The 72,089-nt window shown below is 39.5% G+C and overlaps 1 protein-coding gene across 1 annotated transcript; it reads left to right on the top strand.

Annotated features, from left to right (window-relative positions):
* Positions 1-17,576: 17,576 nt before the first annotated feature.
* On the top strand, positions 17,577-57,427 carry tox3 (TOX high mobility group box family member 3). Its single transcript, XM_067495185.1, has 7 exons — positions 17,577-18,428; positions 40,256-40,321; positions 47,411-47,662; positions 53,915-54,178; positions 54,276-54,506; positions 54,695-54,775; positions 54,977-57,427. Exons 1-7 carry the CDS (start codon positions 18,327-18,329, stop codon positions 55,823-55,825), a joined length of 1,845 nt encoding a protein of 614 aa, XP_067351286.1. The 5' UTR covers positions 17,577-18,326; the 3' UTR covers positions 55,826-57,427.
* Positions 57,428-72,089: the final 14,662 nt, after the last annotated feature.

The raw sequence follows: 72,089 nt of genomic DNA, 5'->3' as shown, positions 1-72,089 counted from the left end.
GCTCTGCATTATCCTCCTTCCTTTTTTTAGCTGTGGTGGTCATTTGTCGTGTGATTAGTGATGAAAAAAACGAGTCGAACGTGAATTAAAGAGGAATAACAGCGTGGTGAATGACCTGGATGTCGGTCAGAGGGAGGAAAAAGGGGGCCAGGTCTGTTCCAGGCAACCACGCTCTCCAGAACCCAGACAATGGACCCCATCGGCCCTGATGCGGCTTGACAAGTGAATGACATGCTGAATGGTTGCCATGGGAACAAATGTGTTGAATTTTATGCATGCATATTCTGTTTTGATTTTCCCCTCCCCCCCCCCTTCGTTTTTTTCATGGTTGAAGAGATTTGACTAATGGTGTAGTGACTCTAAACAGTGTGTTGGATGGGGCTGCACGGGGAGCCCTCTTTTTCTACAGCTCCACCGGACATTGTAGCTCAGCTTAATGTTAATGCCTCCGAGAGTATTAGCTTAGCACAGCTAGAACCCAGGGGGAGATAAGTCTGTGTGAATAGACAGCAGTGCATTAGCTCTAAGAGGAAGGGGGTTCCTCTGCTAATGATCTAATAACAAATGCTATGGTCTACATTGTTGGACTTTATACCCTGTGGATTGCTATGGATTTTTGCCACAAACAGCTGGCATACTGCATGCACCATAAACAGCTCTGTTGGAATGTTCTCATTCATATAGTGCACGGGTTTTTCTTGTTCAACACATCTGCACACGTAGAAGCTAATTATAATTCCATCTGATAATTCATCATAAAAGTGGCAGGTTGATCATTTTCCTCTAACAAATACTTTTTGCTACTGTATTTCACAGAAATCATATGTAATTGAAAAAGCACATCAAGTACTGTGAAACTGAGCTTTGTAGACCTTGTTTTTCTGTAGCTGGTATTTTTTTCTTTCATCGTTCATCAGTGGTTGTTTTTGGTGATAATTTCTTAATCCCTTAAAACCTATATTTCAAACACTAACGGGATAATGATTCGGTAACAATGCACGGCAGAACACATCTGTCCGCCTCATGTCAAGAGTTAACAACTAACATATGCTGGACATGTTTGTAAAAATAAACTCAAGCATGTTTTCTGGAACCTGGCACTCTTTTGTGTTAAACATGATAGCTCCTCTCTAATCTTGTGCTGAACGCAAGTGTTGAAAGCCCAGAGTGTGAATGTTGGTTAATATGTAATGTATTGTGCTGCCTGTTATCAGGAGCCAGATAACCTATCTAAATGCTAGGATATTTTTAGCCTCTGAGTAAGGTTTGTTTCCAGTTTGTATGTCAGCACAAGGACAGCAGCTAAGGTTTGTGACTAAGAAGGCATTCTCAAGAAAGCACCAATCCCCTGCCCAAGCTGACTGCAGGTTAACTCATCTTGAGAACAGATTATACACTGTGTTGGCCCTCACAAAACCCTGCTGATGAGAGGGGAGAATCATCACAATCTTCAACAATACTTCGATTGGACACCCAACACAATGAACCTGGGCATGTGTGCAAAATAGCCCTGCAATGAAACTGACATATGAAACATCTCTTCACCAGCACCAATTTATCATTTTCACTCCCGGATAATAGAAAGCAATCTTCCAACTCATGATTACACTTCTCAAGAAATCATATTTCATGTAAGGCAAGACATGTTCTGTAGATGGGATGAATATCTAAAGTGCCAATCATGGAGTGTATACACTCAAACGGCAATAATGCAAAAGGAGACATGACAGTGGATCCTCTATTGTCACTGAGCAGGAGAATAAACACTCTGTATCAGCAGCAGCTGCAGTGACACAGGGAAAATACATTTCTGTCTTTGCAGAGCACTCACCTCAAACGCATTATGTTCAGCCCACTTCACAGATAAAGCTCCTACACGGACAAGGCTTGTAGAGATGAAAACACAATTATTTACAAGTTCATAATGCATCACTGGAAAACATGACACCATTTTATTTATTTATTTATTTATTTTTAACAAAATTTCAATTTGAAGCATCACTGTATCATAAGCGTTGAATTGAATGGTAACCTAACATAGTGTTTATAAGATGAAGAAGATAAGACGTTTCACTTTAAAAGAGAAAGAAGGACTAATAGAATCAGTGGGTTAAATCTTTCTGTAGTTCATAATAGACTAACAGCAGCAAGCCTTTTTCTACATAAACAGTATAACACATTGCAGTGGCTGAGTGAAAAACCCTTTAAACTTTTAGGCAACTGGCATAATAAGCTTATCACCTTTCTGAAAAAACTGCCTCATTATTAATATTCGAAGCTGACATTAACGTTATCTTAAGCAGTTACAGTGCCCAGGTGACAGTATCACATATTATTACCATTATATATTATCAACATTATCACAATGAGTAGCATTTTTAATGGCATGATAATGTTATGACGCACATTGTGAATATTATTGAAAGGCGTGGAGTATTACAAACTTAAATAAGCTGTGAGATGTAAGACGAAATGCAAACATAAGAAGAAACAAGACATTGAAGCCCAATCATTTTTCATGAAATGTATACAATCTTGTGCATTTTAGATCCTTTAGATACAGATACAATCTGCGTAAAATGGTTCCTAAAAGAGATACTGAAAAAAAAGTCTTTTGTTTGAATAACTGTGATCTTCCATCAGGGATCATATTTATATTTAAATGCATCTTTTAAATAGTTTCTTTATGTCCACCATCAAGCCCCTTTATATCTATCTGGTAAAAAATTTGCCGCTACATAATTTTGTGAATTTTACCAATCAAAGACTATTTATTCATCTTAACCCTATTCATTACTGATGTGTTTATACAGAGAGAGAGTGCGATAGAGGGAAAGGAAGATAAAGAGAAATATGGGGGGAGGGGAGGAGGAGGGGAGAACACGCCACTGAATGTCCCAAGCCATTAGAACAAGGGATATTTCTGGTTGACTGAGCAATTCATTCTCGACATGTCACATTGAATTTCTTCCATTATAAAACACTGCTGCCTCCTCCACTCCAAAGGCAGATTGCCTGCACCTATTTCACCCAGTGAAATATTGCTTCTCCCCTCAAACAATCTTTTTCATCCCAAAGTTGTGAAAAAAAAATTGAAACAGTGATTAGTCTATGTTTACAGTGCACAGGAGATTCTTTCACTTTTTTACACTATTGCCGACAGCACAATCTATTTTATGATTCAGCATGTCTGTTTCACATATTACTCCTTAATGCACTTATGTATCTAATGTGTGCATATCATCATCAATTCTAATGGGACTCCATATTCCCTGTCATAGTCCTTGCTTGTGCCATTCCATTGTGGGCCTTGCTGATATTATATTAGACATCACTGAGACAACAAGAATCACTTTGTTACTTCAGCCCATATAGAGCTTTGGTGCTGAAGTCAGAGGTTTACACTAAATCTATCTAGTGACACATGATGCAAAGAGGAGGATGCAGTCTTTTAGCTGAGCCGGTTGTATGATCTCTCATCCTCAGCTGCATCTTGTGCTTAGCTCCAGCACTTCACAAAGCCCACAAAGAGGAAACCTGACTTTGCGCTATGTCTCCGACAGTTCTGACAGACCAGCAACGGAGATTGATGTTGCCCAGATAGAAAACAGAGGAAGAATGGCAATTATGTCAGGCTAGGAGAAACATGTGTCTGTGCTCGGCGATACAAAAGGCCCTTGCTGCATTGTTATCGTTCCCAATAACCCAAGGTGTGTTTGAGAGTTAATGGATTGTCTGTAGAGAGCATTTTATTCTTTGTATCCTTTCTCCTTTTTTCCTTTGTCTTCTCCTGTCTGTTCTTTTCTTCAGTTTTCTGAAGTCTGGCAGGCAATACCTCTTATTCTGTTGCTTTTTAAAATACCTATTATTGCAAACATAGAAATGACATTTCTGATTCTATACTATGCTTCCAAGAAGGCAAAAGAACGATATATTCTGTGAGCTAAGATCTGATATTTATATCCACATATTTTACAACTAGTTCCAACAAGAATGCTTTTAGGTTTGTTTCTTTGCATTTCAGGGAACTGAATATCACAGAGGATAGCCAGGCTAAAGGGATGCAGACACACTTGAAGTGAGTGCTCTTAGGACGTATAATCACTTACTGACAACGTCTATATGGACCACATGGGCCCGTATAGAAAATCATCTTAAAGCTATCATTATTGCAAATCCAAATTCCACCACTCAAGTACACATATTGGATGAGCTCCAAGCTCTAGCCCACAACTGCTTTCTGTAGGTCTGGTTTCACATTCTACTGAAAGGTACAGAAAGAGCTAGAAAGTTCTTCATTATTCACTGTATACTGATTTCATTTACCAGCACTGTGGAGCTATTCATGCTTCAGAAAACACAACCATTTATGAAGAATTTAATGACACAGTCCAGTGCTTGTCCAATCAAATAGAGTTGGAAGGGATGAGAGAGTTTGTCAGGGGCCCTGGTGAGTCTACACTAATGGAAATGACAGTTTTGGAAAGAGACAGTAGTAGGGTCATGGCTCGGATCCAGACGGCCCTCTGTTTCTCTCCTGTCCAAACTGGCTGCCCTACTGATACGGCGCTCTACTGAAAACACTGCATTTGTCCTGACATAATTACAGTGTGGAAATCAATTATGCAGGCAAAATATCGTGGGTGGATCCATTAAACTGGTTGTCACCAGGCATAGTCGGTCAATAGTTTTGACTAGTTAACTGACCGACTGCTCACGTGTGTTTAAATGATGCTCTAAAGTTGTATAGTGTTTGCTTTAGCTTTCACTGGCAAATGGGTTGCGTGACATGTCATTTATTTGATGTTGGTGCATTCCCTTTTTCCTCTGCATGGCAGGCTAGAAAGCAAGACGCTGTGAGAAATTACAGTGTGGTGAATTTGGATTGAAATTAACTGCTTGCTACAAATCAAAGATGTGTCACTCAACTACGAGCAGGCTCTAGTTAATTTATGAGCAGCGAGATGAGCCTCTTTTTCTTCCAGACCCATCAATATCAGCAAATGGCACATTTATATTCCGCCGAATATGAGGTTACATTTTGTTTTACACCTGTGTTGACATTTAATTCAAAAGACAATGGCCAAGAGGGCAAGGCTATTCGCAGACCCATTTTAATGTATTTCAGCATTCAACCATCATAAAAATGAGCCCTGATTTTATTGTGATAATGGAAAAGTAGACTGGAAAAGTGGATTTGGAATTGGTTTGCACATAATATCTTGTGCTATAAAAATGAGATTTGCAGCCATAGGGGAAAACAAATCAAGATCCTTTCTTCAGTTATTGGACCATGGAAGAGAAAATGCAGTTATTTTAATGTAGCTGGAAAATGATGCTGCATTCATAGTGCCCATGGACTGTGTCCATCTTGGTGCTCAGAGCATGATGTGATTGTTAGGCAGAGGCATGCATCTGTAAAAAGACCGAAAGACACAGAGGTTAGGAGAAGTTGAGAAAATAATCAACTCGTTTTGCTAATTCAAATTTCAGGGAAACACAAAAGTGTAAATACAAGTAAAATAGAACACCAAAAGAAGAAAAAACCAAAGGAAAAAAACAAAACAATGAAAATGCTTATATGGTTATCCAACAGCAGAAACAATACTCATGCATACTCCAAAAAATTATCTTCATCTTTGAACAGACAGATTGATGTAGCCGGCAGGTTCAAGCCTGTAGCACTTCTATTTGTATGCAACGGACAATATGTAGATTTAGATTTGTGTCTCAGGGCAAACAACCGTCAAGCAGTGCAGTATTTCATTTCATGCTGAGCATTCAGTTCTAGTGGGGCATAAATATTCATGAGGGTTCTTCCAAATCCATGATACAAACATAAGAATATGGCCAGTGACAGGCATTAGAGAATGGTCACACTGGATCAAATGGAATAACCTGCCTTTGATGCTGCAGAGGTATCAGCATTATTACTGTGATTAGAGGGCATATATGAGACAGAATAGGACTTGTTAAAACATTTTTCTCTGTGCGATTGCTCCCCCCAAAATCAATTCTGCCATAAGGAAAAGGAGAGTTCATATGTGGCAGGATGATTAGAGGTGATTGTGGTAACAATGCCAAACCAGTAATGATCTGAGGATAAAATCAATTATCACCAATCGACCTGGCTTTTAGGGCTTTTGTAAATAACACCCTGTTCAATTTAACTCAGGGTCATAAATTAAGAATAATGATGAAGTGCTTTAGCTACTGCCAGTAAACTACCACTGATTGCTAGGACTAAGAGCCTTCAGCCGGGCTCTGTGTTGAGCTAAATGCTAATTTCAGCATGATATATGTCACTTGAAGTGTCAACATGCTGATGCTACGCAAGTATAATGTTTGATTTCCTGTGGTACATTTTTGTAACATTCTTCATAGATTTTACACACATACACGTAAGTACACACTGTAACTTTAAAAAAAAGTGATACAATTAATTGGGAGCACAGCTCAGAAAAAGGATTGTGACCTTCAGCTGAATAATTTGTATCCTTTACATTTACTGTAAATGGCGTTTTTTATTAAATCAACATAATGTTTAATGTAATCATCAGAAGTAACAAAAGTGTACAGGGAGAGTTTAAAAAGAAAGTTAAAGTAAAATAATAAAAAGTATATCTGGTGATATAATTGATTGCATTAGTGTGACGCATGGAAAACACATGAGGTAGTGTGCCTTCACAGACCTGCCATTAACATTTGCTCTTTTATTCAATGCAAACACAATGTCCTTCCCCCCTGGCCTCTAATTTATTTGTCTTGTACAGATATGGTACAGAGTGAAAATTGTAAATGCTGCAACTGCCAGACCTATGAACTAGACATGGCTTAGCAGAATCTTTCTCTTTTGGTAGTAGTATTGGCTTAGATATCTGCACACTATTAACCATATGGTGGTTTAGAGCTGCCGCGCAAAAAGTTTTTCTAAGCTTTGCATAAAATAAAATGACTTTTATTACTGTATATAACTCCGTGGTTTCTTGTTCATTTTGTTGAAAAAAATATATAAATGGTCCAGCTTGAATCATAATGAGTGAAATCCAGCTCTATTTGTCACTTTACGTGATGTAGACTATACATCACACTGCATCTATTAACATTCTAGTAACGTCTTTATTCACTCTTTACCATTATGGTGTTTTGACACTCACACATAGGTTATAATCTGTGTGACAGGTGACAGTTTAGCATTTTCTCTGAATGATAAGGTGACAATTACCTTGTGAGCACTATAATTTGCATGTGAACAGAAAACAGAGCTGCCTCCTCCATGTTAACAATCTAAGACAAACAAAAAGAACGTGGCCTGACAAGTTACAATATAACAGATTGCATTGTACAAATATGAGCCCAGAACTATTAATCATCATGCATTGGATGTTCATTACAAGAAACTCATTACACTGGACCATTTAGAATATGTGCAGCACTATGGGACACATTTATAATATTTTTCGCGAGCAAACCTTTCTGTGGTAACAGATGTTCTGTCAAAACACACATTAATTAATATTTCTGTGGCATATTCTCTCCAATAAAGTAAATATTTTAAAACACAGCAACAACACATGGAGGTTTGAACTGGTTCTGATTATGCCATGATTATTTTATGTATGTGGATTTAAAAAGAATATAAAACAAAACTAAATATTCAAATAGAGTTACTAGATTTTGCTAGATTGTGACAAGATGTGAGTTGAGAAGTGTTAATACTGACAAAATAATAAAGCACATTTGCTGTAAATAAAAAGTTTAGCTTTACATGATTTCAGATTCTGAGGTTTCACCTCTACCTCAATGCAATGAGGCAAATTTGTTGGAGGAAAAGAGGGAAAACCCCAATAACAACATGTCTCTATCTTTTACATTCAGCAGCAAATAGTTTATATTGAAATCTGCTGACACTGAGGTGGATGCATATTTAGAAAGCTCATCCTTGTGCTGTAGCTGCTGCCATTTAGCATTTATGCAGCTCTAAATCAGCAAGTCAGTAAATTGAGTGAAGCACAGAGTTTAAGCTGTGAAAATGTGCCTCACATAATATATGCTGATGGGCCACAGCATTAAAAAAAACCTGGTGGTTTTAATATTGTGGAGGACGGGGGCCAGCATTGATGCTCTACACAGCTCCACACCCAGCAAGGTGTCATGCACTGTGTGTTCTGACACTTGTCGATCATGGCAGCAGTAAAATTTTCCCATGCTGACCCCCTGACTGTCACAGCATTACAACCAGGTAGAAGGCTGTATTCCGCTAGAAGTGATATGTCATTTATTATATTTGTAACACAGTGACTAGTCAGTTACTATTGGTATCAGTGCAACTGTGGTTCCTATACACAGTAGTTGGTATGGCTGTCTGAAAAATAAGTTACAGTTTGCAGTTCATGGACACATGCACTGTAAATCTTTTATTTTTATTTCTTTTATTTTGAATCTCATTTTATGAGTTAGCGTACCAGGTCGTCTTGTTTTAACGTTAATCTATTTTCCTCTCACACACTCTTAATGTGGATATATTTAACACAAATTAAGCATACAACACACAAAAAACCTGAGGAAATCTGAAAATATTAAAAGAAAACTGAAGCATATAATGTAATTACTTCCTGCATTTAAGGGAACATCAATCAAGGGCATATCTTGGAATCGCTTAATGGGATATTGAAATATCCTCTTCCAGCATGTGGCAAGAAAGGCAAGTGTTAATTAGTATGAATGACGAGTGCTAAGATGACTAATGCTGCTGAGGACAGGTTTTAATTGAGAATAATATAATGAAGTGTCCTGCAGATTTGTCAGTATGCAGTCCTCATGCCTTATTGGTCCACACAGGCCTATGTATATATATATATATATATATATATATATATATATATATATATATATAGAGAGAGAGAGAGAGAGAGAGAGAGAGAGAGAGAGAGAGAGAGAGCCTACTGTTTCAAATATTTTGGTCACTTATTGCTCACTAGCCACTAGCTGGACAGCAGCTTCAGCTGGTTGTTTTGAATCTACATGTCAGTACACCACTTACCAAACTGTTATTGTGGTTGGTAATATTTTTTCCATTTTAAACAGTATTAATACTTTTTTCTTTTATTGAGAGTGAGTCGTGAACAGGCAGACGGAAGCATTCAACAAATGTCTCCAGCTGGAATCGAACGTGGGTCATTGTGGTTGTATAGGATGCATTGTAACCATTTGGCTACAAGTTGTTCCATACTAACACATCTGACTAGTTTGAGATGGGATGAACAAACTGTAAATGCAGCATGTATTACCACATTATAAGGTTCGGAAACATGTTTGCAAAGCGAGCATTTGCTGTTTTTCATGTTTTTATCTTTCTGGCCACCAACTGCTCCCGAGGCTACAAATGTGATACTTTACACCCAAATACTATTTACAGCAGCTACCTTAATCTATTAGCCATTTGGTGGTACCAAACAATTTCTAATTTGAACGTTATACCATTTTCTGTGAAAACAGCCTGTTTTGATTTTGATGAGATCAATGAGAGTGGACCAAACCAGAAAAGTTGCTAATGTTTAAACCTAAACAATAAGCCAAAAGATGCTAATGTGCTGCTAATAATTAGGCTGGTAATTAGAGCAACTTTAGATTCTGATGCACACTGTGGGCTGATTCGACCCATTCGGCCTCTGTGACTTTCTGACATTTGTTTGAGCCCTGTGAACTAATACAGAAAATCATTTAGTTTGCCCCTTTTTGAAATGTGACAGAAAGTGAATGTCTTCTTCAATACAAAGAACTTTCTCATAGCTACATGGTCAATTAAAGTGAGTCATTAACTCCCCCTATAAAAAGCAGAGCTCCTCTTCATGATCGTGTTTTAACTATCACCATTACTTAGGAATCAGTCAAGAGGCCCGTAAAAAAAGTAAATTGATAATACACAGACTTGTTCTCTCACCCATAATAAACCAAATATGACTTTTGTTACACCACTGATTAAGGTGTATTGTATTTTTGTCTTTCAGCCTCTCAGCCTTTTCATTTGTTTTAATAAAATGCGGATAATAGGTAAAGAGAACAAGTGTCCAGAACAAGTTGAGTTGTGTAATGATTAGCTGTGAGTGTGTTATCCCCCATGTTTTCTCTGTCTCGCTGCAGGCCGCTGTCTATCTCTGAGAGGGTGTCAGACTTAAATTTGTCAATGATGTGTGTGTGTGTGTGTGTGTGTGTGTATGTGTGTGTTTAAGTCTCAGTGGAGTGGCTGTTCACTACAGAAATGACAACGCACTCTTGCAACTATGGCCATTTTTCTTTTTTAATGGCATGTATGATGTTTGTCTGAGATGTGAACACCTCATGCTCTGAATTCAAAATAATCTTTCCACACCATGGTTTTGTCATTCCTCTTGTAAGACAACTTGTCCATTTCCTGCATGATCAAACATATAAACGTCCACCAAATGGAATAAATGAGAACAAAAAGTGTTATAAGCAAAGTGAATTAACCACTTTACATGGCTGATTCAGTGACAATAGTAATAACATTTGAAAGGCCAAAGAGACCAGATCACATATGTCTGTTGTTTCCCATTATTTATCAGTATTATTAACTGATTGGCAGTATATTCAAATGCTAGTTGTACTTTCAAACAAACTGATCCAACATTTTGCGGTTTCACCAACCAAGCATTTTCTTACGTACAACAACTAGTCACCTTCAACTAGTTACAGTGACACTCAACTCACACTTCATCTGCTTTCAGAGATTACACTTAAGGTGACACTTGCAGCTTAGTTTATCACACTTTCACAGTCCTGATGCTAACACTCAAACTTCAGCTTCTTTCAGCACCCTCATTTTTTTTTTTTTTTACTATGATTACAACTTTTATATTTATATTTTGTATCATGTTACACACATTATATGAACAGATTTTGAGCCACTTACTACATTTCCTACTCCAGCCCTTTCTAACTATATTTATTTCTGATGGTACAGTGCTTCTGAAAGACAAACAGTGAGCTATTGTTCTGATCTTAATGAAAGCTGAACCCTTTTCATAGTTTGCATGTGTTGTCAATAATTGCATTTTAAACACTGCATTTAGCTGAGTGTGCGTAATTCAAATCACTTTGGGTGATGGAAAGAGTAGCTCTGAGCATGACACGTACCTGAGCCTGACTTTCAACATGATTAAAAATGGCAAAGTGACAAAGTAAATGAGTTATTTCTAACACTTACACAAATTTGTCTTTAGTGAAACAGTGACAAGTGACATGTCACACACTGACAGCATCACACACTTGATATGAAGGGGAACTTACAGTAAATAAGGATTATTCGATTCATTATTTTGCATTTTGTACTACCTTTTGTAACACTTTTGTACCTTCATATAATTACTCTGTACTGCTTTAATTGAATCTGAGCAGGAGCCAGCACAAGATAATTTGTTTTCATGTTACCAAATGGCTCCAGTGTTGTGAGGCAGAGAGGAAATGACATATGGTAGAAAAGCATAATTCATCTGGCTGAGACACTGATAGGAAACCATCAGAAAGGAAATTAATTCCACTCCCTGGCTACGCAGCCAAACAACATTAAAAACAGGAATAACTAACAAAACCAACCCAAATACACACACACACACACCATACTTGCGTCGTATTGAAAAGCAAACATCCAATAACCAGGCTGAATTGGGAATTTTTTAGAGCTTGTTTATCTGATATGTGGTATGTGGGAGTCTGCGTGGGTTTTTTTATGTTTCTGTATGTGCAAGAGTGAATGAGATTTGATTGGGTGGGCGTATTAGTGTGTGTAGTGTGTGAAGGCATCGCTTCGTTATGCATGCAAGTGCCACTATCAAACAGGAACACAACGGGGGAAAAAACGGTTTGCATATGCATCAATGTGGCGGTAATTATAAAATGCAAGTAGATTTGTTGGCTACTAGCATGCATTGTTGACCACCTCTGAGCGAGAACTGGTGAGCTCTCAAACAAGTATTATCTCCTTCAGCACACCACAGCAGACTTTAGCTCTGTATGTCATTGATTAAGCTTACGTATGTTACATGCCAGCACGCATCCCATTAACCTAGCATTTTCCACAGGCTCATGAAATCATGAAGGAAAGAGAAACATGCATACTACCTGAAAATGTAAAGAAACACTATACAATTTATCCAGCCATTCATTATCTGTTACTGCTTATCCTGTTTGTGAGGGCTGGAGCTATCCCAGCTGTCATCGCACAAGGGGTGAGGTACACCCTGGACAGGTCTCCAGTCTATATCAGGGTCACAGAGAGACATACACAGACAGACAACCATTCACACTCACACTTGCGGGCAATTTTAGATTCACCAATTAACCTAACATGCATGTTTTTGGACTGTGGGAGGAAGCCGGAGTACCTTGAGGAAACTTGCGCAAGTGCAGGGAGAACATGCAAACTCCAACATGCAAGCTATGTTTTACTTATTATATTATTTATGTTTTTGTTTATTATAATAAAACTGCTGTTCGCTGGGAGATTTAGAGGTTAAAAACATCAGCAAAAAAGATACTTTTGTATGTAATTTTAAAAAGTGACCAGGATTCAGTGGTCAGTAGCTAAAATTATTTTAATGCTCAGCTGTAAGAGTTGTCTTTTTTAAGTACATTAAAATTTAGTTTCACTGTTATAGTAAAACTTGGCCACTGAGCTTGGACACACCAAGCCAATTGGATATGTTGAATCAGCATCAATGAGCAAAACCGTGCGCGGGAAGAGGCCGTGCTATTAACAACAGCACAAAATAAAGGCGTTTTGTAAATTCTTATCAGACATATCCTTACTTAGATGTAGTTATAAACCATCTATGTTGAGTAAATGTGGTGTGAAAATGCCAACACTTCTGTGATTACATCCATCAGAATTTTTTGCGTTGTATTTGTTGCCACTTTTTGGCCAGACAAAGCCAGCGTGACCCAACCCAGCAATAGGCCTTCATCTGCACTAATTTTGTGATGTCAGCTTGGTGTGTCATATAATGTCATGGCTCATTTGGATTGAACAAAAACATCCATATATTCATAGTATAAAAGCAACACAAACCCTCCCTCTCTGGCTACAATTAAACAAGCAGTCTGATTTCCGCCAAATGTATCCAATTAACTAAAACTTGTTATTTTATACTATAGACCCTGCTACTTCCTGCTGATAAGTGAGTAAGAGGTGACACGGAAGCTGTAACATTAGATTGGTAGATGAGGCTCAGAGGAGATTAAACAGTAACAGTTGATTGTTCATTTAAATAGAACACGTCATCTTAGAGAAGCGACGGTGACTGCATATATTAAAGAAGAATTTAGTCCTAAAATCGAAATTTTATTTCAATGAATTGCAAAAGGAATTACAAAAGAAGTGTCAAACAGTGGCTTTGAATTGATTAGTACAGAGGATGGAATAGATTTCAAACAAATAAAACCATTCTAAACATAAGTTTAAAAAAATAAAAAAGTGCCCCACTAGTTTTACAAGTCTATGAGAAGAATAGGGACTGTGTACAACATATCTCTATGTTATAATTACAGGGAAATCTGCAAGTCTAAGAGGGTGCAATGCAAAAAACAATTTAGTCCTCAGTCTTTATGTCACTAAAGAGGAAATGTGCCTGTACAAGGGCATGTATCACAGTGCCATATAACAACACACTGAGAAATATTCTTTTCCATGTGCTGATGTACTGCGGATCCAATGTTCCTGTTTTTATAAACATCTGTGATGTGGTACCATAATTTTCTTGTTTTACTAAAATAAGAAAAAGAAACGGGAACTGTAACACTTATTACAACACAGGATGTAACTCTGAAAATGAACACAATATTCTCAGCATAACTTGTCTAGCTTCACATATCTATTAGTAGGCTTACTAACAAGCAATGCTGCAGCTTTAAATCTCACAGGCTTTCGTTGTAAATGTGTGAATTTTTAAAATGTATATGTTTGCTTAATTTGACATGTTTGTTACTTCTATCATGGTGCAGTTTGCAATTGTGGTTTTACTAAGACAAGAAAAAGAAGACATTAAAGTGAACTGTGGGGGGATCAACCTTCTGATCATGAGATGACTAAGTTGTTACCCACTCACTCAATGGAGCAAACAAACAGAAGAACCCGCAGTTAAGAGAATTATTTTAGTGTGATTGCCTGTACAGGGGTAGACTTGAAGCGATAAAGATCGGTCCTGAAGAATACAGTGGGTACCACAGGATTATAAAATAAATAAAATAACATTTTTTTAAGCATGAAACTTTAGTGACCAAATTGAAATTAAGGGGATCTCCAAGTTAAAGGAATAGGACAACATTAGGATCATAGATTTTTATTTCACTGATACCACTTACTTGGTATGGGCATAACAAGTAAGTGGTGAAACCACAAGCTCTGACTAGAGTGCAAGCAATCAGCTCCCATTAGAGTTACTTAGCAAAAAACTTTTGAAATTGTGAAAACATCTCAGCGGTGAAGACTTTTAGTTTTCTAGCTGCACATATACGCACAGATCTTCACCAGAAATTGTTATTATTAAAGAAAAATGCCTAGGCAAAAAAAGGGGAAGCTGCCCCAGCCCCCGCTCTATAAAGAAAATGTGACATTTGCAGACAAATATAACATACTGTAACAGCAAAGCTTTGCTTAGGTATTCTCATTGCCAGCAGCATTGATTTTTATGTTTCTTCTGACCTCTTCTTTCCACTCTAGAGAGTTGAATGTGACAGGTGAATGAAAAGACTCTCTTTGTGTACTTACTGCACAAGCAGGGGGCCAGTGAGCAGTAAATCTAATGTATTTATTTTTATTTATTTGTGTTCATAAATTCATAACATACCTGGTAGTATAACTGACCTTTTCATTTCAGAAGCACAAGTGTAATTACTAAAATTTAAGTGGTGTTATGTTTCATTTAGGTGTGTCTGTACTAAAGTCTGGACCACAGACTGGACATGGTTTATGGGGCCTTTTAATAAAACAGCCATCGTTAATGTTATTAATTAAACATGTGTTTTCCTGCTGTGCCAAGTTGAAATGTTTGCAGCAAAAGTTTGGGTGGATTTTCACTAATTAACCATTAATTTTGCCTTATGTTCACACAATACGGCAACAAGGATAAATGAAACAAGCAATACAAGCAGGCATCCTGTTACTGTACATTTTTGTATACTTAGCTTTCAGTTTCTTGGTTATGCTTCGGAAAAAACACGTCAGTAAACAGTATCACACTTTCTTCACTTTCTTTTTGTCTACATTTTTACTGCACCCAGTTATATTTAGAGGGCTTTGCTTTCTGTTTATGACTTGCTTTTTACACAATCCTTTCAACTGCTTCACCTGTAGACAAGACACTATTTTTACTTGTTTTCTCATACATACAATACAGCTCCCTATAAACCTCTTGGACAGCTTTACAGTAGGTGGTGTACACATATTCTCTTCCAATGCTGTGAAGTGTTTTTTCTACTCAGAAATAATTTCTGTGATGTGGTTTCCAACAGCCGGCTGAAAGTAACACTTGAAAATCTGGTTTTGTTTCTGACTCAGAACCTGAGAAGAAAACTGAGAAATGTGTTGAGAGAACTGTACTATACACAGACTACACGTACTGTAAAGTACATAATAATCATTTACAATTAAATGCTGAAGTGCAAGGTTGTTTCAGGGATATAGAAGTATAGGGATATGAATCTCATCTGGGTGAATCATCACTACAATATAAAAAAAAGTCTGTATATAAATAATTTTGGAAGGCAAGTCTGCAATTATGAGTAGCATGGAGCACTGGTTTATAAAAGATCCTAAAAGGTAAATTTTATTAAATTTATCTTTAGTTGTTGCCCTTTGTTCACCTTTTGTTCATCCATCTGTTCTTTGTATCCACGTACCCTTTTTAGGGTCATAGGGGTGCTGGAGCCTATCCCAACACCCTGGACAGGTCTCTAGTCTACCTCAAGGCTGACAGACACAGACAGACAGCAATTACAATTTACACCTGCGGGCAAATTTACAGTCACCAATTATCCTAGACGAGGGCTGACAAACCCTGTACAGCATTTGACTGCAATGACACTACCAGTCCCAGACCTCCCTAACGGGCCCCGACTCTCACTCCGTTACAAGTAGTGCATGATTCAGTTTAAACAAACAGGTCTAATGAAACAACCAAAACCAGCTGACGAAAATGCAGGGGAGTTATTGTTCTGAGAGAAGAACAGAGAAAAGAAGAACAAGACATACTGGCCACAGAAACTAGCAGTTTATTGGTGGATAGCATTTTGTTGTTAATCCTACTATGTGGGCGTACAATGACATTCAAGACTTTGATCTTGATCTTGATCGGGTTAGCTATGGGTCAACTTCTCATTTATCATTTGCCAGAGGCCATTGCTTTTTATCATTCTTATTTGTTAGCTAATCAAGTGGATTTAACATGGTTTAAGTTGTAAGTTGATTCATTGCGTCTAATGCTAAGTTAGGCTATATTCAAAATCAACAAAATAAGTTAAATAAACTGTTTTGCAAAACTGCGCAGGTAAACAATTCATGGTGTAAATTGTATTTTAATACAACATGTAATCACCGTGTCACTATATATCAATAGGACACTAAAGTAGAACCAATAGATTACAAACCCACATTAGTCACATTTGGACATATCAGGTTGCCTTGTCAGACATTAGCAGCTATTGTATCATATCAGAGAAGTTCAGAAAATAATTTTAAGTTGAACAGTTAGCATAATGTAACATAAAAAGGGTGTATTTTCTCTGTAGTTTCACGTCACCACCATCCCCACCCTAGTTGTCAAGTGGATGAAACTGGTATTGCATCTGATTATTTTATATTTTATACTGTGCATGTGAACGAACTGTACAGGACGTGGTACTGTAGATGAAATTAGTGCATCGTTATAAACACATAGGATCCATAAATGCAGATACTTTTTATGGAAGAGTAAGTATGTCACATTTTGATGTTAAATGGTGAGTTTAAATGGAAGACAGGTCCCTGCATTCAATTTGACAACAAAAAAAAAACAATTAGTAAAACAAACCTAGACACGTTATTACAAAAACAGATAATGGGCCTTAAATTATACTAATCCTACCTGGTAAAAGGGGACACATGTGGCCTTGATCCTAGGGGGTCAGGTCCCCACACTGTGGCCCCACCACCTGCAGGAACAAGAATCAGGGTACGGTGAGAGTGGGGAAAACCTAGGTTTGCTGATTTTGTTGCTTTATAGGCAAATATTGGAAAGGAAGGGAAAGCTGAAACGTGACGTTTTTGGCTCACTTATGTACCAAGGACAAAGTATCCATTGCATGAGATTTTTAAAGATGCCTGCCTTTGCTGAACTAGCACCATTTTAACTTGACGCCAAGACAGGGGGCGGATGATGCCTTAGTAATAAAATGTAGACCGAAATACTAAACTTATTGTACCCAAATCATCACAGGCCACCGTGTCACATGGACTTACATGCAGTGTTTTGATGGGAGGGGCTTCGTGTGTTTGGGGAGTGGCTGGCTTGTTCACACACTTTGCCTTGTTCATCAGCAGGACAGGCAGAGCCGACGGCTGAACCGGGATACTGTCTGTACTACATCATCTTCACTAATTGCACCATCTGTGGAGTGTTGTTTCGTTTTGCAAACCCTCCAAACGCTTTCTTTTAGCAGATGGGCTCCTGCCACCTAGTTAGCTCCTACTCTAACTGCTCCAAGAACTAGTTTTCTAACTTGGAGAAATAAACTTTAGAGAAGCAGGAGAGTGAACGGACACCGACGCACCTCTGCGTCTCGCTGTTTTGACGTGCGCACTCACTTGGCGGTTACCGTTCGCGCTCCATTCCGGTTTTATTTGTCTTTTTCCTGCATGTGAAGGAAGGAGGGAAGGAGGGAGGGTCGGGGGGAGGAAAAGGAGGTGGACCCACGCTCAGTCGCCGGTCTCGTGGCTTCTTTGTACACAGCGGCAGCAGCAGCAGCTGTGCGTAAATGCATGGGCGCACAGCGTCTACTGCTCCTTGAGGGACAGCTTACTTGGCTCAGTCCAACCTTCTTGTGGGCTTCTTCGGAAATGAAGCAGCTGAACCAGGTCTAGAAGAGGAATATCCAAACTTTACCCGAAGCTTTTCTTTTTTTTAAGTCTCATTTACTCGCAACAAAGCTCGGGTCAGTTTCACCGCCTCTCTTTCTCCGTCTCACTCGGAGCGCTTGGATTGTAAACGGCAGAAACACACTGAGCTCCGTGCAGAGAAGGCTGCAGCTGCGCGGCTCCCTCACACACACACACCATGGATGTAAGATTTTATCCGACGGCTGGTGGGAATTCTATTGCAGGTGATGCACCGAACCTGGATTTTGCCCACTGTTTGGGCTACTATAACTTCAATAAGGTGAGGAACCTCTCTGTTGTGTGTTTTTGTGACGTGCGACATCGCAGGTGCTGGTCTGTGCCGTTCTAGCCTTTATGCGAAGAGCCGTTATCTGTGGTTTAAAAAAAGTTAACTTAAAACTACTTCCATGTTATTTTTTTTTTAAGTGCCTCCACCTACTTCCTTCTGACTTCAGCCTTAGACCATTTGTATCTTTCTGAAGTTGCTTAATGAATACTTCCCTCTTTGCCACGAACTTGGTGGTAGTGTGTCAGGGGAATGAGAGCCCCAAACAGGCACAGTGTTACTTTTTGTCCAGCTCAGACCAGCCTCATTACCCCACTAAACTCAGCAGCGTGGATGGGCGCTCCACACTTCCTTGTTCCACAACATCACCGGTGGATCAGTGCATTAGCACCCCGCATGTTAAACATTAGACTGAGATGGAAAGTAAGTATATCAAGTGACAAACAAGCTGCTGAGCTGGACTGCGATCCGGGTTTACGACCATCAACATGATCCAGTTGATTTTCATGCCGTAGAAATATTTGGTTGCCTTTTGGCATTTGGATTTGACAACTATGTTAAAGCCATTCTCATAAACTACAGGGTGCGGTGTTGAACTTGCTCACACTGCTGAAAATCAACTGATTATTGAAATCCACCTTCACAGGTCTACACACACACACACACACACACACACACAACAAACACACACACAGAAGAGAAACGTGGGATCAGATTAGTATGAATGCATTCATTGTAAGCACATCCTAAACATGGCCTCCGTAAACCCTCAGACTGTCTCACTAATAGACTTATGATGCACAGGAGAGTTTTACTTTACTCACTCCCAAATTAAATAGTTTATTTTCTACATTGTCATCGTTTACAAGTAGTTTTAATCACCTGGCTGAATCCTTATAAAAGCAGCACTGTGTCTGAGGTGTTAACCATAATGTTGCTAAGGTATGACAAGTTTGTTAACTCTCACACTTTAGACTGAGCTTATCTAAAACGCACTGGATGCTTTGTGATATTTTGTCAGTATGTGATCCATCAACAGCGTGACTCTCATGTCCCGCAGCAAGAGTGAACATTACAGTGACAGACATCACACAACTGCAGCCTGCTGTTTTTATGAAGTCTAAACAATGGTACCCTCTACAACCCCCCCTTACACACACACACACACACCACTCCCTCCCAAATTATTCCCTTAGCCCTGTGGTGCAGCTCTGTTTTGCCGTTGCAATCTGATGCTGCTCAAAACAGTTACCAGGTTCGTCTCACTGTTTCATCAGCTCTTTGTCATGTGGCCAAGTTGTCATATGTGCCCAATTTCATCATGTCTTCATCAGCCCTGAGAAATGTTAACTACATTGCTTTGAATTGGTGTAATAGTGGAAGTGCAATTTTATTCCTGCTCATAAATTCTCCAGGTCAAATGAAATTTTCCATCTGTAACAGTAATTGGCCATAATGTAATAGGAGGTAAAAAAGGTAAGAGGGACTGTGGTAAGAAGGTGTGTATCTAGTATCTTTACCAGTTATGTTGCAGAGAGAGAGAGAGAGAGAGAAAACAAAGCATGCATTTCATGCTAATTACAATGCCTTTCCATGGTGAACAAATAGGCTCTTTTGCATGCATCTTTCAAATCAGCCTCCAATTTATTTGAATCAGCTTGCTGAAAGGTAGCACAATGCAGAGCGGTTAGTCATCAAAAAGATGTGGCATGCTTACAAGTCGCACAGAACTGAAGCATTACCCCTTTAATCTATTTATAAGCTGTCACAGCACCTTTGCAAACAGCAAAAAACTTTCACTAGATTCACAGTTTTGATTTGAAAACAGGCAATATCCTTCCAAAATGCTGGCACAGGAAAGATTCAATTTTAATGACAAGAGAGACAGAAGGGCCCAGAGGCACTTTGAAACATCAGAGATTCTTTTAAATTTACAGAAAAACCCAAAAGAGTGGCACAAACTTAATTAGGTGCTACAGTTGTGACTAATGAACTGCCTGTTTTTTGGCGCTGAGATGAAGGAGAAACAGTGGTGCTGAAGAGAAACATGCCACAACTTCACACAGCTGAATAATGTTAATGAAATATATTCAGCAAGAAACACCCCTTGCTTTAATCTAGTAGAATTTAACACAGTTTTTAGCTAATGTAAAGGTTTATTTCTGTGATTAAATTAAGATTAAATGCAGTGTCCAGGTGGGTGACAGCACTATCACAGCAGGCTCTATTTGCCTCAAACTGCTTTGACTCAAGGTTGAACACATATCTGCTAAGCTGAGGGGCATAGCAGCCAAGGCCCTCACTTTTACTGATTGGCTGTTACTTTAAGTTGTGTTGTTTTCAATTTATCTGTGATAATGACTCGGACTTTTATTGGCTCTTTGGCTTGTGCTGAGAACACCTGGATGTAGTCAATAAAATTTATAGGAGCTGCATGTGAAAGTTTGGAAAACTTTAAAGGAACACATGGGTGTGTGTGTGTGTGTGTATAATATATTTATGCAGCTAGTTCTCATTTATCTGATTTTGTTATTTTGGTGAACCCAGTGATGCGAGACGGTTAAAGTTATGTGGTTATTCCGGGTAAACTCTTAAGTCATAAACAGTGTTAACTAAAGACAATGTGCTGTTTGGATTTGACTCATTTCGGTATTTGTAAAAGTCAAATGTGATTCACTTTAATGTGTTCATGAAAGGGACCCAGTGTTATTCACATATTTATGGCCATCTGGTCTTTTTTTTCTTAAGGTTTAATAATGTTTCAGATACAGTATCCATTTGGTGTGGGCTTTCATTACCTCCAGGCACAGAGAGACTGAAATTACCAACAGATGTTAATGCAAACTTTTCACCTGCACTGGTGCAAACACTTGGTTTATTTGCAAAGCTAATACCACAACCGTGGAGACGTCGCAGTTCTTTGTAGTTGGGGTTTGACTATACATCAGAGGATTTTATTGGCGCTATAGAGGCAGCCAAATAACCAAAATCATCTTTTGTGTCCTGTGTCATAGTTGATGTTGACATTGTTGAGCATGTTCAGCATGAAATCAGATTATTGACTGAATTGTATGCTAAAGCAGTGTTTAATAGTTTGATTAGATGCGCTGTGAATAGATCCACCAGTTGCTCCTCTTTTATTTCTCACATAGTAGCAGAAGTGTGTTTGGTCTAATTTTACTTACTTGCTGTTGCGACCAGAAACCACAGGTGTCACCAAATCAACTAGGAGTCAAAATAATAAGACTTGAGGCCTTTACACACCTGTCTTGTTTAGTGAATTAAACCCTGGTTCATTATCCCCCTTGGGGTGGTCCTTTCACACTCAGGTGGGGACCAAAACATCCGCAATATAATCGCTTACTCAACATGGTTTAGAATCGGTCCCAAACATACTCGGGAGTGGGTCGCAGTGGTGGTGAGAAAGTGTGATCCGACTTAGATCCAAATTTGCTGGTTTTAGCTCAACAGCTAACTGACTTCACATATCCTTTAAAAAGTGTGAGCTTTCTGCTGGAGTTTTACTCGGTTTATTTCCCAGATAATTACTTCGTAGGAGCAAGGCCAGTACACAACTGAATATTTTTCCTGTTTACTTTCCTGTTTCTTCCCCAAATCCGTTTAACCGGAAAGCGGACAAGAGAATTCTTGTATGAATTATGATGATGCATTTTGGGTTATTTGAATTTTTCTATTTGAGAAAAGAAACCAAACCATAGGGAAAATGGTAAAAGTTTACAAACTGCTTTAGACCAGATTCCAAACAAACAAACTAAAACCAATATGTTGGCTCAGTGGTTAGAGGATCAGGCTTGGATGCAGAAGTGTCCAGGTTCTAACCCCAACCCCATGCACAAGTGTGTCGATGGGCAAAACACATTCACTGTTGTATTGTGTTATGCTCTGATCAATGATATGAAATATGAAATGTGCAGTAAAACCTATGATTAGAAAGTTGTTCAGGCTGTAAGACTTGACATGATCATGTAGGGCAGCAGCTGCAATTATCAGGCGATTTTATTGAGCCTGTAAAATGTGTGAAACAGACGGCTGCTTTTGGTTCGTGTGGCTCCTACTGCGCCATGCATCTGTAAGGAAACCAAAAACAACAAGATGGTAATGTTGTTTTTGTGAATTACTGTACTTTCACAGCAGCAAACCACCACTACCAAAAAAGCCTTTGTTGTGTCCAAGCCACAGTGGGCTAAGCCTCCTTTGTCTCTTCTGTCCTCTTTTGCTTCATAAGAAGGTAAAGGGTTAACGCTCAGCTCAACCAGGGGGCCTTGTGCATCTCTCCAGTGTACACAGCTGGTGCCATTTCATCACACACATCTAAACATATCCAAACACACTGCAGTGTGTGTATTGGGGTGGGGGTGGTGTTACTTTAGAGGGTGTCTGCTTTGTAAAACTTAGCAGTTGATGGATATGACTCCAAGGTGCATGTCAAATGTTTAAATACCCAAGAAGTGAATAGCTGATGTGTGTTACTGAGTCTTTTAATTGTAGCTTGTCAGGAGATGTAGTTCAACAGATTTATTAAACACCTAATTTTCCCACTGAGATTAGAGAGTGTTATTTTTAGTCCTCCTGCTCGAAGACACACGCTGTACTCGGAGTCTCTGCTTCTAAGAATGACTGCTCTGTTTGACAGGCCACACCACACATATGTCTACACATAGCAGATGTTCATATTCTGTTAATGCACATTTCCCCACTACCTTCAGAGTGTCTCGGTATGGATTTCCTATCAACAGAGTTGATGTCGGTTGCCCTGATCCCACAATGATGCATCAGCAGTAGAGACATACTGTATTGGTGGAAAGTACATAAATGTTTATGAAACCTTGCTTTTAGGGAGTTTACAGCGAATGCAGCCTGGTATTAATCCATAAGCTCAGTTGCTTCTGATTTATCTGACACTACATTAGCACAGCTGTCACTCTCTTTACTTTGTGGATCACATTGACATTAGGCACAAATGCATACGCACAAGCCCCAACTAGATCCCTCTGAATTTGTTTCAACTTATTTTACTAGTATATTCTGATAATGTGAACCAAGAGTCTGAACTTGTGGGGAACTTGAGACAAGGTTTTCTGCTTTGTTTATGAGGTGGATATGACAAAGGCTCTATAATCTTAGACAGACATAGACCATTACCCAGATCAGCACTCGTAAAGACCTGTAATCCTACCATCACTGCTCATAAATCTACTTCATTACATCTCTGCCTACATTACTCAGCGTGGTTCATTTAGGCAGACCTCACACTCTAAAATTGTTTCTCAACTGGTGCGTTGTGGACCCACCGGGCATTGAGAGCCCCTCTGACATTAGATAAAAACATGAGGGCAGATTAGGGCCCCACTATGTAATAACATCAGTAAAACCAATCAATCTTACATGTTGGATTTCTGCATACAGTAAATGTACCATGTGTGTTTCATTTTATGTTTTTCAGTGAGGATTAACCCCTAGCAGCTTTGGTCCTCGCAGAATTAAAACAGCCTTCTGTGTCTGTTTCTAGCTACCGGGCTGTTTCAAAATGATCTCTTTCACTGATACAAAAAGGATGAATGCACAGGAGAGTCACATTTGTTATTGGATTTTGATCATGAACACAACATTACTACTCCATCCATCAAACGATGTTAGTGCCCAAGGAAAAACATTTTCTTTATACATCCAAAGTCATAAGGAGTAAGCTGTTCAGCGGTAGTGCGCATACTATATCGATGATGTGTAAATGAATATGGGTTTGTATATTTTGATTGATTTAAATGCACAATAATATGTTGCCTAAATGAAAACTGTTCATTTTATTTTGCAGAAATGTCAGAAGAGGTATCATTACAGTGCCAGTGAAACATGACACTATAATTATTCCAATGTTTAATTCATGTTGATATGATTAAATCATATGCAGCATGTGAAACCTCAAAAACTAAAAGCAACTACCCAGTTTAAACTAATCTGTGAGACAGATGTTAACATCACATGCAGCTTGAAAGATAAGATTACATTGTCTGAATTAGCAAGACGTTGAATTGTAGTTTTAGGATCTGATGATTTTGAGATATGACTAAGATGCCACTTGACTCAAGTATCAAAAGCGCTTGAGTTGCTAGAGTTTTGCTAAGTTGTATATAGTTGACTAACATGAAAAATAGTATGTCTTCTGTTTGGGTTTGTCTGTCGACTAAGGTCAAAGGTTAAATTAACCTCCTGTGAGCAGTTTGAAGAAGGCTTCTTATTTTTGTGTGAATACTGTGCCCCCTCAAATCAAAGCAGGGCCCCACAAGAGATACTTTTCCACTATGATAAACTGTTTTAATCTGGCTTCGGCTCACTATGTCTTTGACTGCCTCAACCTTGCTGACTTATTGAAAAGGAAAGGGAAAAACTCCCTGCGCCCCAGAAACTGCTTTTACCGTGAATTAAGCAGTTTGAAAGGGACCAGTCAATCACTTCTGGTTGGCTGATTCAATAAGTGTTGTGTCCCCTTAGTGGTGAGCCTCGCTGTTAAGACACATTCATTTTTTAACCTTTCCAGTGAGGCAGCCATTCCACGTTTCATAGATCTAATGTCCAATTCTCTTAATGGGCTCACAGGCTGTGTCAAAACATTCTTCTGTTTTCCTTTTAACTGGACTTGCTTGATTTAAGCATGTGGCTCTTTCCTAGAAGCACAGGCCACTGACTAATGTCCACCATCTCCCACAGTTACAAGTGATATTTTCTGGAGTAGACTAGTTGAATTAATCTATATTAGACTTCTCTCCTCAAGCCTTTCCTGGTTATGTTTGTCAGTAAATGTGCATTTTCAAAATCAAGATAATATTTAAAAACAAATTAGTCCCCTAGCTGTGACCCCTCTATGAGACACAGTGTACTCATTGAAATGTTAGTCACTGTTCCAACAGTTGCTCACATATCAGGTTAAATGTGAACTTCGTTCTCATTAGAGGAGCATGGGCTGCAGGTGTGTGTGTAGTGTTACATGTTACACAGTGTGATTAATCCACCCTTTTTCACCTGCCCCCTCCAACATCGCACATTCCCGCAATGCAGCGTGTTACCAGGTTGCACTAAAAGGACTGACAATAGTAGCAGGTGTCCAAATATCCCTCAGACCCGCTGGACAAAGAGCTTAAAGAATGGGGGTAAATAAAACTTTTATTTGAATAGTAAAATAGATGGCATGTTGGAGCAAAGTACCACAGGCTTTGAGAAAGACTTAACTTTAAATGTAAAGCTTATAGCAGAACAAATTGTGTTAGCATCACTTTAAAACCTATATTTGAATAAAAAAATAGATGGATGTATTTTTTTTTTTTTATGCTTATAAATGCTTTGCGTGTACCTTTGTACTCATAGAATGTAAGAGTCCTAATAGTTTTCCAGAAGGGGAAAAGTGCCACCTCTACTGTAGTTGGAGAAACTCATTTACATACATTCATTAGACAGTTTAAGTGTGTGTGAATGAAGCTAAATTGTAAAGGGCTTTGAATAAAAGCTGTACATAAGCAGAGCATTTTATTAGACTGATAAAAAATATTCACTGGCACGAATAGCTTGTTTTTGCTGTAATTTATGTTCAGATATCCAGATCTCAATACAGCACAATGATGGAGAATTGTCTCACTGTCTCAGAAGACAGTGCAATAAAACGCATGTTCTCAGAACTAGTTACTTGCCCTTTATGTCTTCCCCATACTTCATTTCTTATAAATGTCTTTGCATCTCTGTCTTAGAAACCTACATTGTATAAAAAGTGTCTTCTTCATGTGAACTAAACAAAAGTTACTGTTTACAAATTAGTTTTTCTTTCCTTTTCCTGGAACAAATTTTCCAATTCCAATTCCAGTTTTACAATTTTTCACCATAAAGGACTTTTCTATTTGCCCAGACTGTGCAAATTTGACTTGGAGCATAAGGCAGGACACACTGACCTTTTTCGCTATTGATTTAAGATCATTATCTGTTCCTAAATCCTAACCAACAGCTTAGAGTTGTCTAAACATAACCATAAAAATGTTAATCATCCTTTAGTTGCCAGGCCTGGAAACTATATAGAAGATAAATGAAAGTTGTTCACCAGAGCACAAAATTTTTAGTAAATGCTGTTAACTCATGTCATTTTTAAATCCTTCTTTCAGCCTTAATTGTCCAAAATTATGTTAATCTGAATGAGCAAAGCTCCCAGCGTTACTGAAAATAAAACTGGTTTTAGATTTTCAGTTAGATGGGAATCGTATTCATAGTTTTTATTCAGCTCCATGATTAAAAGGAACAATTGACATGGCCTCAGTAAAAGCTCCGGCGACATAATAAAGGTCCAGTCCCTGAAACCTCAGCTGGAGTTGTGAATGGGGCCCATGAAATTCTTGAGCCGACTTCTCATACATGGAGGAGTTGAAATCGGGGCTCATTCACAGCATGTCCTTGTCCATCGTGATGAGTGTGTTTCTGCTGGCTTGTGGACTCATATGTGGTCATAGTGTGGGATGGCAGAAGTAGACACAAGATCATGGTTTGTGAGGCCTCAGCATTGGCAGGGTTTCCCTCCCTGGACGACTACTGATGTTTTTTGTTTTTTTTAAATGGCATTCTTTCCAAGGAAACTGATCTACTTGCTCATATTTAGAGGTACTGACTAATAGTGCAACTTTTCAAATACCTGAACATCCTTGGGAAAGAGATTATTTTTTTTTTTTTTTAAATTCCTCCACTACATTTGTGTGTCTCCCCTGCTGATAAACAAGAAGAGGAGCTGAATGATTACACTCTTTCAAAGGCATTACAGGCAGCTGATTAAAGTGTTAGGTCGGAGTTAGCCAAGGTTAACCGTCCATAATGAAACACTTTGAAAATAATGATACGCTGCATGGTTTTATGAAAGCTTGTGGCTGCTCAGCTCAGCAGTGGTGACCTTCAGCAGTTCCATGAGCTAATCGTAGCGATCCCGCAGCACCCCTGCAGTTTCGAGACTTCATTAGCTTCTGATATGCATCCAGGAGAGCAGACCTCGACTATGGGCTGTCTCTGAAACTGCTCTAGTGTCAGTGAAATCGCTGCTCTTCTTCATTTCAAGTTTGATCATAGGATATATCTTAAGCTACGGCTTTTGATTTGGCAGTATAGATATTCTGGCCATGATGACATTTTAGGAGTGACTTTCAAGAAACTTAAAAAAAAAAAAAAAAAAAAAAAACTTCAGTTCTTAGATTTAAACCTTAATACAGTCATCAGTTTTAGTTGATTTACAACTAGATCATATATACAAAGGACATTGTTTGAACAAAATAACAGCTACATATTGTACTTGTGGGTAGTGTGGATTATACCCTTGTCACAACTTTATGTATCATATTAAAACCAACTGCCATCCCCACTATACCATTACTGATTAAATGAGACGTACAGTATCTAGAAAGAGATAAGAGGATCTTATAGTCAGTGTGTTGTCTGGAATAAAGTCTATGTTCCTCTCTCCCAGACACAACCACTCCCAGCTTCTCCCCTCTGGCAGAGCTGTGTTTGCCAAAACTGCCAGACACTGGAACAGATTCTTTCCACAGACCATCACATTCATTAACAACTGACCTCGTACAATTGCTACAGTGCTGCTACTCATACTGTACTGAACATGTTGGAAATACTAATCAACTCAACTGTTCACTAACGTTGCACCTTAGATACACATGAAATAATGTTGGTGGGACTGCTCCACACTCTTGCACATTGCATTTTAAACCAGTAAATGTATGTGTCAGTATATTTGGCTAATAAAGCGGATTCTGTTGGAAATGCACTGGGCCTGTTACTATATTTTATAATCCAAGCATAAATCACATGCGCTTTAATATTTTTCTATGGTTTATTTTTTTTTGTAATCTTTATTAACATTTATGTACACTTATGAGCTGCCTCGTTTGCTGTTAATTGCTGATTTAAGTTGTAAATTGCATTTGCTGTCTGCTGTATGGGTAGTGGGGAATACATGTAAACTGATGCATTGTGCTGCTGACATGATAAATTAATGGAGGCAAATTCCTATGAGCTGGTGTTGATATATTCTAGCAATAAGTTGTCACCAAATTTAACTAAATGGGTATACATACAGTATGGCTAACCTAGTTGTTGGTGCCAGATTGTTGTAAGGTGAAGAGATGACATGTAAGGAGTATGTTCAGTCTCACTATTGGTAGGTATTCATATCTTCATTAAAATATTTTGCTAACAGGAACTAATTACCAAATAAGAACATTTGCCCAGTTTTTACATTGATCACCACAGTCTCCTCCAACAGGCGAGCTTCAAGCAGGAACTACAAAGTAGTACATAAATCAAAGTAGTTTCCTTTGCCAAGCCAGAACCCCCTGGGAGGTACCTTGGTGCTTAATTAAAATCCAGAAGGATCATGTTTTAAGTGTAGGTGAGCGAGCACTGAATAACAATGACAAATCATGCCCCAAAGCATTAGTAGTGTGTTTTGGAAAAGAATAACTGCATCTCTTTTTCTGTAGAAAATAAATGAGATTTAATATGAAAGAAAAAGCTGTTTTCAGTGCATTGTGGCATGAGGACTGTGATGGATATAGGCTTTCCTGGCTGCAGAGTGTGCCAAAACCAGGATTGACATATTAATCTCATAATTATCCATACAGGATTATAATAAAACAGCTCATTATTATACATTATTTGATGGCTTAGCCTTTTGAGTGCACTGTTTATCATCCCCTTTTATCCCCTGCAATCCCTCACATGCATGTGCCAGCTACAGAATATAACGTACTTTTGTCCAAATGTCATGTGATCCCTTATCAAACCTAAGTAGTTTCACAGGTCTAGCACGATGCCTCTTGTGAAAAGGAAAACAGAAATTATTATAACTTTTTTCATTTAGACGTCACCTCAGCTATGTAAAGCCATCCTATGTAACAGCATCAAGTGGGTCACTTAGTGACAACTAGAAAATAATAGTAAATCTTGCAAAAATCTGTTAACATTAAGCACCACAACCTACTTGGTCTTACCAGTCCAAACCCAACCTGAGACTTGTGCAATTACTTGCTTAATATCTTATGAGTTCCACTGATTTTTAAGGGAATGGATGTGCTTTCTTGTATTTCAGTAATGGCACACTCTTTGGCTAATTAAAAAAACAAAAACAAATTATATTTCAGTAAAATGTGTTACATCAATTGGTAAAAATCACAGTTTTACAGACATCAGTGTACGTAATGTGGGATGTCAGAGGCCAGAGCTCCAGTCCTTGGGGCAATGTTGTCCCTGATCTTTGAGTTTCCAGATCTGACAGTTCTGCAGTGACTAGGTCTCTGAGCTGTAGTTAGCCATCTGATAAAATACCATGCCGAATTCAGTTTTCTGGGGATAGCAGAGTATAAACTGTCCTATATACGTTGCCACTATTTACTGCATTATAATTCTGATGTGCTCTGGCTTTTAAGAAGGCCTAAAAAAAGAAAAATATATTAAAAAGTGAATGTGTGTAGTTATCAGCAAGGGGGGAAAAGTCTCCCAAGTCAAATCCGCTCAATTACAGAGCTCTGGAGAGCTCCCCAAGCAACGCTTCCATTGGCTAATCAGTCACAGCAAATTGCAGTGGTGAATATTTTAGACTCGACAGATTTGAATAAAGACATGATTATTTCACTGTCATACAGTACCCTTGAATACTGTTTAAGGCTATCAGCTGGAACTGCGTAAATTCTTATTTAGGAAGGGGTGCAGGGGGAAGTCAAGGGAAAAAATCAAACACAAGGGCTGTCAGTCAATGTGGCGAGCTAATTGGGTCGATCTCTTTAGCGGAGATGAATGAAGAGATTAACTCTCCCTATGTGTCCAGTGAATCTCTCCCTCTGGCTCCAGGTAAATTAGCTGATGACAAGTTAACAGTGGGAATTCTGTTTCTCACTCTGCAGTCATTATTTTCAGCATGGTGCCCCCTGTTGAAATCACTAGTTTTCCCATTACTGGCTTGGCTTACAGTATATATTGATTAAGTGGATTAGTGACAGTTGTCTTTTGGGTCTGTTAACTGAATGCACCTGACTGACATGGGAAAGCCCCTCTACCTGCATTTAGGGTTGTAAAAGATTAATTGTGTTAGTCAAGAGTCATTTGCATTAAGTTGTTAGTCAACTTTGCATATCAACAACAAGATGCCAGGGCAGTTGAGCCACAATATCACACGTTGTGATGTTCTCTACAGAGTGCATATACCGGCAGAGCGTGAGCTTAATGAAGATAAATGATTGTGAATGAAGAGTGATTGGAGAACATGTGCATGGAAAGCTGTGAGTACAGCATAGACTGTACCCTGCTCTAATTTATTTTAGTGGAGAAGCTCACAGCAGGGTCCTAAAATAGAGGTCAAGGCTCAAATACAGAAAATGTCAGTGACCCCTTTTTTTCAGTTGCCTGCACAGGAGAAATGGGATGAAAGTGCTCAGAGGGAGCCATGGTCAATGAAGGAAATCAATACAGCTTTAAAGGGGAGTGTATAAACATAAAATATACAATTATTTTTATTTTAGGAATGACCGATTCAGGGTTATTGCCTGCACACTCTTCATGTGCAGTATCGTTAGAAGTACACGTGAAAACTAAAGGACAAGACGAATCCAGTATTTTTGATTTTTATTTTTATTTCTTAAAAAATACAGTGTATATGTTCTGTACATGGATGCAAATGCATTTCTTCTAGTTTGACTCATGGTGTCAATAGTGAAAATTAGTCTGACAAATTGGTTATATCTTATTTTTCTGTCACTGACAAACTATTTTTGTATAGAAGCCTTTTACATTTTTTTTTTTCATTCAACACTTTGCTAACTTACCTTGTTCTTTAAAAAACTCATCGCTTCAGTTCACAGCAGACCTCCAGGTTTCCGTGCGCCTTTGATCTCTAGCCTGTCATTTTTACACAGAGGAAAGAAATAAATTTTGCATTATGTCTAAAAGATATGTAGTGTGTCTTTGTTCCAAATCTCTTCAAATGTCAGCGCAATGATATGGAATCAAAGTTGAAGCTTAGTGTTTGTAATTATTCAAAGCTGGTATCTTAATCCCACACTGCTTTTGAAGTAGGAAATGTTAAAGTGACATTTTGAGTTTAAATACTGTTAAAAACATTAGTGAAGCACTTAGCCTGATGGTTGCTGTCACAAGAAAAACAATGTCTCCGACTCAACAGCCGTCAGGTTTGCTAATGATGTCCTGGTGTGCTGTCAATCCTGCAGATGAACGGACAATAGTATGCCAAGGAGAAAATGCTTGAAATAGCTAATTGCCTCTAAGAGCCCGCTCATCCATTCTGTAACTACTATGTGTTCACAGATGTCTTTTCCAGCTGCTGTTTCATTATGGAACTCAAAGACATTACAGAAGCAATGCACTACTTTCTTTATGAGCCTGTGTTGGTGCAAATCAAGTCATAATGATTATAGATACATTACTGCAACCACAGGGGGAGGACAAAGTGTCACGTGCTGAAACAACACACAGCATCCGTATCTGTGCATTTTCATTATTCTATCTAACTTGCCCCAGTCATTCCGTTAATCTCTGCCAACTTGTTGACTGTCAGTTTGGAGACACATTTCTGGAGAGGAGCCCGAGAGTATTTGCAGCCGGACCTCTGTCAGTAGCGCCAAGCAACACAGCCACAAATTGGAATGTGGTACAGTTCTGGGAAAGCAGCCAAGATTTAAATTAGACAATAACCTCTGCTCTCTCTATATTGCCTCTCTTTTCCAGCTGCAGGCCTAGCCATTTGTTTAATACAGTCAGCCCTGTAGTATATAATAGACTGATATATGAGTCACTGCTCAGCAGTTTGTGTTTTTCAGTTTTATAGAGATTGAACAACTGGTCGGTTTGTGCTTATCGTGGTCATACGGCAAAAATGACAGAAAAGACACACTGTCACAATGCACACATACAGGTTTTAAAATCTATTAGTGGACTACAGAATTTTGATCAGATGAGATTAATTTGTCTACTTCCAATACTTCTTAAGTTATATTTGTATAGATTTTAAGTGTAGCCCCCGGAAGGTACGTTAAGCTTACTACACTATATACATTTCTAAAATACATTTATTAATATCTGGTACAATGCTATACATTAACACTTTTACTGTATTTAATGTCTTGATTGTACATTCTCTTAGATCAGTACATTCAGCATTCACACCTGTAATATAATGCATAATGTAACATAGTTATTCACAAAAATTGGCCGATAAGAAACAGAGGCTCGTTTTTAGTCCATCCCTAAAAGCTTCTGACTGTGCACATTCCCAAAACCTGGGTATAATGAGTGTATTAGCCAGTAACAGCACATGGGGAACAGAAAAATGCATCTGTGCTGGTAGAGCAATAAGAGAAGACTCAACTCCCAGTGGCTTTCAATAGGGCTTTATGTGAATCTGCATCCCACAGCTCATAGCCACCAGACAAACCAAGAGAAGTAGTACAACTACCACAATCACCATAAGCACCGTTAAAACCAAAACCATTTCCAAAAAAGCAAAACCTTTTCTTCTCCTGTATGATATTTAACCATGTCACTTTTAGTTATTAGCTTTCTTAACCCCACAGCATACTCCTGCACTATTGTGGGTAAAACACACACCTCTGATACCATCTCGAGTTGAAGATGCTTGAAAGCTGCTGAGAGTAAACAGCCTCTAGTCATGGCTTTGGAGTAAAAGCGCGAGAACACCACCAAGCCAAGGCTTTCTCATGTTGCTTCCTCAAGAGCTGTGTGTCCACGCAGCAGCCATTGTGAGAAAGCTACACCATGTTTCTGAGGCCCTCTCCATCGCCTAAGCTCCTTTGTGGCTCTGGGCCAATGCCTTTGCACCTCGCTAGATCAAAGTTGGAACCCCATTTAGCTTGTGCTTTCTTTTAGGATTTGCTCTTGAGAGTACAGAGAATACTCAACAGTTAGGAAAAAAACTGGATGTTGGATGTTGACCTGCATAATATTGAGGCTACTGTGCCCAGCCTATTGGTCCATTATGACAAACCCGGAGACAATCTTTGTTTTGGCACATTTGCAAGTCTAAGGCCTTAGAGAAAACAGTAGCTATGCTAAACCTCAGTGTATTTAGTTCCATTGTGTAACAAGTTGGCGTTGGATGTGCTATGCTAAAAACTTATGGTGCTGTGTTATTGTATTGTATTGTGATGAGGGGAACCTAGTGGTTTGGTTTTTAAAAATGTCCTGATGATAAAGAATGAGGGCGCTTAAAAACAAGAGTCTTATTCTTTATTCATTGTGGCTTTGCAGATGATGATGTACGTCTGTCGGTTCAAACCAAAATATCTTATCAAATAGATGCATGATATGCCATTTTATCTGTACTTTGTACTTATTAATGATTAGCAAATGTTAGTGTGCTAGAATATAGAAATGGGCAATACAAACATTTTTCCTTTTGACACGATACAATTAGTTTATGGTACTTTTGTATAGATACGATATGATACGAGGAAAATCACATAATTGCACATAATTGTTTATTAATATCTTTATTGCAAGGGAAATATCAATTATGAATAAACTCAAGAACATAAATACTTGAAAGAAATGCTTATATGATAATAAAATATATTAATGAGTAAATGTAATAAAAGTAGGTTATAAATAACTTTTAATTATAATAAAAATAATTGGACTATAAATTGCTACAAAATTACATACATTTCTTGTGTTGAAAGATTAACATAGTGCTCAAGAACCTGTATTAAACCAGTAAAACCTCATAACACAACATCATTATCACCAACACTAGCAGCAGCAGCAGCATCATCCTCAACATTTGGACAGATTGCTGCTATGTGGCACCACTTTATTGCAGACGGTGCACATGGCATTACTTTTGGGTGAAAAATAGCACCACACTACGCTTCTCTTTCTCTCTTGGCCATCTATGCTGCCGCAGAGCTACTGACTCTGAGCTCAGTCTGAGCAGCAGAGTGAGGATTGACATCTGATAGGCTGCCATAATCATGTGACACGGAAGGCCATCCGAAATATGTCTGGGTTAGTTTTCACACAGAGATTTAATGCCTAAAACTCTCAAAACTAACTAAAAACAAATTGCAGGTTTTTTATTAGCACAGTGGTATCACGAAATTTAAAAAAGTATCGTCCGGTGGGTATCTAAGTATTAATACCGGAGACTCAATACACACATCCCTACTAGAATACTGAAACTGAGACGGCTTTGCTGTGAATGCCATTTGAAATTTGGAGACCTACTTTTAATTTTCATCCCTTTGAAGATCCCAAAAACTTTGGTATTATGTTCTCTGTCATTCATTGCAAAAATCACAGTGGCAAAACATGCCAATTGTTTTTAAATTTTCTTTTAATTAATAACTTGTTAAATGGCAAAAAATAAATAAATCAAGGACCCTTTGATTGGCAGTGTTTCTGCCTTACATAATTCATGAGCTAATGCTGTAAACTCAACTAATCTCATTTGCAAATACTTTAAAAGAAATGCAAAGATCTTACAAATGCTGGCTCACCCTGGTCTGTTTGCATCTCCATGTTATCACTCTTGTACACTGCATCTGTGCTGAATATAAATTTAGCCCCAAGGAATATGCTGAACACACCAACCAAAGCTCGCCTTTTACTGTCTTTCAACACTGGCATAATTACTGGGAAGCTTGAAAAAAATCATAATTCATATTTGCTGAGCTGTGAAATCGCTTAAAGTTTTTTTTTCCTTTGATAGTTAGGCTTATTATTTTTGTTGGATATGCAAACGGAGAGGCATGCTCTGTAAGAGAATTGTAATGTCCCTGCACCATGTAGTGTCGTTTGAAGAACAAACGACCCATTTAGGGATCTGCTCATGACAAACTTAATTTTCAATGTTTAGCACACTGGAATTTCAGTCAAGAAATCCCTAAAGTTCAGTTTCCAACTTGATCCTCTTCCTTGTTTAACTTGTCAGATCAAATGTTAAATAAAGGTAGTGCACTCTAAGAGCTTTGGAGCTTAAAGCTTCATGTTATTTTTGTACCATGTACCAGAAAATATGGTCTTTTGCTGCGAGGTTGATATCTCCACAAGGGCTTAAACTCTTCCTCCAGGTTCATGTTTACTAAAGCAACACAAGCTGTGATGACACTAGTTCAGGCCACAGTGGTCAGTGTAGTGTGAGAGAAGAGATAATCAGCACAGCCTGAACAAAACTACCATCAGCTTTGTTGAGATCCCAGGTAAGGCCTCAGAATTTTTCTCAGGCTGGGTCCTCTGCACTACATTCAAGGTACTCACACTGAGAGGCAAAGAGAGTGAGATGCTTACAATGAACTTCCCCTCAGTGCTATCTTATGCAGTTGAGGACTAGCAGTCCTAATGGTGGAAGACAGTGCTGGGCTGGGGGAGTAATGATTTTTGCTTTAAACTGAATTACCAATCGATTCAGCCTGCAGATCAGAACATAGCTTGCGAGCAGACTGCGTGGACATGCTGTGTTGTGGAGTTGCTTTACAAATTGACTGCTGCACACATAGGAGGAAATATATCTATATATGTCAGCTCGGCGCTGCATGCATGGCGGCCTGCTGGGCGTGAATAGGCCTTGTGATCACCAGAGAGGCAGCTGCAGAGTGTTTATGCTGAACTGGGTTGTAAATGAGCATGTATTTGGTTAGAAGGACCTTGGGAATCAAAAGATAAGTTTCCCAGGGCTACAAATGGTTAGGGTTAGGAAAGGAAACAGTGCTGCTCTTTTAAGTCTTCAGTCCCCTTCACTGGTGCTAAAATTGGCACTAGGCTGAGCTTTAAAGGAAATAGCATAAAATAATACATAGCAAATTACCACGAGTTTCTCGGGATTGGTGGTTGGGGTTTAACTGTGGTGTTTTTGCCGTTGTTTATGGAGACCAGTGGAGAACATATTAGCACAAGTGTCATGTTCCAGAAAACATATGCTAGGCTGTGATTACTGAGCTCAAGCTGTACTATAAAATCACTTGTCAGCAGTTGAAATGTTTGTGAAAAAGCCCAGGCTCTTGATTAAATTAGTTTGGTGGCTTTCAGTGTGGAGAAAGAATGTGTCCAGTTTGATCACCTGCTGACAGACAGCACTGATACTGGGATTTTTAAATTATTTTTATCGTACTGTAAAAAAAAAAAAAAAAAAAAAAAAAGGGGCCCAGTGGAGCTAATTTGAAAATGCATTTCCTATTTTTGTTTCTTGTTGAAGCCTTACATTCTTTGTTGTGGCATCTTTTTATTCTTTATCATTAAATGGCCATTGGCAAATCAATATTTGATGCACAGATAAAAATGGTATAGGCTGCTGCACGTTTTTCCATGGTTGTGCATGCTGAGAGGAGGCTGTGCTATCAGAGGCTCTTCAGGCGTGTATTCAGTGGATCTTGGTTGTCCAGTTCATGTTTACTGATAGGATCTGTGTGGTTACTCCATCATATTGAGGGTGAGATGGGTTCATGTTGGTGCAAAATTGCGTTCGCCCTGAGGTTGAAATAATTTTGTTTGCTATAATAGCTGTAAAACACCTTATTTCCCACCAGACTTTCTTTCATACAAATATTCCTGCACTGGGATTTAAAAGGTGGGAACGAAATCGGGCATCAAAATTACATTCGTGTCAAATATTTTTCAAAAGGCCAGAAAGCATGTTGATGATGTTGTTTAAATTCTGATTGTAACATTTTCATCTGATTACTGAAGAATGAGTTGATGTTAATTCAAAGAATATCCAAGTGTTACCTAACTTGAAATGAAAAGAAAAGCAGTGCTCTGCATTTCTAAAAACTAAAAAACTATGAATTCATATTCATCCCATTCACCGTGAGGTTGTTTGGTTTCCTGTGTGCCTGCAATCATGCAGACAGTGGAGTCTTTTCACGTCAGGATCAGGGTCCATGTAAGCTCTTAATTCTCTCCTGTTAAACAGTTATTGAAGAAATGTGCTGGTGGTGCAGAGGGAGAAATAAAAACACTGAGTTCCCAGTGTTTGCTCTACCATGTAGCCATGTCTGGCTTCCAGTGCGACTCACATTACACCTTTAACCATGAATTCATTCTGTTAATAAAAGCCTCCTACCCCACAGCTATTTTAAAGCACCCTTTTCTATAGCTTCCCTATGGCTCCTTTCTAAAAGTCCCTAGTTTTTGGAAATGTGAACAAGTGAGGTGGTTTCTTGAATGGATGTCACATCCCTGCCTGAGCTGTTGCTATAGTGCTTCACAAGACATTTAAAGCCAGTTTATTGTGTTTCAGGAGCAACCTGTTATTTTTGTTACATCTCTGTTTCCACACATGGTTGTTTGGCCCCTCACACGGCTGCAGCAGCTCTTGTCTAGCTCATCACATCACTTTAATTACAGAGTTTTCATTCTCTGTGCTGACCCATTTTAGCACGGTCCCTTACCATCAGCTGCGTGGTCCCTCCAATCACATTTAATTTCATTTGGCATTTGACTCGGTCGCCATTGCCGCGGACATGAGCACTGAATGCCTCTTTCCCCCCAAAATGAATTGCGAATAATGGTAACAATTTGCTCCCTGCTCTGGTCGTCCATCGAGGCCTCCGGCTGCGGCCACAACATTGTATGGCCTCAGCGGTGAAGCTTGATACTGATGGCTGGGGACCTTTCTTGGAATTTCAGTCCCAGCTCTTGGAGGAGATTGGAACTGCTCTAAAAGGGCCCTGGAAACACAATAAAATGTGACTCGCACAGACAGAGCTCAGGGAGTTTCATACCACTAATTAGCACTTGGACTTAACTTGATTGCGTTTTCTTTAATGAAGCCAATGAGCAGTGTCCACGATGCTGAGTGTGGGTTTGTTTTAATGACACATCAACTTCATGGCTTATAAAAACATGCTTGTGAAGTTGTCGTCACCATTTTTCAGTAATGTCTAACATGGCCTCCTCTGCTTTTCTCAGCTTATTTACTTGCATGTAACAGACATGCACGTAAAATATAAAGCATAGTCATCTATATTAGATGATTACAGATCTGTCTATATTTTCAGTTCCCATACTCTCAGAGAAATGCTCTCTCTTTAAAATTGTGAGACATGGGAATAGAAGAAACAGAGACAGCACTCCACAAAGCCCTATCTCCCCCCACAATCAGAACAATGTTCCTAGTGCTTGAATAGAGAAGGATATCTGTGAGACTTCAATTTGTTATCTAAAAGAAGAAGGAGGACGGAGTAACACTTCCAAGATAAGATGAGCATAAGGTTAATTACCAGCCAAGTGGCTGACAGAAACTAGCCATGTCATGTTTCAAAGTTACACACAGCTGGGAAGTGAGGCAGGACCAGATATTAACAGATGTTTCTCACTTGAGGCCTGTGAGTCTATGTCGTCGTACATTTCTGTGAGCATTTGTGCAAACCCAGATTCAAATATAGTTTAGTGGGGCAGCTCCAGGTAGAACGGCACCAGGAGCCTCAATGCAAACCACCTGCTTCAGCAACTGCTAGCAGAGCTTGTGGCTCCCGTTCTTATTGGTGCATGACACTGTTAACATTGCTGCTGATTCCCCACACTCTCTCCAGGGCATAGACTAATTAATGGATACCATTCACAGTTGATTAGCAGCAGATCTTTCAGTAATTACATTCGCATACTAACCACTCAGAATAAAAGGAGAAAAGGGAAAAAAGAAACACAAAAGGCTTGAAAATATATTAATGCACTTCTCAGTTTGCTCTGATCTTAATTTGTTTCCACTATTGTTTGTCTTCTGCTCAGATAAGAAGGCATTTTTTTTCCCCCACTCTGTCTGTCGATTGGAGTTGCTCATCACTCGTAATGTTTTAATACAGTGACTTTGTAATAAACACACAAAAGAGATTACTCCGGAGCTTTGTTGAAAAACAGGGAGAGAGTTCTCGGTGAAACTGCATGAAGATGCAAACGCGCTGTGATTCTTTCTCTTCCGAGCCATGTAGGCTGGGTTTTGCACTCCTCGCTCACAGAGAGGTGCATTGTGCTCCTGGGCCCAGCTGCTACCCCATAATTCTTCATTCTATGTCCCATTGTTCCTACCTGTCAGCATGGTTGTGTCTCCAAAGAAAGGAAGTGGCTGCCATTTTGCCAGCAGGCTATGTGTGGGTTGGAGGGGGACAGAGGGCTGTTGTGAAAACATGTTATTTCTTACTAAAGTACAGGGATTTAATAACTTATCAACGGTTAACGGTGTTATCTCACTATTTCATCACTGACTATTTCTGATATTACCTCTTATATAACATATAACAGATGTTTGTTTTTTTTTAAAAAGGAATACATGTTTATTTGTTAAATTAAATACAGAATAGTTTTACAGTAATAGTAATATAGATATAGTAAAAACTGTATGTTTGTGTTACTCTCCCCACCTTCTTATTTCCCCCTCATTATAACTCCTCTCCCATAGGTTATTTGAAGTTAATAACCTGCTACTGCATCTTGATACTTGGCATTGTGATGCAAACATATCCTTAATTGCCATCCCATAAGAGCTGAATAGCCAGACCAGATTCTCATTACCCTGGTTTGAATTGGTCGGAGCCTCTCACATGCCTCTTGTCATGTCACACTAATGGCAGAGTGGCAGAATGTGCCCATGCACATAGAGAAGGGGGTTACCTCCATGTGTAAACATTTAGATCTAAGTGTGACAATCTGTTTGAGTGACAGGTGTCCATTATGAAAGAACAGCAACTCGAGTTACACTGGATGTTATCTTACACTAGTGGGCTGATTGTGTGTTTTGTCTTCATTTGCAGTTCCAGAATAACAACAACTACATGAACATGGCTGAGGCAAATGGTGCCCTCCTCGCTGCTGGTGATGTGAGTATACTTCATTCTTTTCCTCTTTAAAATTCCCCTTTGCACAGGGGAAATTCAACTAATGTGAACACCCTTTCCAATAGAAATGCAGCCAAGCAGAATGGAATAAATGGTTCCCTCAGTCTCTCTTCTTTTATTTGGTAACAACTAGACATATTTTTCATTTAGTTAAACCTTTGCTTAGGTGGTATGTATATGATATTACATGTTTTTTAATATTAGTCTGAGGTTCATGATTCATTATTTGAGGAAATGTAGACTTGGCAAAAGTATAAACCAATATCATGAACCAGAAGCACAGTAAATCCCTTTAAAACATGCATACTGATAAACTCCAATTTGAATTTTTCCATTTTACCAAGGGCAATAATATTTTTATTACCTGAAATGCTGCTGGCTCAATTGCTTCCTGTCTTGAGACCCATTCTACAAAAAGATGAGCTAAAGCTTCACCCTATATTGGCTCATAGTAACCTCTAAGAGCTGATGCTGATGGGATATGACTGCCTCGACTGCATTCCCTAAGATAAAGTGATATCTCACAAAGCTGAGGATGTAAGCACCTGTTTTGTTCCTCTTTTCAAAGACATACGTAATGACTTACACTTCACTCACAAGAAGTGAAATGTCACCAGCAATCTTTGGCTATGGAGCCTATTTACTGTACTGTTGCATTAAAAGAAAGGGAATAGTTTTTTTCTCTGGAGGTAAATAACTGCCTCTCTGGACGGGAGAAGTCCTAACAGTGTGCTAAATTTACCCGTTTTATTCCCCCCTCCACCCACTCTGCTGCCCTGTCATTAGAGACAAGTGCACCAAAAATACCTGTCATCCTCTGTGGTTCAGACAGGCCAATCTCATCCAGTTTAGCTGGGTAGATTAATCTGGCTTCCAACAACAGCAGAGCATCAGTGTAGAGCTCCAAAATACTGAGATGCATCTCATTGTTAACTTCATTGATGTTACTCGTGCCAGGCGCAACTGTGAAGCACGTGACCTCATGTACAAGGCCACTTCACAAAGCCACTGAGTTTTATAGAATTTTTAATTTTCCCCCATATTTACGCTGATTGGATGCATCCTCTGGATCCTGAGGCTCACTGCAGCCACGAACACACCAACACAAGCTGCCGCAAGTGCATTCAGCCCCCAGCTGTGAAGGCCCGCTGTGGCAGTCAGAGAAGGGGGGATGGGCGGGGGGTCTCCTTGATAAAAACAGCCCAGCTCATTTGTGTTTTATCAAAAGGAACAACTGTTTCCAGTGTTAGGGCACAGATGGTATTGTGCTTAGAAGGGGAGAGTGAGAAAGAAAAAAGTCTTAAGCATATATTTTTCTTTTCAAGCGGCAGTGTGTCCAACATATTGTTTGTTATAACCTAAGCTCAGTAAAGTGAGATTAAAGTGAATTCCTCTTTCAGTTGTGAGGTTTTACTTTGTTGTGTTATATTTATATATCTATATAATGTCAGCCTTGGGGTAAGGTTACAATGAGAAAGGAAGTCTTCATTATGAGGGCTCCATGATGAACAGCTAGTGGCAGCAGGGCTAAATTTATGCCACCTCATTTGATTTTGCATTGTTTCCAAATCAGACCAGAGGATCTTTGTATAAATACACGCTCCTTTCATGTATGACACTCCCACTTTTTATGTAATTATTAGTTTTCCCAAGATAGGTCATGGATAAATATAAATAGTTCATATATGTTTATAGTTCATGTTTTATTCATGTAACTAACTATAAATATGTATATGATTAGCTCTGAGTTAATAATTGGATTGAAGAAAAAATGTTTTGCCTGTGTGGGAAAGATTCAGTTGTTAGCAGCTGAAAGTAACAATGCTAACTTAGTAAACATTTCTTTTATTAAAAATATTTTCTGTTGCTTACATGTTTCACTATAATATAAAGTGAGATTGTACGTTTTGCTAAAAGAGGATACATTGGCAACAGTTGTAACACATTTTGGTACAATGGCAAATTATAACATTTGAACCCTGTAAAAACCAACAAGAGATTGTCCATGTCAGATGTGTTCTCACTTACTAGAAATACTCTGCTTGTCTTCTGTAGAGTATTATTCAGAAGGCATGAAGCAACACAAAAGTTCCCTGGAAATTACAGGTCTCTCTTGCATGATTAGAAAACAATTTGTTAAGTTAAAAAAAACCCAATATATAGAAGGACAGAAGTGAGATACAACAGCAGAGAGTATGGAAACGTGTTTTTGACTTTCTGGTGTTGTACCGAACTGATCATCAACACACCCACTCGCTTGCTGTCAATTCTCCAGACACTGGTTTGCTCTATTCACACATGGGCTCAATCAGGCATAACACAGACTTTGTTCAAGGGAGCTTGTAAGGTAACGTTCGTTTAATGTCGGGCCCAACTGACTCGGGCATTTGTATTCTCACATGCAGCTCCTCCGGATGTCTGAAAACAGCTGGAGATATAAAGCCAGTGAACCTAGTGCTGTCTCTTACACAGCAATATCTAATGTTGGCAGTACTAATCATCTTAACATTTGCTGGCAAAGGCTACTTTCATAGCAGGCCAAGGGAAACTGTAGCAGCAAAACTGACCAGGACGGTGTTTTTAATGGCAAATGAGCTCAACTTCCCATTTGTGAGAGAGATAATACATAGGTGTTTTTTAGAAGTTGCACTTTATTATACAGTACAGCTGTTGGAAGCTGCATTTTTATTTTTGTTTACCAATGTTGTTTTCAGAGAAAATGGTTACTGCTATAAGCTTTACCACAAATGCTTTCAAGCAAAATATGAACCTATTTAATCAAGCCACCATGTCCCCTGCATTACACGGTTCATTTTAAAGTGCATACAGTATCTATTGTGCACAAGGGAGAATGCTTCTACATCAGAACAGTAGACTTGTGTTTGCTCTTTATATGGACGGTGTATCATTTACCTTATGCACTTAGAGGATGAGATAAGATGACCTTGCTGTGCCTGGTAAAGCCTACATTCTCGTAGGGAAAGCTGGACTGCTTCCCTCAGGGAAAAGGATACTATACACTGAGATTGTGTTCCACACAGATGTATCACCTTACTTTCCCAATCCAATTAGAGACATGTAATGAACTATAAATATGTAGAAATGGACTACAAATGATCCAAATAACGTTGATTAGGGGTGCCATGGTTGATGTTGTCATGTGAGAAGCTGCACTCTGTCTACATATTTGAAACTGAATCCTCAGTCCTGCCTCTATTGATTCTGAGCCCTATTATATGTAGTAATTGCATGCTGCTGCCTTTAACAAGCCTCGGTTATTGCATCTGTGAATTGTATTACTACAGTTATTGAAGGACTGACAATATTGGCTGAAAAGCTTTTTCTTGCTCTGTGGGCTGCTAGTGAAAGAAGCCAAATGATACAGCATCAGAAAGGAAAAGTCACAGATGCACACCTCCCTCTAGTGTGTGTTTCTATTGCGGTAAACGTTGTTAGCTTTAATTTATTAAATACAGAGTTAAAACAATGTGTGTGCACTATATATATATATATATATATATATATATATATATATATATATATATATATATATATATATATATATATATATATATATATATATATATATATATATATATACACACACACACACACACACACACACACACACACCAACACACTGTATACTGTTTTCAATAAGAAGCCCCCTTCTATCTGTAGTAGCAGCAGCGCTGTAGAGGTGGTTTTTCTCGCCGCAGCCCAACATCTATTGGTCATGAATGTTAAAACAGATCCCCGGAGGATCAATCTCAATTTTGTGATTCCTTTCTTTTAGCACAGGGGACTTTTCTTTTTTATCTTGGTGACTTGTCTTGCATTATATGTTGATTTGACATGAAATTTTGTTCAGATATTCGTGGTGCCCAGAGGATGATACTATGGATTTCCTGACTTGCCATCTTGAGCAAAGATAAAAATAATAAATCTAAACTTAACTATGACCACTCATTTTTCCCAGAAAGAATATTATGTCTGCCAAAATAATTTCCAGCTAAATATAAATTTGGTCCAAGACTAGAGATTTCACACACCTGCTCAGGATGGTAATACTGGGTACATCAGGCCTCTCTGTAACAAGCCCTGCTCTGCCCTCAAACCACTCAACCATGTGACTACCAACTACAGGACAGACACACACACACACACACACACACGTGCACGCACACACACAAACAAAAACAAACAACTCTATCTCTCCCTCTGTTGTCTTCTCTCTTGCCCACCCCTTAACATGTACATGCCTGCACATCCCAAGCCAGTATCTGGCTTGGCACTTGGCTCTGTTGAGCCTTTCAGAACAATTTAAATGGATAATCAGGCCAGTGATGCGAAGAAAGTGGATTTTGCATCTCTTAATCTCCGATCAGAGCCCCCTAAGCTGCTCCTGGTGCAGAATTAGACTGGCTTTATGTGAAATGACACCAGACAGTGTGCAGCACGGTAACACTCTGTGGGTTCCAGTAAAATCTGGCACCTCTTCCCCAGGGAGAGAGTCTTTTCTTTGTGGACAGCTAACATCTTCCACACGCCCTGCCCCCAAACGAGACACAAACGCCATGTCTCTATTATCAGTGCCTCTGGTGCGGATGTTAATTTGTATCATCATTAACAAAGAGACATGATGCACACAAGCACAGTGTTTGATACTGATCGTGCTCCATCTCCCCCGCTTCTAGAGTAATTTCTTTTCTTCCTCTATCCTCCACTCCCAGGCTGTTTAGCACGGAGCAGTAGCATTCCTGTCCTTCAAGTACACGTCTGTGTTTTACTTAAAGGTCACATGCTTGTCCTGCTCTACTACAAAAGTGGAAATCACCTCAGCCAACCTTCCTCTTTGACGTTTGTCTCAAATCTCTGGGTTGGCTCTGTAATTCAGGACGCAGTGCACCAGCCTATAGGGTCCAGTTGCCTGTGAAGCTCTGCCCTGATTTACCTTACACAGTGTGTCGCCAGGGGAAACCTACTTGCATCAGCAAACAGTATCCATAGTGATATGTTCCTCCTCATAAGCCTCCCTGCGGTGGCTTACGTGGTTAAATGTTGCAAAAGTATCACAGCGTGTGCTGTGGATCTGGCTTTTCTGGAGAAGGAGAGATACATTTCTGTCAAAGAGATTTAATTATGTGTGTTTTTAATCTGCTGTATGGTGTCATACAAATGCAACTGGGGCCAAAGGTGTGAAGGCTGGTGTTCAGATTGACCCTGTTCATTCTTTCCATTCATTCTTCCTGTCCATGACTCACAACATTTTTGTTTTATTAACTTGATAACCACTCTGTGTTGTGATTCACATGCTGCTGAACAGGCATTATTGCGAACTTGGAGGTTTTTGAGTGGACTGAGGCATAATATGACAGCTGTGGACTCAGAGTAAATGGTTCCTACTGAAGGTGCTCCTGATTTATTTTGCACTCTACAAGCCAGAGGCCAGGGCTTTGATGAATATGACCTTAGATCCTTCTGAAAGAAGAACTGATTCTCTAGCTGTGAAACAAGCATTGAAAAGTGAAACGGTGGTAGGGAGCAGCAAAAGGGAGAAAAACAGGGGGAATGAAAACTCTATTAGCTGCCTCTGCCACTGGAATTCATCAGTGCTTGTAAAGACAGCTGCCCTGAGTAGGCAATGAATTAGTTTCAAGTGTCTATGTGCTAAAGCAAGCAAGGGGAACATTAATACTCCCTAATCACAGGCTGTGTTGGCATATTCCCTCCATTGTCTCTCTTCTGTTATTCTATCCACTACCGGAGACAGAGAGACAGAGCTGAGACAGACAGGAAAGACAAGCCTTGTTAAATCTGTTTTTGAGTGTAGAGAGAACGTCACTTCTCTTATGGAAGGAATTTCATTCCTATGTGACAAGTCATGCCATGATGCTTTACATTTGCTGTAACATTGTCAAATTTTGTTAAGAGTGAGTGAGTGAGTACAAGGAAAAACCACCTCCTTCTGCAAAGATGATGGGTTTATCGCTAAAAGTGATTCTTGATCATCTCCAGGAATAACAGCCCCTCTGAAAATGAAATGCAGGTGTGTGGAAAGGTGAATCGGCGTGTGGGAGAGTCACTGATGCCTGTTTAGCCCCCTGTTTTTAGCCTCCGGGGCAATTATTTTCATCCCAGGGTTGTCTGCAAACTCCAAATACTTGATGAAGTCACTGAGGGCAGGTCTTAAACACTAGAGTGAAAGTGACACGAGGTAAAGAAAATAGTGTTAAAGATCAATCTAAAGCACCGTCAATGCAGAGGGCTGAGAGAATTTAGGACTATGCCACTATGCTTTTATTATACCCGTGCTAGCAGTTAAAATCATGTCACTTTTAAGATGGGACCAATGCTTTGCAAAGGTTTTCAGTAACCTAACACCGCCTCAGAGAGAACGCTGTTTGGCCCTGTGCTCAGCTGCATTCATGTGGACCTGCAGTGTGGTCATTGTGGGGATATGAATATATTGGCTTTCCAGTGAGTAGCTTAATGCACTGTGCAGATGAAAACAAGGCCCAAGTAGGTGAACAGTCCCATCTCCAAGAAAGCACATAAGCAAATTAAGTGTGACCAAAAGCTTTAATTTGAAAGGCAGAAGGATTAGGCTGTTTGATGAGCAGATTTAAGGGTGCAGGCAAGGGGAACAAAAAGAAACACTTCTGGCCAAGCGTAATAATCTTTGAAAATGTTCTTTAAACCCATCTCGCTGTGACGTGTATTTTCACTGCACTTCAACCCAACATCTTCCATCCACAAGATTAAGGGCTTTTATCATGTATCCTCTCTCTCCCGTGATTGCCGCTTGATATTTTTGCTTTTGACGTCTTCTTCCACACTGGCCTTTTTCCTTCTTTTTCCTCAAAGTGGACTTTAATGGGTTTAGGAAATGTTACATCTTAGTGCACTTACAGACAAGTGTATTACCACTCCACTAAAATACTCCCTCTCTTAAACAAAGTTGTCTGTTTTAATCCCTGAAGGTTTTCTTCCGGCATGTTAGATAAGGCTGCACGTCAGTAAATTCATTGTGTTGATTTCATGACTTTCCTCTTGCTACCTTCTTTTCAGACTTTCCATACTCCCAGCTTAGGAGATGAGGAGTTTGAGATTCCTCCCATTACTCCTCCACCTGAGACGGAGTCTGGTCTGGGTCTCTCGGAGGTGGACTCACCTTTCCCAGCAATGCCAGAGCCCCCAACTCCACACAGGGGTGCATTAATCCCTCAGTTCCCCCCTCAGAGCCTGGATCTGCCCTCAATTACTATCTCACGCAACATGATGGACCAGGAAGGAGTGTCTGTCATTAACGGCCAAGCTGTGGTAAGCACTTTTATCACTTTAAAATCAAGAAGTCTGTTCATTTTCTTGCAACTAAAAGAGTTTTATCCTCATTTGTCAACACACAAAACCCTGCACTAGCTCTTTTCTAGCGTGTGTCCCACATGAAGCAGCAGCTCCAGATGTTCTATCCAAACTAAAAGATGTGATTTATAAGTATGTAGTAATAGAGAGCCCTGTAAAGTAGACAGACCTTAAATATGCCCTTTTACTGATCCAGAATGTCACCTTCACAGTTTTTGTACACCTCCTGTTGTCAGCACATCTGGCGCAGCATCTGGCCTTGTTTACAACACAGGAGGTATATCATCACATTCAGTGAATGTCATGATATTATGTTGCTTACTGTGAGGACTTTTTTTAAAGCACACAGAGCATGGATAGACCCCCACTCTGTAAGGTGAGCAGATGTGAACAGATCACAGGTGTTTAGAGTACAAAGTGCATTCAGCCCCAGAAGGGCAGTGAAAATGGGACCCAAAGGTGCCACAGTTTCACATGCTCATATTTAATTCACACTGCTTCCAGAAGGGTTTTTTTTTTAATGCTGTAAATGCTGATGCATGCTTCTGTCCAATGTCACACGAGTTTGTTCAAACATGACACATGCCTCGTCTGGAGTTTGGGATCAGCTTTGTCTTTGTGGTGCAGCGAATTTCCCTCACAGTGAGGTCTGTACAAACATATTTTTAACTTAATCCTCCTTTCCTCTGGCACAGATGGTCAAACATAGAAGAGTGGACAAAGTAATCACTCTATTTATGTTTATACTGTTATGTGCTATAGATTGTGAGATTGTTGTCTCAAGGTGGAAAGGCATTTTCAAATGCCACAATCATAGAAGCATTGAGGAGGAAAAATGAAAATGTCACTGGCTGACTAGTTGTCTTACAGACCTATTACAGAAATGGAAGATTCATTTAGGACTGAATGAAATGAAAGGACAAAGGCATGAGCAGAGAGACAATGATATTGATGCAGAATTTGCTTTGTGGACCACAAAGCGCAGAAGAGGTGCCATGATCATTATAACTGCGTGCGTAAATGAAATGTGTTTTAGACCCCCTGCGTCTCCCTTTTCTCTCTAACACATTTGTTGAATGACACTGATATTACAGATATTTATTTACATTCCATATGGGAAGGGGTAGTAAAATTTTACTGCTCTTTTCCTTGCTTCCTTGCCTCTGGGCTGTGAAATAATTGCAGCCTTTAAAATATCTCTGCCTCATACAGTAAGTGAGCCCCAGAAGACTTTTGCCTAAAGAATTTTCATTTCATGGTCAGTTAAGCTTACTACATCTGGAAGAAACGGAACCTTGACACAATTACATTCCTGACTGTTCTCACGACTTGCTGGAGGATTAGATTTGATTCTCAAACATTATTCCTCTTTAACACCATTTGCATGGCTCATGTCTCTGATTGTGCGGAGACTCTATTAAAAACTGAGGGGAGAATGTGGGTTCCCGCTCCATGCCTCGTGGCATTGTCGTGTGCACACTACTCACTCGTTATCAGTCATCGCACATTGTAGCGCAGGAAGGCTTGTGGTGGCCCTTCATTTTTCCTGTAAATGGGATTGATCCCCAAAAGTCTTGTGACAATGCCTATAGAAATTCTATTCATCTGCGGTTTTATCTTTGCCATGAATAGCGAACGCAACTTTTAAATAAGATAAGTAACAGCGCCGTTCGCAGTGCATTATATATATACACACAGACAATGATTTACGAAGGCCCGAAGAGGGGTGTTTTGTCATTTTGTCAGCACGCTGATAAAGGAATGACAACCTTATATACATGATTACATTCTGTGTTATTTGTTATGGCTGCAGGGGCAAACAAATAAACCGTGCACCACTGCAATTACATTTTTCATCAAGCCACCCTGCTCATATTTCCCAAACACTTGTCTTGGTTTTCTTTCTCTGTGCTAGATTACTAGAGAATATGTAGTGTGTGTGTGTGTGTGTGTGAATGTCTGTCTCTTATCAGAACTTAATGAGAAACCCAACCAGTGAATATACCTGGGCTATTTTCAAAAGCTTCTTCCATGTCATTGCGTTGCCAAGTGTTCTGCTAATTCCTCTCCCCATAATGTTCAGCGTATGTCTTGCAAATTGGCCACAGATGCTGGGCTTCTACAAAGAGAAATACATTTTTTTCAGCGGCAGTGTGCCTGGCAAGCCCAGAATCTGAAGTCATTATTTATTTAATCTGCTCTCCTAACAAGCTTCTGACTCTCATTTTTGTCTCCCAGCATGTGTCCTCCTGATTTGTGATTGAGACTCAATAGTGCCAAATAGTACTGGAGTTAGAGCTGCCAGTATTGCTTTATTCACAATTTCTTCTCGATTTTCTCCCTGCTGCACAGCAAGGGTCTCTGGGTTCTATTTCAAAAACCACCTGGTGCCTTCACCGCATTTTAGGTTTTTCTTGACACATGTAAGCATATACTGAATGTTCTGTGTCCTCCCTCCATGATTGGATTCACAAACCTATAGCAAACAACTAGTTGCATTCGGTGTAAAAATCAATATTCAAGGGATATGATGTGAGCCTGGCTGTCTGGTTACCATACTTTACATTTTTTTTATTACCAACTAGCTGCTGATATGTAATCCACAGTAGTGTGTTTGAACCACATGCATCATGTAAGATGTAAGTGAGGCTGAAAAAGCCATATGTAGTTTGTTGTTCAGATGATTTGATATGCCTTGATATGGTGAAGATTGCCTGTGAGTATAATACCCTCAGTTTTGACTGGTCAAAATCTACTATATCCTGAATCAAATGGAAAATGTGAGCACTGTTGCAGAAAGCATGTTTTTATACGCTTCCCTCTTATCTTCCTTCCAAGCACTGACATGAGTTGTACATCAATTTAAGAGAGTGGATTTTTTTTTTTTCGCTCTGTTTCTTTTTTCTTTTCTCCCCTCAACAGACAGTTATTGTGACATATTGGGTCAGTCAGAAATGAAAGATATTCATGCAGGCATGCAATACTTGTAATGAAGTCTCAGCTTGACCTTCTGCATGATTGATTCTGTAATTTACTTTTCTCAGGCTCTCAAAATGAAATGATGTCATGTTGGACAATTTTAAGTACCCATAATGCATCTGGAGAAATGGTAGAAAGGGGTATGGGTCAGTGGCTGCAGGGGGGGGGACATACTGGCCTTGCGGAACAGGGGGAGACTGGGAGGGCTTTGTTTTTAAGTGGGGGTTAGAGGTTGGGGAGATAGACAGACTGGGTTTACACACCACAGGGAGAAAGAGAGAGTGTGTTTGTCTGAGACAGGGCAAGGGAAAGAAAAACAATTTATCTTCATGCCATTATAGCCTTTACCGGCATTCAAAATTCCATTTTTCTCATTTGGCTTAAGCACAGACTTCAGCAGGTTGCTGAAAATGGAGGGAAAAAATAAAATGATGTACCCGTATAGAAGCAGAGCAAAGGAATATGTGCAGTGCGCTGATAAACTATCTTTAATAGGACTGACCTTTCATGCTGGCGAAAGTTACTGGGGGATTCATCCTTATAATTACCATATAGATGATTTTACCCCTCTCCTGCCATGGAACATTTCCAAGAGCTCTGGCATTGATTGAATGGAAATTGAACTTGTTAACATTCTTTTCAGCCTGTTACAGCTTAGTACATGGTGCCACTGTTCATAAATTCTTCCCAAATTCTGATTTCCAATATCTTTAAGAACAGACTAGAGCTTGCTTTCATTGACATCAGTGTTGAGATTTTTATCACTTGGTGAATGCATAATGTTGCATTCTGAGTCCAGCTACTGTGTTTATTGTGGGAAAGGTTTGACACATTGTCAATAGTGGGTTTTTTTTCCTCATTTACTAGTTTTCAGAATGCTTTATGTGGCTGTGTGTGGAGTGCTTGCAGTGTTAAAAGTGGATGCTGGTAATCTACAAAACAAGCTTTTATTTTCTTTCTTTCTTTTGCTTCATGTTGTTGACAGCATTATGTTGTTGCCAGCTATTTCATCCTCATATTAAAAGCAACACAATTGGGAATATTACAAACCGAATTTACATAAAAACACATTATTGATTAGAGAGTAGATTTCTGCTTGTTAGTGTTGCAACCACACAGAACAACAACACACCTACACACACACACACAAACCTGACTAAGGAGGGCACATCTGGCTACTGTGTACTCAAGATAAGGACTTATTTGCAGATTTACGATGACTATCGAAATATCTAGTTAGATGTCTGCTGTGACTGCTGACAATACTGCAATCAAAATGCAAATGAGAAGGCAGAGGGACATAAATAAACATCCGAGCACCACATTCATACAACATCACAATCAAGGCAACTGTTACTTAAGATGATTTCTTTCAGTAGCGTGTTATTAGCCGTTATCTTTTCATTCAATTTCAGACGTGTTAGCGCTGCTGTTCCACTGACATAACTGTCATCGCTCTTTCGTAACATGAAGTGAGCAGCAAAATTGCTGCTACTCCAGTTATTGCTGTAATATGGGGTGAAGTCAGAAATTTAGCAAGCTGTTGAATGTGATATGATTAAGTGTTTAACTGTGGTCATCAGTGCATATTTTTAAAAATTCACAACTTCCAACGGCCGTTTAGAAAGCATCACCATATTCCAAACAAATGGGCAGAATGGCCCATTGCTCTAAGTCAAAACTGCATCATTGGGATTGGGCAGACGTTGTATTATGCAGATGGCCACGACTAACGAGCTCAGTGTGCACATGTTTGATGTTCGCAGCGAGCAGAGAGCAAACTGCGAGCCATCGTGTTCTCAGTAATGAAGATGACAATAGCACTTGGAACATGGCGGGTTGCAGATATGTAAATCACAGTCATTTGGTCATGGTCTTGTTTACCGCAGCTTTTATTTGCAAGAATACTGAAAGCTTCCGCATTTGAAGAATCACAACAATATGTCTTCAATTTCTTTCCCACCTTTGCTTCACCTTTTACAGAATCTTCCTGGCACATGTAAATATAAATCTGCTCTCACTTCATAGATTGTATTTATGATAAGCAGTAGACATGGCATATGAGAAAGAAATGGATTGTAGATCCAATATGTTTCTGTCTGAAATGGTGTTACAATATTGTTTTTGAAGACGGGCATTCATAAGGTTCTTTCAATAAAGCCAGGTGCGTGGGTTTATGATGTGTTGATGTTGGGAGAGATTGAGTTTGTGCTGCTGAATACCAGATGGATGTACCCAGGGAGAACAAATCACCTTTTCTGTTGTGTTCATGTCCCCTCCTCTGTTCCATGTCAGCTCTGCTGGCTGTTTGATCAGTCTTCACTCTGGGGAGCTGGCAGGTCTCCTAATTTCATCCTTACCACAATCGATGCAAACATGTTGCCTATACCTTTTTCGGGAACTGAATGTTTTACCACGAAAAAACTGAAAAGGATTTTCTAAATGTTATAACATTATGCCCGGCCTGGCAAAAGGGAGGGAACCTGTCCTGGTTGATTTATGGAAATGGTAGATTATATAGTATTATTATAGAATTCTTTTTCCACTTTTTGGCAAACAACGTGATCTTTTGAAGATGCCTCTTTTACAGAGTTTAACCTTACATTACACTAAAGCATGTAAGGCATGTTGTGGCCAGCACAGACTAACCCTGACATGTAAGTGCATGCGTACTCTACAATGAAAAGAGTCTTTTTATTGTGGCATTTGAAGTTACAGTGTGTTCTACAGTGCATGGGAATTGAGTCCACTGTTCCCCTCTAGGGACATGCAGTCAACAGCTGTGTCACAGATTTCCATACAATGCAGTCTTGAAATGAATCACGTGAACTGTGAAGCAATCTATTACTGACTTATAAAGTTGGCTTCTCTGGTGCCAAGATAATTTATCATGGCCTGTAATAGAGACATTTAAGACCCAAGACATTGTGACATGCGATCTGCCACATAACAATTCACAGAATCCAATGACCCGATTTTCTCTCTGGTGAGTGGAGACCACTTCGTGAGCTTCATGCACTGGGCAACAGAGATACGTATGTTTGAGTTGAAGAAATAAAGTGTATTTTTTTGCAGGAGTGTGAATTCCGAGGAACGTGGGCTAAAAAAATATTACATTCAGTGTTACAGTATATTCTCACTGTTACAGTAGACTGTGTATACAGTATACTCACTGTGTTACAGTATATTCTTACTACTTCATCAACCTTTTTCTTTCCTTTTCTTTTGCAGCATGTGGGACCAGGGCACATTCGCCAGTACCCACCCAACCCAGCCATGGTGATGAAGTCCATCATCAGCATGAACAGCCCCAATGGCATGATGTCACGGAATCAGCTGACCACCATCAACCAATCCCAACTCAACGCACAGCTGAACCTAAACATGGCAGGACCCAACATCACCCATACTTCCCCATCTCCACCTGCCAGCAAGTCCGCCACACCATCCCCCTCCAGCTCCATAAATGAAGATGATCAGGAGGACAGCAGCAGGGTGAGGAAGAGATTTTAACATTCTTAGTTATTGTAATGAATTAACCTGCTTCAGAAAAGGACATTTTTGTGAAGGTCAACACTTGTTATAATTGCAGGTCATTGGAGAGAAGCGGCCAGCCCCCATAGATCCCACAAAGAAGCCCAAGACTCCTAAGAAGAAGAAGAAGAAGGATCCAAATGAGCCTCAGAAGCCAGTGTCAGCTTATGCCCTTTTCTTCAGAGATACCCAGGCTGCCATCAAGGGTCAGAATCCCAATGCCACCTTCGGAGAAGTGTCCAAGATTGTAGCCTCTATGTGGGATGGTCTGGGAGAGGAGCAGAAGCAGGTACGATGAAATCTGAACCAAAATATAAGGTGTCTAATGATGTGGTCTAATATATATAATGTCATGATCATCAGTTTATATGTATTTTGATGTACACATATACATATGCTGCCCAGCTTAAAAGGAATAATCTCTGAGTATAAAGAAGCTTCGTTTGTCCATTCACACATACCTTTGTTTCATCACAGGTTTACAAAAGCAAAACTGAAGCTGCAAAGAAGGAATATTTAAAAGCCCTTGCTGCCTACCGTGCTAGTCTGGTTTCCAAGGTGAGAGAGTGTTTCTTTTTTTCACCTGAAAAATGTGTGAATTTAACAGAAAAGTGAAAAAAAATTTATAATGAGAGAAACAAGTGAAGCAAGCAGAGCTCTAGAACATGTGTATTATACCTATAGATGGATGTAAGGACATCCTTCAGATGTGAAAGCTGAAGCTGTGTAGAGAACTTTTGATCTTTTTATTCTATCCAGGCTGCGGCAGAATCCGCTGAGGCCCAGACTATCCGCTCAGTGCAGCAGACCCTGGCCTCTACCAGCCTGTCCCCAGGCTTGGTGCTGCCTTCACCGCTCAACCAGCATCCCTCCATGGCATCAGCTTCCCAGGCCCTCCAACAAGCCCTACCACGAGCTATTGCCCCAAAACCTCTGCAGATGAGACTAGGGGGCAGTCAGATTGTGACCTCGGTCACCGTTTCCCACCAGAACATGTCCCCCGGGATGCCACCGCAGCTGCTTGGCCAGATGGGTGCCGGAGGGGCCATGGTGGCAGGTGCCCAGTCCACAGCAGTGTCTCAGATGAGCCCACCCATGCAGCCGGTGCAGCAACATGCAATGCAGCAGCTCCAGCAGCAGCAGCAGCAGCAGCAGCAGATGCAGCAGCACCTCCAGCACCATCAGATGCAGCAGCAGCAGATGCATCACCAGCAGATCCAACAGCAGATGCAGCATCAGCATTTCCAACACCACCTCCAGCAACAGCTGCAGCAGCACCACATGCAGCAGCAGCAACAGCAACAACAGCAACAACAGCAACATCAGCAGCAACAGCACATGCAGCTGCAGCACATGCAGTTGCAGCATCAGCTGCATCAGCAGCAGATTCAACATCTCCAGCAGCAGCAGCAGCAGCAGCAGCAACAACAGCAGCAGCAGCAGCAGCACCAATCTCAGTGTTCCCCACCCCAGCACTCTCCTGGTACGCCCCATTCAGTCGGAGGCTCTGCATCGCTCAGCAGCCCCCAGCCGGCCCCCCAGCAGCAGCCACACCCTTCCCAAATCCAGGCCCATGCCCAGGTTCTGTCCCAGGTCAGCATTTTCTGAGCCAAATGGAAATCCTATCTCAAAGAACAAGAATAGAATAAAAGCATCGTTCCGCGTTGCTTTTCTAAGTTGCACTTAAGAAGTGTGTAAGATTTAGAATGTTATACAAAGAACTTGTCCATTGTTATAGACGGATATGCACACGCGTGTACAGAAGGTAAACATGTTAGTTGGGGTTTTGTCTATAAAATAGGCTGAGCTATGACAGAAACCTGTTTGGGCAAGCGCTCAGTGATTGTTTATTTGTTTGTGAGGTCTTTCAGTTGTCAATTTCAACTGACTGGGCACACAAGTTGATGAAAGACGTGTCTTTCACTGTTTTATTTAACAATAAAGCTTTATTTATGAGGCCAGAGTTGTCAGTTCAGTGCAGCAAAAGGACATTTTGAATGCTTTTCAACAAAAGGATTTTATCAGCTCTTGCCTGGACTGAATGGCTCACAGGAACCTTGATGGAAACCAGTAACTCACATGAGTCTTTGTAACCACTCTGGCCAGTATATAACAAAACTTTCTTGACTCCAACCTTTTCCCTCTCACCAGTCGTTCTCACATATATAACTGTTCAACAATGGAATGAAGGAAGTCATTCATTAAATCATCACACGTTGGAGGACTAGTGATATTTGAACACGTTTTAAACCTCACAAATGCAGACAGTGTCACGAGGAATAGGAGGAACTGAAATGAAAGCTCTTGGGATGCAGATCTCGGAAAGAATGACTGAACAGACTGCGACAGAAACTGCCATAAATCATTTATGTCATCACATCATCAAACTGTAGCTGTAATCTGCTGTACATGTTTTGTAGAGTGGGGAGAGACGAGACCTCCTTTATCCATACCCTGCAGATGATTTGCCCAAGCGTGTAACTGGCAACCCCCCACCCCCACCCCGTTCGAAAAAAATCTCCTTCTTTAATCTCTTTGTTTTTACTTCAGATGTTTAACAATTAAATTATGTTTTTATTTTGTGTAACAAAAGGGATATTTTATGGTAAATACAAATTTGCAGGAGAAGGCAGATGGTTTGGGGAGTGATGTATTTTTACTCTGCTCCCTGATACGTCACTGTTTTAAAAAAAAAAAATTAAAAAGAAAACTAGCAGAGCCAGTTTGTTGCACTGCCAAAGCCAAATGAAAAGGCATGGGAGGTATTTTTGCCAGCTGTACAGAAGTCCCTGGAAAAAAAAAGATAATGATGTAAATTTTTCATATCACCTGTTGTAAAGTTTTAATATGTGAGGCTTTAATTAAAACATTGTTAAACGACCTGTGGATTGCTATATCACATAGTGCATTTCTGCTCTTTTATACTTTTTTATGAGTTACAATAGCAGCAACTAAGTTTGTTTGTATTTTCCTTTCAAACCAACTGCTTTTAAAAACTGTCCATAGAATAAATGCATATCAGTATGGAGTTTTCGAAAAGTTGCTTTCAGCTCACGATAGGAAAAGTAATTTAATGTTTGAGTTGTTGCTCTGCAATGAAGACAAATCCAGAGACATTCCATCACTAATATGATAGTAGCCATAATTTTGTATGAAGTATTATATATTTCTTTGTGTCTCTGTTCAAAATTAAACTATCAATCACAAATATTTATTTGAAGGAATCCGTTTATTTCATTAGTTTACAGGAGTTGTTTCTTCACATCTTCTTGAAAATAGATATTCGTAGCACTCTTCAGTTCTTTACGGGATACAAGATGATTTGGTATGGAGTCATTCTATAAGAGAAAAAAGACTTTGCAGGGATATGTGAGCATCCGTGTCGGCATTATTATACTGCGTGCTGTTTCTCGGTGATTTGAATGGAAGTCTATTATGACTGTGTGTAAAAACAGTGTTGAAACTAGACAAGGTCAGCATGTAACTGGTACTTGTCTCAATAACAGTCCCCTTCTTACACACCAGTGCATTGGATTCTGCCTCTTTCTTATTCCCTTCAAAATCGCTTCATTTCCAAGACATCTCCAGGGGTTTGCTGAGCTCCCTTGAATAATATGGTGAGCGGGGGAGGGAAGGCAGGCAAACAATAATTATCATATCTTCACAATAGGCTGTGAATCCACTGGCCCAGAGAAGGGTCTTTTTCTTTCCAAAGGCAGCTGAGACATTTTAAACATGGGTTAATGTTAGTTACAAATCAGGAGAGAGAATATCCTTCTGTGCGTTTGTGATAGCAGCCGGATAGAATTTTCAAATATTGGTTACTTTTCAATTAGTTTTAGGAAAGCATTTGTAATTTGGGCCGAGGCCTGTCGCTACCGCTGCAGTGATTGGCTCTTCAGCTCGCTATGGCAACGATGCCCATTTCTCTGCCGTGATTAATTGCAGCATCTGTCCTGTCAGAAGCCCGAGTGAAGAGGTCTGCAGGAAAACTGCAAATAAGTGCTGGCAACAGTCTTAAAGTGCTTATGATGAAATGAAAATTAAAAACAGCAAGTGCCGTGCATGACCTGACTCTCAATACAGGGTGAGAAGAGGAGAATGTGAGAGCGGGTGTCCATGGATACCAAACACATGCTTTAAAAACACACAGTAATGAGGCTCTGTGAAATCGCTGTTATTATTCTGAACAGATTCACAGCAGAGCCCATTAATAATGCATGGAGCTCCTTGTTATTCCATAACCCCTCAGTACTGCGGTCACTGTGTGTACAAATATCTCACAGCCAGGGTTGGAGTTATGGGACTCCGCAATAAAAAGGTTACAGATATTTTCAAAACACTGATATACACACACACATAATTTACAACAATAACACAGTACTCCTCCTATAATGGGGTCTGCTTTAATTTGAATAGGTGAATAAATAAATTTCACCTGCTTTATGCCGTAGACTTTGTCTAGTGTCTATGCATGATGCATATTTCTTTCACAGTCAGACGTAACATGATCATAGAAGCGTGAAGCAACCGATACCACCCATGCTTTTCTTTTTTCCTGCCCTCATCATTAACTAACGCTGATGAAACTCACAAAGGCCACTATGACATTAATATGTCATTTGAGTAATGCAATCATGAGGTGACCTAATTGTTCTCCTCCGCCCCACTGAGGTCAGTTGCTTGGCACAGTGCCGAGGATGACTAAGGAGTCAGATGTGGAAGCTAAGGGCTTCTGTATTTTAATGATTTATTTGGCTCTTTTGTTGTTTTCCAGTTCAGCGCACTGATACAATGCCGACTTAACAAAAGCCCTGCTGACACTGACCATCTGACCGTCAGACCCACGCTGCAGCTAATCTCGCAGACTGGACTCAGGTCATAGATGCAGGACCTGCCACTCTTTTACCCAACTTTGTTTCTTTAAGAGAAAGAAAACACAAATCAGGTGTTTTGGCTGATAAGACCTGGTCCAGTGCAGAAACGCCTGACCCCACAAGTCTAAAGCCTTCTTTACAAACAGGAACTAGGCCTCCATTCTGACTACGTTTAACAAATTCTTGACCTTGCTATGATTAGCATCATGGAGAAAACTAGTGACCTCTGGGACGAATTGTGACCAATGGAAACTTTTGACCTGCCAGACTAAAGGAGAGCCACAAGCAATGCCTCTTAGCAAAATTAATACCACATTCATGGTATAAATATTATGATACCACGCTACAAAAGTTATTCTATTATTTTATTATTATGAATTATAGATCAGCACATAGAAATGAGCGATTGTGCGCGGAACATGCACAAAAAGCAACATGATCACATGCACGCACACCCATTTCTGAATTTCTGTGCAAGGATGTTACCTTGGTGATGCAGTGATTTTCTCCATTAGGTTTAATCCCCCTCTTTTGTTGGATTCTGGTTTGGTAATTCTGAGCAGCCACTCTTTTGACCTGTGCACAGTCACAATTCTCATGTGGCCTTTCAGGAATCTTCTATCATTTACTTCAAGACTTGTTACTGTAGGTATATGTTTAATGTTGCCAGAAGAAATGGTGCCGATTTTGCAGTGACTTTAAGAATATATCAGCACAAATTGCCAACAATTTGTTGTTGTTCAATAAATATTAGAAACACAGATTTTGAATAAGGATTTTAATACTGTCAGTACCACTATGTGTTATATTAGATTTCTAGTGTGCAATTGAGCACAGGTTAGACTGAGGGCAGATAAGTAAACCACTATTATGCTGCTGTCAACACCATAAAGGTCATGGAATAAACATCTAAAGCCCAAAGAGAAACTGTTTATTAGAAGCAGTTGTCACCATAACAATAACACCAGTGAACAAATGAGTGGATGGTTTGTTTCAGACTGTTATGGTTAGCTTTGTGTGTTATTGTGCAGTATTTAGCCGACCAAATGCATCTAAAGCACTTATTTGCTGTTTGGTTATACAATGGCTTTTAATAATAATTTTAAAAAAGAAAACGAAAAGAGGGGCAAGCTATCACTGGAGAAAGCTTTCTTTATTGTGACAGATCATTATGCCCCAGAGGTTGACAGATGTCCCTGCATTGCATGGAAATGATAGCAGCTTCTTTTTATTTGGACTTTGTTTGGTTTAAGAACATAAAATCCAGCTCGCTTTCTCCCCACTGCCACTTTCCGATTTATTTCATCAGTATTTTATAGGCTTTGTGTTCAGCAGAGGATCCCAACTCTGAAATAGCCTTTTATTGCAACTTACTTAGCCTGTTAATATAGGCTATTACAGAACCAACATGTTTCTATGGCAACAAAACCGATAAAGTGTACCAGGAGACTGGAGTGATAGATTACACATGCATGCTGTGTCACATCCAATTAACTCAAACTGACTGTACACCACATTATGCCACGACTTGCAGGAAAATCAATAAATATGGACAGAACCCAACAAGGTTCCCCCCTCTGTTTCTTTCTTTTATCCCTTACGATGGCAGAGTAGCCAAGACAGATCATGCCACTAGGATGTCCCTGCTGCTACAAGAGGCAGGTGCTGTGTAGACACCATTCAAAACTTGGCCTATTCAGTCCAACTCCTCTAACGCTCCATTCATGCATAGCAAAACACCATCTGCTCCTGTTTTGCCCGGAGCAATCACAGCTGACCAAAAAAAAAAAAAAATCCATGATAACAGCTGTTGCCAAACAAAAGCCAAACAAAAGGGGGTACGAAAAAGGTTAGAGACAAGTTCAACACCAAAAATTACTCATTGGAGAGGGTGAAGGAAAACATTTACTCTTGGTAATAGTCAGGGATGTGGGATGCCATCCAGCAGAGATATGGGGAAAGGGTTAAACAGGAGCCATTTAGTATGCGAGCCTGGCAAACTTCAAACAGTTCAGGTGATAATAGATTCAAGCTGAGGCTGATTCTTCTACACAGTCAATTCTGAGGGCGCTAGAGCACAGACAAATGAGCCATAGAGTCTCTGAGTGCTGTCAAAAGCACAGATACACACAAGCTATCCACAAATTGCGTACTGATACTGCTCTTTACACTGTGCGTACCTGTTTGTGTTAACAGAGAACTGTTTGATCTGAATCACTTCTCAATAGTAGAAACGATGATAAAGATCAAAACTTCTCAGAATTACATTTGGAAAGATTAAATGGTTTGTTTTGTACTAAAGATATTCAGCTTGTTACACTGGTACCACAGCACATTTGTTGTAATGAAATAATACCAACCAGCATTAAAATGTGTCTTTAAAAAGTACACAGTGCTGCACATAGTGTAAAAGCATCAAATGGCCCCTATTTTTAAATGCTAATTTACACCTTTATTGTTACTGTATTGACAAAAGTGGATTTATTGTAAGAATTGTAAAAGTATTTAGCACTTTCTTATTACCGACACAAACAACAAACAATCAATTGAAAATACATATGCTTTAAAATGAATTTCTACAACGAATGCTTTTCTCCACTGGCTTGTAAGTTAGGCTTCATCTAAGTTAGAGAACAAATACAGTGTTTACTGCAAACAGTACATTTGTGGCAATTTTGCTTCAAAACAAGTCAAACTAATTGCCGCCGCTGAATTTTCTGTGTTATCGACTATTTGACTAATTATCTCAGTTATATCGTTTTTGTGCTTCAGCCTGTTAACAGGAAACAAAGACTGTCCACAACAACATGCTGCTAAAAATACAAAATAGCTAAGATTTTTCCATCCATAACTGCATGTTACAGCAATATGTTGTTTATCTTGGTAATTTTAGATAATAACTATAATCAATAATTAACAACAGCCAGTAATGAAAACAAACATGGACTGAAATAAGACATAATAACAATGCATCCATCCTTGCTTCAGCATGACGGATACTTTCCATCCTCCAAGCCTTTACGCTGCATTGTGGTGTGATTGGCACCCGTTCCCCGACCTTGTGAGGCCTAGCTTGATCTAATGTATGGCCGCTGACCTGGAGGAGGGGCTGCGGAGCAAAGGTGAAAGACTGAACAGCTTGCATGCCTCTAGACCTCAGCTGCCTGTGCAGACGGCGAGCTGTAAAACTACCGCTTGAGCCACATAGAAGTGTCACGGCAGCCATATACAATGCTGACAGGAACTCAAATACACCTGATGCACACAGTGCAGCAGTTACATTAAAATAATTCCTTAACCTCACGGTACCAGATGGCCGAGTGTGTTTTTGCAGCCACAAAACAAACAGCAGAAAAATGCAGGACAAGCTTCAGACTCTCACAATTAAGCGGCTGAAACTAAATATGTCGTGTCCCTGTGAATGTGATTAATAACCCAAGTCATCGCGTGAAATTCCAGATGCTATGAAACCCCAGGAAGAAGAAGTATAATAAATGCTGGAAAAGATTTGCAAATGTGTTTTTAACCAATTTGACTATGAAACATGCAAATCTCTGGGCTGGACCCTGATGCTGTGAGAGATGTCATAGGTGGAGGTTTATTTATAAACAGAAACTCCTGTGGCAGTTGATCCGTCAATTTGCCTAACAAATAAATGTCCAACACATTTTCAGTTGGCTGCACATGGTGGCTTCTTTGTTTGAAACACCAATTCAAACAACCTTGAACCAAAACAAAAATGAAAAAAAGAAAGTAAAGATGAGCACCGCCTGGAGACGGAGAGAGCGAGCAGCTGCTCTATAAGGTCACATCCTGAGTTATGAACTCTGCGGAGCAGCTAAACATGGCTGTGTGGATGCCTGGACAGTGTACAGTAGATCTGTAATGAAGAGGGGAGAGACAGAACAGAAGACAGGCTCCAGCCTCACGCCATCAGAGGTGATTCGTCTGCCAAACTGATTCTAGTCCCAGTAGTTTTATCAGTTTAATGCCCTGGCAGCGTTCATTATTTCTTTGCCGGGAGGGTCAGCCTCTCTTCAGCAGAACAAGTGTGGGTTGTGTTTCTGTCAAAGAGGGTGGGGGTTAGTGCTTGACCCGCAAAGCCATTCAGCTCTGAGAGTGATCCATTGTTTGGGTCCTCTCTTTGTTCAGTTGCCTGCAGAGAGAGAAGGGGCCAGCTAAAGGGGAGGTAAGGAGCAGAGCTGGGGTCTCACTGGGTGCCAGGGGTCTGCTCTTACCCTCAACACACAAGCAGCCTAATGTTTATTATCTGTACCAGTGTTTGGGCACACACACACACACACACACACACTGAAGATACATCACTGCAGACCTACACTACAGGTCAGACTACAGGTCAGATTGTTTTTTTTTTATGCAGCTGAAATATTTAAAATGCTGACATCTAAGCAAGCAAGATAGAAAAGACAAGGTCAGCTATGTGTTGTTCTTTTATTGTTGTGAAGCTTAAAGAGCACAAAGAGGCTTTAAGAAGCAGACATGTCTTAGTGAACAAAACAATTTATACAAAGCAGGAACACAGAGTGTTCAGAGTGTTAGTATGCTGTATTCTCCAAGTGAGGTGCAGCACAAGAAGTGGATGATCAACCTGCACAGCAGTCATATCGCTCTGGCTGTAGATCACTCAGTTAGACTGGTTTCAGACTAAAAGTGATCAAAAATAATTTCATTCTATAAAACAACTGAATAAATGTACAGTGTGCCATATTGTTCATATATGGTAATACTCTTCATCGCTTCTTCTTCATTGCTTAGCTGTGATACAGACTCATTGAACTACTCTGGCAAGAAATTCACTTCTAACAGTTTTTTAACAAGGCTCACCCCTCTGACCAATCAGAGAAGAGCAAAGATTTCTGCTTGATTATTAAATTACTTAGCCTCTTGTTTACTGTAATTTCATAGCTATGACTTAGCAGAGCAGTGCAGATTGTAAATAGCAAAGCAGAACTGTTCTGAGACCGGGAGATGGACGCAGGGGACACTGGGGCAGAGAGGACTTACTGTTCAAATCTGTTCAAATGTCAACGTGTGCTAATAACTATGCCAAATGACATCATCTGGAGGCAAGTCCAGATATGTCACATATTTATTTATGAGCATATACTTTGATATTATGCAAACTGTATATGACATCGTGAGCTGAAAGCAACATTGTTTTATTTTTTACATTTCTGGATTAATTTGCATTGTCATTTTTTTCACTGATTAAAGAAATAGACATAATATATGTCAAAGTGTCTCTGGGCAAGACACTGAACCCCCAACAGCCCTTTCCCCTCCCCAGCTGTGCAGTGCCGGTCCAAGCCCGGTAGAAATTGGGGAGGGTTGCGTCTGTGCCAAACTGTCCCAAATCAAAATGCGAACAATGATCCACTGTGGCGACCCTGAACTCACGGGATAAGCTGTAAGGACAAAAAAAGAAAAAAGAAAAAAAGGAAATAGGCCATAAATATCTCTGGTGAGTTTCCCATTTCCAGCAATATATCAGCTGGTGTCAGATGTGGGTTTGTAGCCAATTATCAGAATAGATCAGACAGAGGTTCATCTCATTCTGGCAGACACACGTGCTGTAGCTCAAGGAGGTTAACAATATTAATAAAGCCATTTCAAATTGCTTTTTAGGCACTGACCAAAACAAACATGCAAGTGCTGATTGTTGATATTTACAGATGCATAGAAATGACATTCATACCAGAGGTGGCAGAATTACACAAACTCAGTACCTTTGTAAACATGCATTTACTTACCTAATAGTCTAGTTCACATTTGATGGGTATATTCTCAATGGTGAAAATTATGGCAAACAAACATGTAATAATTAAAACATCAATATACTGTAGGTCAAGGATCTGTTACCTATAAATCTGTGAAACAGCAGTGGTTAAAGGTCGGGCTGAGTTTAACCATTTTAATGTGACAGCAGACATTTAACCCAAAATTATACGACAGCATGTATCAGTTCGGAATATTTTCACAACAATGTGAATCTGCAAAATAAATTGAGTATAACTGTAAAACCAATGCAGTGCAGTAAAAGTAATAGAAACATACTGCAAAACCGAAGTACAGAGTAAAGAACATGTACCATAAAAGTGAACTTGAGAAAATGCACTGGCTGCTTCCTACTTCTGATTGACACACTTAAGGCTATTTTATTATATTGTAATTGTATTTATTCAGTATTTATATCCAAAGTGACTTACAAGTAAGTGGCAGACAATAGGAGCAACGGGCTTTGGGCTTCAGTGTCTTACTCAAAGACGCTTTGGTACGGTGTCAGGAACAATCAGAACCCAAAGTACTAACCCTGTGGTTTGTGAAAACCTGCTCTGTGCTACATTGCCCCCTCACAAATAACTTAAGGCTAATAACTGTAGGCAACTACATTTTCACCTACATACACATTGTTTTGTATTTTAATTAATGATGCTTCTGCTCAGGATAAAGCTGGTCAGAGCTCTGCTGGAATAACCTGAGGTCACAAAACAACAAGAACAAAGAAGCCTGCATACGTGAAGAACTCTAATGTAGCAAACTGCAAACACCTTTAATGGATGCGACTGTGCAGCTACATTCACATTAAGATGATCAAAGTACTGAAAATCAACTTGTGAGATAACTAACCTAATTACCAAGCTTGTTTGTTCAGTTGCTGAAAGAACAATAAGTTAAATTGAAAAAAAAAAACAACCAAAACACATTTGTGCCATCGCATCTTCTCACATGTTTGAAACCGATGTCCCTTTTGTGGATGCAGTTTTTACAGACACACATGAAGGTTTACTGAAGCGAATCCTGCAGCACAGCAAATAACCGATAACAGCTGACACCTAAAATCTTAGCTCTGTCACTACGCCTTGCTACAGGTCAACTCCACTCATGCTGCGAAGGAATCCATTAATGTCGGCGAATCAATGACAAGAAATGGATATTCTTCTTAAATGCAGGTGTCGGGTCAGTCCTCGTTTTTGTTGCCAACTTGACGCAGTGGACAGTTTGGCGAATTTAGGGAGGTGAGTTAGAGGTTTTATTGAAACACCCGCCGACCAGTTTAAATCATCTTTCACTGGGGGTGTAGTCAATTTGTCTAGCTGCTCTTTAGGGTGATTTGGGGACCGGCTCATGGTTGGTCTATTTATCATACAAGTCCTAATGTGCTAATTCTGTGTTCATAATCTGAGGCAGCATCATCGATCAACATCGCTTTGACAGCCGCCCACACCCCCACCCTCCCCCACCTTACCTCTCAGAGGCTCTTCAAATGCAAAAGGGGGTCATTTCTTCTCAGTGTCCTGAATTCAGAATTTCACTCCCTAACAATACAAACGAGCTTGCTCTGAAGAGGTGCACCATTCTGTGATTCGCTTGCGTCACACAAAAAAGTGGAGACCGAGACAGACTTTTTAATAGTCCACAAATATTAACTTGTGCACTATTATTTTATCAAAGTCAAAGCTTATACTTGTTTGAAATAATGTACCAGTTGCTCACGGAAACACTCATTTATAGAAAACAGAAGAAAACTCTATAGATACTAATCCAAAACATTTTATTGCCCCCCAAATTTCCTATTCATAAAAACACCACAATTGCGACGCCTAATACAGCATGAAGACGGAACCTATGCTACATCCAAATGGGATTCAGCAGAGAGATGAGGTCTGATTCTGGAGAAATTAAAGGTGACACAGGTAATTCAGCAGGCAGACATCAGACATGAGTGCTTGCTTTGACCTTTTCTATGACTATGAGAACAGAGTAACTCACAAGGGGAACTGTATTAGAAAATAAATGAAAGGTCTTGGTGGAAAGGTCAGGACACATGTTTCTGTGATGTGGAATAAAGTCTGTTTATAGCACGGTTTGGCTGACTGCACCTCCATACAAAGAATCCACAACAAATCAAGTCTTACTGAGTCTCAGTGAAATGTTTCTGGGTAAAGTGTATGGCCATGTCTAAGGAATATGCAAAACATCTGGTGGTGGACAAGTTAAGGCTTAAACTACCTTCTCTCCTAATTGAACTATTTCAAGTTGACTTTGAGTTTATTTTGTATTTCATCAGCTATGATATGATCAAAGCATTTATAATAAACACTGGAACAAAACAACTACTATGCTCCTGTTTAAACTTGTATGGTTTATATTTCGCTTACCATTGGTTTTTGGTTGATGAGATGAGAAAAAACTTGGAAGCATCCCCAAAGACAATAATTACTGCAGACCAGCTGAGACCAGATGTTAGCCTAATGCGAGCAGAGCGTGTGCTTTGCTCTGGTAAGTCTGTAACGCTATATAAAGGAAAACATTGTGAGGCAACACAGATTGGCCAGCACGTCATTGGAGAGGAGTCTGCAAAACACATTCTCAGTGCTAATGCAGTGCAATAAAAAGACACTGGGACTTACTAAAGAACATATTAAATGCAGAATAGGTCTTGCATTCATGGTAAACATAAGACACCATCAGCAAAAGTGTAACATTTTATAGCTAAAGGTTATATTTTTGCTAAAATTAAACTGTTATCCCAAGCACTGTTCAACTTGTAGCAGAAGTGATTTGTTGAAAACTAATGCCAAAGGTGAGATAATAATAGAGGCACAGTAATACATAGTAATGTGTCTGACTTACCTGGGATAATGAAACTGAAATATCAATGATGGTGCACATTGGGCCACAGTATATTCAGGCGAGGACAGTGCAGACACATTTCTCAGTGGGGAGAGGGCTGATTCCTTTAGCTACTGTAGCTCAGAAGCAAACGGATTCAGGAGCGGTTCCCTTGATTCATCTCAGTAAAAATGTCTACAGAACATTATGAATCAGAAAAGAGTTCAAATGTGTTGTACCTTTAAAAAATCTGCCACACAATGTTAGCTACATACTTTTAGTATGTATCAGGAATAGAAACAGTTATGAGGGCAAATCAGCATGATTGGGTATGTAAGGTTAGGTAAACCTTGTGAATAGCGAGTAATGTTAATCATATCATATCAAAACAGGGATTCAAGAGGCTGGAGGCATCTAGGATAAAACCTTAACACCAACTGTACTGGCAAACACACAAAAATGAAATACATTAAACAAGCAGGCATATGCCTGTCACATGTGGGTTCATGTTGTAACTGTTGCAGCAGTTTACACCACAGTGGCACCCGGATAGGCACACATGGAAATGGAGCCACACTGGGATCCAAAGAGGAAGACATCAAAATACCAGCCAAGGTTTGCTGCCTTTGGTAAGAGAATGACACTTTTTACATTTACAAATCAGATACACTATATTATTAAAATACAGTCATTCACAAACCATCTCACACACACAAACACACATACACATACACACACATACCCACCAACATGCATGTTTTCTATTCTAAAAAAAAGAATGAATATTAACTGAAATCACCACAACACAAACCTGTAAACATGCAAGCAACATTGACATATTTTAACTTATTATAAAAATGAAAGAACGAAGAATTTACTTAAAGTCCCATTTGTAACCACATGGTCCAGCACTTCAGATGTGAAAAATATTTGAAAAAGTATTATAAAACCGATTATGTTCTATTTTAGGGGGAGAAATAATTGCAAAAAGCGTGTAGATATGCTTCAAAATTCTTCTCTCCTCCAGCTTTTGCTTGTGGTTTGATGTTTGCTCCCTGTCTTTATGATGTATAAAGGAGATTTAAACTAGGTTTTTTTTCTGCTTACACTATCTTAAGATGTGTATTTTGGTCCATTTAGAATGTCTGAAGCTAAACTATGTGTTGAGTTATGATGAGTTATGATGATGTGCAAATATATTTAGCTGCATTTTAAACTCTTTAAGAACACAAAATGTGTCAAATTTACTGAGGCTGTAAATCTGCTGCCTCAGTAAAATGGATGGAGAAGATGGATTGCTTATAGTGCTGTCAGGTTTTTAATATCTTTTCCTCCCTCTCTCTATCCCTTCCTTTCTCTCTTAGTTGTAAATAGTGATTCACGGCTCTGATTGTGACCAAGCTGATGATTTTAATTTTCTGTTTTCAGCATAATAAACACTGACATGAGAATGAGCCTCAGGCAGAGACTTCTAATGAGAAAATGAAATTAGTTTTTCAGCTGACTGATCAGAAACATTTCATACATTATAATCAAGCATTTATTTGACGTGATTTGGTTTGTGTGTATGCACGCACGTGTGCGTCGTACTGTATGTGCATGTGTGTGTATGTATGTGGGGGGGGGTATGTGTGCACATGTGTAAATATTTTATTCATGCTTCTACTTGTGCTAATCTTCTGCTTGTTATTGCTGCACCAAGACGCAGCTCACGACATTTTCAAGCCTTTTGTAGCAGAACTAGCTGTTCACCTCACTACAGGTAATTTCTGCCTCATCTTTCACTGCTGCATCCATCACAGTCCATCTCAGTTAAACTACACTGGTCAAATAATCAATTAGAGCTGGCTCATCTGTTACAGGGCCTGGCATGGGGAGTAGGGATGGACAGACAAAGGTTTGACACATAGCAGCGTATGAGGAAAACAATGTGGATAAATAAGAAACAGCCTCTTATATATTATATATATATATATATATATATATATATATATATATATATATATATATATAGTATATTATAGGACACTTATAGCTAATGTACAAATGATATAATGACTCTATAAATTGGTGTATTTTATCTGTTTCTCAATGCTGCAGATAGAAGGCCATTCGGTGACCATTTTGAGCCCATTAGGTTATGTCCTTGAAATAAAGTAATTGACAGAGTGCTTGAAAGTTGGAGAGACTTTCGTTTTACCCAAACCCAAACCTTCATTTTAATTAGTCTGTATTCACTGATTGACCTTAAAAACATAATTGCTTGTACCAATACCGTGCGGTCGTTGCTGCAATTCAAATTATGGAAAAAACTTTGAATTGGATCATTGTAATTGGCTCTACAGTTCATAAAAATAGCTATTAAGGAAAATGATTTTTTTTTTTTTGTAATTTTAAGCAGGACATGTATGAATCACCATCTGTACCCTATTTTCAGTGTTCATCCTTGCTCATGTGGATATCTTCTTTTCCTTACCTCTTTTTAAATTGTTTTAATCCTGTTGCCAGGGGCCTGTACTAGAACATCATGTTCATTAGCATCTGTTTGCTGTTCCTGCAGAGTTCAAAGTGTTTCTTTTCCCCCTCCATATATGTGGATAAGAGCCTGAGTTACCGCAGTGCTACCTCAAGTCTCCCTCTGTGCCATCTGACAAAAGTAGGACAGCAAGAAAAACAAAGGGTGGGTAATGTCTTTATTGTTCTGTTACATCACTCATTTGGACCTTTACAAGAGACTTGTGATCGGATCAGTTTGATGAAGGGTAAACTCAGCTCTGCAAACCTGGTGAGAGGCATTCAATTCAAAAAGATTTGCACATAGACAATGAACTGTGCATTTGATGTCAACATAAACTCTTAGTGATTAGTTTTGGCACCAACACGCCACCACATGCAAATGCTCAAACCAACTTCAAATATTTTCATTTTTTGGTTGATTTTTAATACCAGAAGAATGTTATCATTACTGACATTTTCTCGAACTCCATTTTCAGTCTAATTTTGCTCAGAATATTTAACTCTCTGTAGTTTGGTGGTGGTGGGGTCCACCGTTCCTGTGCTGGGTGCTCCTACAGTATGTTGTCTATTAATTAAGTTTCCATTTAACTTTATCAGGAGCAAATCAATCCAGATTAAAATTGGATGGAACCGGCTGCTCCTCCGGGTGAGATGGTGAAATGCTAAAAAAAATTAATAAATAATCAAAAAAGGTCTGTTAGGCTCAGTTAAAAACTGCACACCCATAAATAATTTTCACTTGCAGACTTGTAGTTGGGGGTATTTTTCAGATTTTTGTGTGGCTATCCCTGGAGCCACAAGAGGCCCCTGAAAAACGTTTTTCTCATAAACTATGCAGTGGTACTCAGCAGTTTGATATGTAAAATTAATTCAGTTTCCATTTAGCTTTACTGGGAACAAATCAATCAGGATTAAAATTTCAAAGACTCTAAATCTAAAGTACAATGCGCGTTTGATTTGTCGCATTTATATGCTCAGAATTGTTGTCTTATTGCAAAGGTGCCAGGTTGACATAGCAATACTACATGACACGATACTAAAGAAAGCTAAAGGTGACAGAGTACTGCATAAGGCCACACTATAAATATACATAGTAATAAATGCTCAAATAGCTGCTTCATCAGCTGTGGTCGAGCTTTTTTGTAATACAAATAAATGATAACTTAATACAGAGGTTTTAAGTAAAATGCTGAAAGAGCACAGCTCATCTGAAGCACAGAGCAGTAGAACACATGCTGAACCTGAGCCCTCTCTACTCACTCTCCTCTGCCTCCCACATGCATCACTAGCTCACTGTGGTCTCACTGTCTGTCTGCTGCGGGGTGGACCTAACCCTCTTCATCCCATAGGCAACTAGAGTCCCCTGACTTCAACCTGCAACCTATGATAAACTCAATCACATACTGTGAAACAAGCAATTGTCTTCTGCTACGATTATCTTCCAGCTCTCCGCCATCTTTGTCTGTGACAAAGTTCTTTTGGATCACTACAGCAATCCTGTATCATTGCTGGCTTTAGGTGAATTTTATTACTGTCATCTTCATAAGACTATAACATCACTGTGTCACTGTGTGACACTGCTGTGTCTGCAGACCTGTTTGTCTTGAGTGTATGGCAAGTCATCTGAGCATTTATTACATATCCCTGATATCAAACTTAGACATCCTCTACTAGTTTGCACTTTGCCGTTGCACTTGGACACTAGTGGGCAACTTGGTCCTACTAGTTAAACACAAAGGCTTACTAGTCTACTAGTGAAGACCAAAAACCTTACTAGTTAACTAGCTGAAGCCTGTTTGATCTTAATAGTTAAGCAGTGAGGCTGAACATTTTTACTAGTAGTG

The sequence above is a fragment of the Channa argus genome, chromosome 2 (genome assembly GCF_033026475.1).
Source record: "Channa argus isolate prfri chromosome 2, Channa argus male v1.0, whole genome shotgun sequence".
Lineage (NCBI taxonomy): Eukaryota > Metazoa > Chordata > Actinopteri > Anabantiformes > Channidae > Channa > Channa argus.
Note: the sequence above shows the minus strand (reverse complement) of the source record. Positions and strands in the feature narration are given on the sequence as shown.

What these genes read in the sequence shown, in the direction of transcription:
- tox3 (XM_067495185.1), top strand. Translation starts at nt 18,327, where the DNA reads ATGGATGTAAGATTTTATCCGACGGCTGGTGGGAATTCTATTGCAGGT. An exon ending in CCCTCCTCGCTGCTGGTGAT is followed by an intron (nt 40,322 to 47,410) that starts GTGAGTATACTT and finishes CCTTCTTTTCAG; the next exon opens with ACTTTCCATACTCCCAGCTT. An exon ending in ATCAGGAGGACAGCAGCAGG is followed by an intron (nt 54,179 to 54,275) that starts GTGAGGAAGAGA and finishes TTATAATTGCAG; the next exon opens with GTCATTGGAGAGAAGCGGCC.